The sequence below is a fragment of the Nicotiana tomentosiformis genome, chromosome 7, assembly GCF_000390325.3.
Source record: "Nicotiana tomentosiformis chromosome 7, ASM39032v3, whole genome shotgun sequence".
NCBI lineage: Eukaryota > Viridiplantae > Streptophyta > Magnoliopsida > Solanales > Solanaceae > Nicotiana > Nicotiana tomentosiformis.
The window spans coordinates 47,972,128-48,044,216 of record NC_090818.1 but is presented as its reverse complement, the minus strand read 5'-3'; the positions used below and the strand labels follow the sequence as shown (position 1 = coordinate 48,044,216).

The 72,089-nt window shown below is 39.6% G+C and overlaps 3 protein-coding genes across 3 annotated transcripts; 1 reads left to right on the top strand and 2 right to left on the bottom strand.

Moving 5' to 3' along the window:
* Window positions 1-37,166: 37,166 nt before the first annotated feature.
* Window positions 37,167-38,042, bottom strand: LOC104094523 (uncharacterized). The gene is made up of 2 exons (XM_009600479.2): window positions 37,462-38,042; window positions 37,167-37,407 (listed from the first exon to the last, which is right to left on the bottom strand). The coding sequence occupies exons 1-2, from the start codon at window positions 38,040-38,042 to the stop codon at window positions 37,167-37,169; spliced, it is 822 nt and encodes a 273-aa protein (XP_009598774.2).
* Window positions 38,043-38,920: 878 nt separating this feature from the next.
* LOC117276352 (secreted RxLR effector protein 161-like) lies at window positions 38,921-39,379 on the bottom strand. The gene has a single exon (XM_033655692.1). It carries the CDS (start codon window positions 39,377-39,379, stop codon window positions 38,921-38,923), a length of 459 nt encoding a protein of 152 aa, XP_033511583.1.
* A 22,099-nt stretch (window positions 39,380-61,478) lies between these two features.
* Window positions 61,479-62,018, top strand: LOC138895569 (uncharacterized). Its single transcript, XM_070180272.1, has one exon. It carries the CDS (start codon window positions 61,479-61,481, stop codon window positions 62,016-62,018), a length of 540 nt encoding a protein of 179 aa, XP_070036373.1.
* The last annotated feature ends 10,071 nt before the right edge of the window (window positions 62,019-72,089 follow it).

The following is a 72,089-nucleotide window of genomic DNA, read 5'->3' as shown; positions in this document are numbered from 1 at the left end:
ACTTCGATCAAAATTTTGAGAAAATGACCCCGGAATAGAATTTTGATGATTCCAATAGCTCCGTATGGTAATTTTGGAGTTAGGAGCGTGTTCGGAATTTTATTTGGAAGTCCGTAGTTAAATTAGGCTTGAAATGGCTAAAATAGAAATTTAAGTTTGGAAGTTTGATCGGGGAGTTGACTTTTTGATATCCGAGTCGGAATCTAGTTCTAAAAATTTTCATAGCTCTGTTATGTCATTTATGACTTGTGTGCAAAATTTGAGGTCAATCGGACTTGAATTGATAGGTTTCGGTACATAATGTAGAAGTTGGAAATCTTAAGTTTTATTAAGCTTGAATTGGGGGATGATTCGTGGTTTTAGCGTTGTTTGGTGTGATTTGAGGGTTTAACTAAGTTCGTATGATATTTTAGGACTTGTTGGTATAATTGGTTGAGGTCCCGAGGGGCTCGGGTGAGTTTCGGACGACTAACGGATCACTTTTGGCCTTTGGAACACTGCTGATAACTGCTGGTATTTTTCTTCTGGTATCCTTATACGCGATCGCGTAGAGTAATTTGTGCAACTGGGAATTTGTTCACTGCGATCGTGTGGACACGTCCGCAATCGCGTAGGATTGGCGAGTGTGTGTATCACGATCGTGTGTCATTGTTTGCGATCTCGTAGGGGAAACTTGAGAGGAAGCTGGGCCACGCGTTTGTGCTACGCGATCGCGTGAAGAGGGATGCAATCGCGTAGAGTCAGAACCTGGTGCATCACGATCGTGTGGGACTTGATGTGATCGCGTAGGGTTAATGTTTGGACAGAAAATTTGTGCAACGCGATCGCGTGAGGAAGTTCGCGATCGCGTAGAAGATATCACTGGGCAGAGAGTTTAAGTTGTGCTTTTTAACGATTTGGAGCTCGGATTTAGGAGAATTTTGGGAGATTTTCAGAAAAAACAATGGGGTAAGTGTTCTTAACTCAATATTGGTTAAGTTACCCGAATCCATCACTATTTTTATCATTTAATTCGTGAATTGAGTTGGAAAAGTTTGAAAACCCTCTTTGATAGATTTGAGGATTTGAGGGCCTAATTATTATCGGAATTTAGTGATTTTTGTATGGGTAGACTCGTGGTTGAGTGTGTGTTCATATTTCATAACTTTCGTCGGATTCCGAGACGTGGGTCCCACAGATGAATTTTTAATTAATTTCGGAATTTTTAATAAAAATGTAGTATTTTCTTATAGAATTGATTCCTATAATTTTTAGTGATTGTATCGAATTAGTTTTTGCTAGATTCAAGCGAGACAGAGTTGGATAATCGTGGAAAAGGCCTTCTAGTGGATTAAATTGGAGCAAGACGAGGTAAGTCTCTTGTCTAATCTTGTGAGGGGAAAATTACCCCATAAGGATTAAATTGAATAATTGTTGATAATTGCGGGGGCTACGTACGCACGAGGTGACGAGAGTCCGTATGTAGCTACTATTATGCTAAAGTCCGGGTAGTTTAGGACTCAAAGTATGAATTACTTGTGTAAATTGTATTCCTTGTTTAATTAATATTATTTGATATATTTATATATATGTTGTGAATTGTTAGATTAGAATATTAAAGGATGAAAAATTTATATGTTTGATTTTCTGTTTAAATTAATTAATTGTTAAAAGGAATTGGTCTTCCTCCCGAATTTATCTTATAATAAATATACTCTCCTTCCGGAGGTACATAAGAAAATGTCCTCCTTTCTTGTGGAGCGGGCCGAACGCCTCGACAGGATAGATGCTTCTATGGATCGTGCTGCACGTCCCTCGGCAGTGTACACGATACTCTGGATCGGGCCGTACGTCCTCGACAGAAATCGTGTTTAATAATAATAATTACACGATACTTTAATAGTTATTTTAAGCTTGCGAAGCTAATTGATAAATTGGAGAATCCTAGAAATTTTATGAATTATTATTCCTGCTTGTTAAGGAATTAATTGTTATTCCTGTAAATATGATTAATTGATAATTTGAACATTATTTGAATTGAAGAAATTTAATTAATATATTGAGAATTGTTGCATTTAAAGGAATTTGACTATTTTCGCTGGTTAAATAAATTATTGTAAATTATGTAAATCATGTTGATTTAGATATTCTAGTTATATTTTAATTATTATTATTGACCCATAGTGAGTGTCAAAGTTGGCCATCTCGTCTCTACCACTTCGAGATTAGGCTTGATACTTACTAGGTACACGTTATTTACGTACTCATACTACACTTGCTGCACTTTTTCTGCAGGACCTGAGGCAAGTACTAGTAGGGGACCTATCATTGTACACCCACGCTATCCAGGGGCATAGTGGTGAGCTGCCTTTCTGAGCCGTTCTGCAGCTACTAGTGTCTCTCCTTGTATTTTTCATTTGTCTATTTCATTTTAGACAGTATTTCAAATTTTGTATAATCTACTAGATGCGCATACACTTGTGACACCAGGTCTTGGCACACACATTGGTAGAATTTGGGTTTTATTATTTTTTTTGTTTTTAAATTTTATCAATATATGCTTAATTTATTAACTTGGCTTGCCTAGATGTAGTGTTGGGCGCCATCACGACTTATAGGTGAAATTGGGTCGTGACACTTGATATAGATATATATATTGGAGAGAATAAAAGCTAAACCATAAAAGCGATGTACTCTACTTTATTGATGTTGTGCTTTCTTTATTATTTTATCTCTTGAAATAATAGTAGAATATTTATTTTTTTAATCACCAAATACAAGCATGTAAATAGACAAGAAGTGGTTGATAATACCATAAGTGAAAAGAACTAACATGGATCTAAAAATTACAACTATTTTTCTTTGAAATATTCGGAATCACAATGAGAATGTTCTTAAAAATTTAGAGCAGGCCAAAGAACAAAGAGGCAAAAAGGTTTAAAACCTCAATAACGTATTAGAGTTTAAGTTGCCCTTTATTTGAAATGTTATGCACTGTCTATAAATATCTATCTGCCGTCAAACAAATTTGCTATATATAGCCAAAATATAGTTGTTTTTGTCATCTATGTTTTCACGCATTTCCCTACTCCAACTCCAACTCCAATCCCCGCAAAACACCTCCAGTAAGAGATAAGAAAAGTTCTCAATTCAGCATATTGTATGATGCTATGCATCATATCAAAAGGAAAAAATAAATAATGCAATAAAAATCAAACAAACTTGCCAAAACAACGTAAAATTACATAGATCTGTTACACCTCGAACAAAATCCTACCTCTTGAATCCAACTCCATGGATCTAAAATCAGCAAACTTGTATGTGAAAAGTGGCAAGAGTTAAAAAAGAAGAAGAGGAAGACATCAATAATTCTAATTCAGCGATCTTGTACTCCAGAGTTGTGGCGTATAAGCTGGAGCACCATGGGAATCAAATTACATGGAGTAACTGATACATTGACACAATGTCTCTTCATTTCCTATAACGTTATGGATGTTTAATTTGAACTTAATGTATAACCGGTAAAGTTTACTTTACATCTAGAAGAGTATAAAAAAAACAAAGAAGTAGAATAGTTTCAATTGCATTATTACATTAGCTTAGTTAAGAATACAAAAAGATTTCGCAAGTTACAAGGGACATCTCATGCGTACATTGCATTTTATGTTTTCATTATTTATTCATATAATAAAGAGTACTAGAAAATTATTGGAATAGTATTTGATTTTAAGGGAAAAGTAAATTTATAAATTAACTTTTGATCTAAAGTTAATTAACCTAATTAATTGCTCCACATAATGTTAGTTCAAATAAATCATTAAGTAAAGGGTAATTTGGTCATTCAACTTTTGAAGGATATTTTAGTGTCACGACCCAAAATCCATAAAGGTCGTGATGGCGCCGGAGTCCACTGTCAGGCAAGTTAACACTAAATAGTTAATTAAACTCTCATTTTAATATTTTTGAAATCGTAAATTTACTTCAATTTATCTAGTAAAAGATGAATTTGCAGAATAAATAACAATATTTTCCAATTCCAATAGTGAATATCCCACAATCATCCAAGAACCCGGTGTCACAAGTGCATGAGCCTTTTCTCGAAATTTTAAAAAATAAAATACAATAACTGTCCGGAATACAACTTGGACAGGGAGGAAAATATAATACTTCGAAGGAGACTCTGCTTGCTGCGGTGCATCGTATAGAATGCAGCTCACCTAAGTCCCCGCCATAATCGCGCCTCTGCGCCCACAAGGCCGCTAAACATATGTGTACCTGTACAAAAATGTGCAGCAAGTGTAGCATGAGTACGTAAATCAACGCGTACCCAGTAAGTATCCCGCCTAACCCCGAAAAAGTAGTGACGAGGGGTTGACTTCGACACTTACTAGTGGTCCAATAATATCAGGCAAAGTAAAGAAGTGAATAAATATGAGACAGAGTAAATATATGAAACAAACAAGTAACAAATACGTGGTACAATTTTCCTCTTTACAATTTACTCAAGCTCTCAATTAGCAAGTTCCCTCCGTAATCGGAGCATATATATATATATATATATATATATATATATATATATATATATATATAGTGAATTTCATCAAAGAGGTTGACATAATTCAAATTGGGGAAAAACCCTCAGATACACTGGCTTCTTGCCAAATATTACACACGATTCCATGAGGATAATACATATATAGGAAGTGCCGAGGCGTACGGCCCGATCCAACATAAAAGTAAATTGTGCACTGCCGAGGGTCGAACGGCGCGAAACATAGATGCATCTATTAACCTGCCGAGGAGAACGGCCCGCTCCCATGAGAGTGTGGTACATAAATCCTGCCGAGGCGAACGACCCGATCCCATAAGAGTGTTAGAAGGAAATATCTCGCTTGCAAATCATACGTGCGACGCGGTCAAATATAAATTTAAGGAATCTCCCCGCTCGCGGATCATACTTGTGACACGACCAAATATAAATTTAACATTAAAATCATCTCTTTCTTGATTCTTTTCAAAATAAGGAAAATTCAACTTGTAGCTTTTTAAGGAAATTACCCCGCTCGCGGAACATACATGCGACGCGGTTACACATAGATTTCTTAAGCTATTATAGCATTACTCAATCCTTTTCGAAATTACGAAGTTCAAATGAAACCTTTTAAATCTTAAGTTCTTCAATTTCAACTCCTTTCAAAATATTTAATAAGCAAGATCAATCTCGCTTCCTCTCGAGGCAAGCAATTAAACATAAATCAATAACAATATCAACAAGGCATGATGTGAGCCTAAAACTACCAGGACTTAGGCATAGCTAGTATCTACACACGGACTCTCGTCACCTCGTGCGTACGTAGCCCCCACAAATAGAAGCACATAATAATTTAGTTCACCTATGGGGTTTATTCCCTCTTACAAGGTTAGAAAGAAGACTCACCTCGCTCCGAAGTTCCATAACCGGCTACAACGCCACTCTAGCAAACCGATACCCAACGCTCCAAACTAGCTAGACAATGTGCAAACCAATGAAAATATACTCTAATACTCATAACAATTCAATTTATAACAATTTCCAACTCTGTACGAAATATCGATAAAGCAACCTTCGGGCCCACGTGCCCGGATTCCGAAAAGTTTCGAAGACAAATACTACCCATAGCACTACGAACTCAAATATATAACTTATTCTAAATTTCATGCCCAAATTCGTGATCAAAATCCAAGAATACCAATTTCTAGGTTTTTCTTCAAAATCCCAAATTTTTACTAATTTCCATGTTTAAATCCATGTATAAACCATATATTTAACTCAGAATAGGTGGGAGTTACTTACCTCATAATAGATGATGAAATTCCCTCTTCGAAAGCTCCAAAAATCCCCCAACCAAAATAAAAAATGGGTGAAATGAACCCAAATCCCGCTTAAAAGCATTCTGCCCAGCCCGACTTTCGCACCTACGACTTCTTCGTCGCATCTGCGGTCTCGCGGGTGTGGCCAAAACCTCGCACCTGCGCATTCCCTCTGCCTAGCACGACTCTGCACCTGCGCCTTTCCTTCAGCATCTGTGCCGTCACAGGTGCGGACATACCCTCGCACCTGCGCTCCCAGATTCTTCTCTCACTCTCGCACTTGCGACGTACCTCCGCATCTGCGACCTCGCAGGCGCAGACAACCCTTTGCACCTGCAGTCACTTCCCAGCTTTGCCCAAACCGCACCTGCGGCCATTGGCTCGCACCTACGACCTCGCACCTGCAGCCCTTATTGTACAGGTGCGATCACACCAGATATCAGCTGCCTCATCTTTTCTTCCAAGTCCAAACTCGATCCGTTAATCATCCGGAATCCACCCGAGGACCTCAGGACCTTAACCAATTATACCAACACGTCCAAAAATACATTATGAACTTAGTAGAGCCTTTAAATCACATCCAACAACATCGAAACTACGAATCACCCTCCAATTCAAACTCAATGAACTATAGAACTTCAAACTCCTACAAGTGATGCCGAAACCTACCAAATCACTTCCGATTGACCTGATATTTTGCACGCAAGTCATAATTGGCATTACAGACCTATTCCAACTTAATGAATCGGAATCCGACCCTGATATCAAAAAGTCCACTCCCGGTCAAACTCTCCAAAAACCTTCAAATTCCTAATTTTCACCAAATGACCCCGAAATGACCTACGGACCTCCAAATCCACTTCCGGACGCGCTCCCAATACCAGAATCACCATATGGAGCTATTCCCAGACTCGAAATCCCAAACGGATATGGATAATATTGAAATGCTCTTCAACCCAAATTTATGTAATTCTTCCAAAATGCCAACTTCCACAATAGGCGTCGAAACCTTCCCGGGTCATCCAAAACCCGATACGGACATATGCCCAAGTTCGAATTCATCATACGAACCTGTTGGAACCTTCAAATCCCGATTCCGAGATTGTTTACTCAAAAATTCAACCTTTGTCAATTCTTCCAACTTAAAGCTTCCGTAATGAGAATTTTCTTTTCAAATCAACTCTGAACTTCCGAAATTTCAATTCCGACTATACGTACCGGTCATAATACCTAAAGTGAAGTTGCTCATGGCCTCAAAATGCGGAACGATGCGCTAGAGCTCATAACGACCGGTTGGGTCATTACATTCTCTCCCACTTAAACATACGTTCATCCTCGAACGTGCTAAGAACTGCTCTGGGGTTGTCCGAAATCACTGTTTAATACCTCGTGCACTTACCCGTGCTACCACAACTCAGTTGAGCACATTAGTTCGATCAAATCTGAAGATATTCTCTTTTTACTTAGCCAAATAAGCCTTAGCGTCCAATTCCAACATCCGAAATTCTTTGCCAGGCCTGTTCCCATCATACGAACACCGTATCAATCACTACATGATGCACCAATACATGATTGCATACCTTTGCTGAATTCACACTATGCACTGCATAACTCACATGACCATAATTAAATCTTCTGATAACAATAGCTGAAATTCCACAAACCTGATGTCCACAACACACCTCATGCCACATACATGTCCTACTCCAACTCTTGTAATGCTGCCGCAGTGGAAAAGATGCGTAGAAATTTACAACCAACTACCGAGTCAACCATTCATTAAGTTCCTCCCCTTGACAAGAACCATTACCTCATTCTGGACTGAATACCGATATTTACTCTTTAACTATGCCTCATACCGATCTGATCACACTGACCCCAGGTCCAATAATCTTGTCTCTCCCAGTATAAGCAGCCCAGGCAATAAGCCACCGCAGACTCTGCCAAAAATCACATATGAGGCCATAATGTGCCGACAAACTACAAACTTGAATGTGATACATAAGGAAAACAAACTCTGGAAAGAACTACTCAACCCACGTAACTAATTAAACAACCGAATAGGCGTTATGAACCTTCCTCAGAAAATGAGAAACCAAACACACAAGAATAGATGTAGGAAACTGTACTCAACATCACACTGTTGCGACGTGCAACCCGATCCAAACAACATGCCCGTGGCGGCGTGCCACCCGATCCATACATAAAATCTACATAAAGAGATACTTACCGAGCTAGAATGCTCATTACTACAAAATACCCGAATATCGGCCACAAGCACGCTAAGTGCATAATACCATCCCTGGGGAGACAGATAGCATCGTACGCTACAAAACTCAAGCACAACTAAGGTGTGACATATGATCTGAATCTCGAGAGCCATCCTGCTCACATAACACCATCGCTACGTGGAACCTCAACACATAAGAAATTTACCAAGCCGTTTCACAACTCACACAGCACAATATAGTATTACATGAAATAGCCAATGATGAAACGACATCCAATGTCCGAATACTCTTCCATAAGGAGCGCTATGCTGAAATGAACACCCCAGGCCTGATATAGAGCCCATATTCATATTTAAATCCATCCACAGACCTCAAGACGATTCTGATCGCATCGTACTAGGATAATAACCTTTCAAGGATCCATAATAACCCTTTTTCCCATAACACACAAGAACAACCATCATAACCGGAACAAACTTCCACAGTCCACAACCAAGTGAACCGAGCGCTCTATAGGCATAAGTTCTCAAATTAGCGATATTACCACAATTTTCATACTTGGTTTAAATTCTTCAATCAATCAAGTGACTACATGTCACACTTATACAAACTTCCCGTGTGATACGCTCCCACGATCTTCCGCACCAGGTAACAAGTCTGCACATCCATACCACCGGCCACACTAAAGCTGTAAAGAAAATCAAGAATCCATAAATCAATACACAAGGCCTCTTACACATGACATCGACCTTAGGCGACGCCGAAAATAGTACTATCTTACTTTAAACATCTAAATCATTTTCCTGCTCATCCGATCTCATGCCATCCTTGTCAACACCGAACCGCAAATCTTGAATCCTCAACTTTCGAATCCCATGATACTTGATGCACTTAATCACGCCAATGCGCAAGAGTACAAGAATTTCATCATAACTCCTGAACCACTAATAGGGTAAACACTTCATAATATAGAAACCTTCTACTTAACTTGTTTCAAGAGAACCATTGCAACACGTGACTGAATTCTCATATCTGCAGAAAATACCAATCTCAAGTAGTGGTCTAAACCACCATAACTCTTCTGGGATCCATCTACATATAACATGCCATAATACTTGAATTCCTCCAAATAAAATCAATTATGGTGGCCGTCAAGCCTCGCACGTACCGCCACAAATCACATGCATAACTCAATGCGCTGAAGGAACTGATCATTGACACCATCATGCTGATTCAACCATCGTTAGACGACCCATCTTTTCCCAATTTATCCTTAACTCGCCTTAGAAATAATAATAGCTCCATTCATTACATCACAAACCTAAATTCGCACTCATCCTGAGTGACCTTATTTCACGAGACCACGCTGTCCCAAACCTACGAACCATCTCATACCCTCCTTGTACGCATATTCGCATCTTCAACTGGCACACCCATTCTTAAAATTCCTCTATGAGTCCGAAGTTATTTTCTCTCATTCCTCCAATACCACACCGCAGACCGAAGATAACATAGAACACTCCAAGCCCCTTTTCATAATCTGAAAAAGCTCGACACTCAACCATACTACTGGCTCAAAATCCTTAGGTACTGCACTCTGAATTTTTGAACCCACTAGAACCATTATTGAGAGTCACTCACTCTGACTTGTTCCCAAACATGATCAAATTCCAAGGCCCTGCTAGCACATGAACATTCTCTCAATAAGCACCCGGCTGAATCACTTTCCTTATACTTCACATCTACGCGAAACATAAACTCTGAGTCTTCCCAAAGCCTGAACATGAAATGATAAGGCCAAATATAGCACACATTAATTAATTTCTCTGCTCGAATTACCTTTGATGTTCCCTTTCCTTAGTCATAATAACCCATCAATATTCCGATAACCAAAATTTTTACAAATAGACGACCATGCAATCCAACTGTAGGCGGTGGGACTCTCCCACTTAGCTTGAAGCTACCATTGCATAACTCTAGAACCCGCCAAGATTCGTTCTTTATCGCTGACATGATCTTGCACAATCAACTCACCAAATTCCTCGAAACCTTTCTGTTAAACTCTTCATAGCCACTCTGAATCACTATCCACATGCACATATACGATCTCTTCCTGAATAGTCAGTAGAAATTCTTCGTAGAAGCTTCATCAACACCACACGACCGCTAACCTGCTCATAAGAGATAACCCGCCTGTGGAAACTTCATGCCGACATCATCCAATGCCGCTGCACTAGGTACAATTAATATGAAATCAGTAACCCCTATGCTACTCTACCACTCTCCCACTTTAGTCAAACCTTCTCCTTTAAGCAACTACCTGATTTCTATTTCTCATACTTGGCCTTCTAGAAACTTAACCGCGACAAGACACTTCCCATACGTTCTTCCTCATCCTTCGCTGCCCAGTTGTTGCCTTAAATCAAAATCTACCTCTGTAGCACTTAAACTAGAAGTACCAATTTGATTCCGAAACCGCTACACTCTGTTATCTCTGACAGCTGCATCTCAAGCACCATTTCACAGTACCCTGCCCCAAAGGCAAATTGAAGAAGGCCATAACATCAGCGAACCTTAACACGTTCAACAAGGACGATGACACCACATCACAGTTTGAGAACTCTACTACACTCGAAAATACCAAGCCTCGTTACTCCATCAACCCAAATCTGGACATTCATAGGCCAATTGCTTTTCCTCCGCCAAAAATAAGATACTGAATCTCGGAACCATGCACTGAGTAAACCTCCTTCCAAGTCATTTACTACCCCGACACATAGGCAAGCATCCTACCATCACATCAATACCGTGCGATTACAACTCATGAGCATCATAGCAACCTATGCATAGCCTCAAAGCATCTCAAAAGTACAGTTACTGAACTGAAATGATAGAATATCCTTCCGCAAGGAGACGACAATAGCCTAAACAACTAAGCAGGGAGAAACATTCCGCACCAATCTGTAGTTCCATTACAATTCCTCAATTCTCGATTTATAATCAGCGCTTCGCATCGCGTAAGATTGAATAGGAAGAGAATGAAGGCATAGCCCTCAAAAGAATCAAATCGCACGATGAGGAATCAAGAAGGAAAGTGCTCCTAATAGTCCTGCAGCCTCTCGAAGATAAGTAAAGACGTCTCGGTACCGATCCGCAAGACTCTACTAGACTTGCTCATGACTTGTGAGACCTAAGTGAACCTAGTGCTCTGATACCATGTTGTCATGACCCAAAATCCATAATGGTCATGATGGCCTGGACTCTACTGTCAGGAAAGCCAACACTAAATAGTTAATTAAACTCTCATTTTAATATTTTTGAAATCGTAAATTTACTTCAATTTATCTAGTAAAAGATGATTTTGCAGAATAAATAACAATGTTTTCCAATTCCAATAGTGAACATCCCATAATCATCCCAGAACCCGGTGTCACAAGTGCATGAGCCTTTTCTAGAAATTTTAAAAAATAAAATACAATAACTGTCCGGAATACAACTTGGATAGGGAAGAAAATACAATACTCCGAATGAGACTCTACTGGCTGCAGTGCGTCGTATAGAATGCAGCTCACCTAAGTCCCCGCCATAATTGCGCCTCTATGCCCACAAGGCCGCTAAACATATGTGTACCTGCACAAAATTGTGCAGCAAGTATAGCATGAGTACGTAAATCAACGCATACCTAGTAAGTATCCCGCCTAACCCCGAAGAAGTAGTGACAAGGGATCGACTTCGACACTTACTAGTGGTCCAATAATATCAGGTACAATAAAGAAGTGAATAAATATGAGACAGAGTAAATATATGAAACAAACAAGTATCAAATACGTGGTACAATTTTCCTCTTTACAATTTACTCAAGCTCACAACTGGCAAGCTTCCTCCGTAATCATAGCATATATATATATATAGATAGATAGATATAGTGGATTTCATCAAAGAGGTTGTCCTAATTCAAATCGGGGAAAAGCCCTCAGATACACTGGCTTCTTGCCAAATATTACGCACGATTCCATGAGGATAATATATATATATATAGGAAGTGCCGAGGCTTACGCCCCGATCCAACATAAAAGTAAATTGTGCACTGTCGAGGGTCAAACGGCGTGAACCATAGATGCATCTATTAACCTGCCGAGGCTAACGGCCCGCTCCCATGAGAGTGTGGTACATAAATCATGCCGAGGCAAACAACCCGATCCCATAAGAGTGTTGGAAGGAAATACCCCGCTCGCGAATCACACGTGCGATGCGTTCAAATATAAATTTAAGAAATCTCTCCGCTCGTGGATCATACTTGCAATGCGGCCTAATATAAATTTAACATTAAAATCATATCTCTTTCTTGATTCTTTTCAAAATAAGAAAATTCAGCTTTTAGCTTTTTAAGAAAATTACCCCGCTTGCGAAACATACATGCGACACAATTACACATAGATTTCTTAAGCTATTATAGCATTACTCAATCCTTTTCTAAATTACGAAGTACAAATGAAACCTTTTAAATCGTAAGTTCTTCAAGTTCAACTCCTTTCAAAATATTTAATAAGGAAGCTCAATCTCGCTCCCTCTCGAGGCAAATAATTAAACATAAATGAATAACAATATCAACAAGGTATGATGTGAGCCTAAAACTACCCGGACATAGGCATAACTAGTAACTACGCACGGACTCTCGTCACCTCGTGCGTACGTAGCCCCCACAAATAGAAGCACACAACAATGTAGTTCACCTATGGGGTTAATTCCCTCTTACAAGGTTAGAAAAGAGACTTACCTCGCTCCGAAGTATCATAACCGGCTCCAATGCCACTCTAGCACCTCAAACCGATGCCCAACGCTCCAAACTAGCTAGACAATGTGCAAACCAATAAAAATATACTCTAATACTTTTAACAATTCAATTTATAACAATTTTCAACTCCGCACGAAAAATTGATAAAGCAACCCTCGGGCCCACGTGCCTGAATTCCGAAAATTTTGGAAGACAAACACTAACCACATCACTACGATTCAAATATATAATTTATTCTAAATTTCATGCCCAAATTTGTGATCAAAATCCAAGAATACCAATTTCTAGGTTTTTTTTCAAAATCCCAGATTTCTACTAATTTCCATGCTTAAATCCATATATAAACCATGTATTTAAATCAGAATAGGTAGGAGTTACTTACCTCATAATAGATGATGAAATTCCCTCTTCTAAATCTCCAAATATCGCCCAACCAAAATGAAAAATGGGTGAAGTGAACCCAAATCCCGCTTAAAACCATTCTGCCCAGCCCGACTTTCGCACCTACGGCCTCTTCATCGCATCTGCGGCCAAAACCTCGCACCTGTGCATTCCCTCTGCCTAGAACGACTCTGCACCTGCGCCTTTCCTTCCATATCTGTGCCTTCACAGGTGCAGACATACCCTCGCACCTACGCTCCCAGATTCTTCTCTCACTCTCACACTTGCGACGCACCTCCGCATCTGCGACCTCACAAGTGCAGACAACCCTTCGCACTTGCGGTCACTGCCCAGCTTCACCCAAACCGCACCTGTGACCATTGGCTCGCACCTACAACCTCGCACCTGCGACCCTTATTGCGCAGGTGTGATCACACCAGATATCAGCTGCCTCATCTTTTCTTCCAAGTCCAAACTCGATCCGTTAACCATCCGGAATCCACCTGAGGCCCTCGTTACCTCAACCAATTATACCAACACGTCCCAAAACATATTACAAACTTAGTCGAGCCATTAAATCACACCCAACAACATCAAAACTAGGAATCACCCTTCAATTCAAACTCAATGAACTGTAGAACTTCAAACTCCTATAATTGATGCCGAACGCTACCAAATCACGTACGATTGACCTCAAATTTTGCACACAAGTCATAATTGGCATTACGAACCTATTCTAACTTCCGAAATCAGAATCCGACCCTGATATCAAAAAGTCCACTCCCGGTCAAACTCTCCAAAAACCTTCAAATTCCTAACTTTCACCAAATGACCCCAAAATGACCTACGGACCTCCAAATCCATTTTCGGGCGTGCTCCCAATACCAGAATTACAAAAGGGTCGGAACTCGCTGATAGGAAAGGAGAGAAAAACAAAGCAATGCCAAGAGCTCCGTCAATCCGCTGTTCATCGATAGACGAAGCTCTCTCTTTATCATCTCGTGCCATATACAGAGCTATTCCCATAATTGGAATCCCAAACGGATATGGATAACATTGAAATGCACTTCAACCCAAATTTATAAAGTTCTTCCAAAATGCTAACTTCCACAATAGGCGCCGAAACGCTCCCGGTTTATCCAAAACCTGATCTGGACATACGCCCAAGTCCGAATTCATCATACAAACCTGTTGGAACCTTCAAATCCCGATTCCAAAATCGTTTACTCAAAAATCAAACCTTTGTCAATTCTTCCAACTTAAAGCTTCCGAAATGAGAATTTTCTTTTCAAATCAACTCTGAACTTCTAAAATTTCAATTCCGACCACGCGTACCAGTCATAATACCTGAAGTGAAGTTGCTCATGGCCTAAAACTGTGGAGCGACGCGCTAGAGCTCCAAACGACCAGTAGGGTCATTACATTTAGTCTTTTAACTTTGACTTAGGGTCTTTACACTTATAATATAGTATGATATAGATAGATTAATTTCAATTGTTAGTTTGAGTACCCTGTATGGATTACTAAAAAACTTGGTTCTTTATCGTGTTCCTTAAGCGTAAAGTAAACAAGCAATAAAATGAATATAATAATTTTTACGTGGAAAATCAGTCGACTCAAAAGGTGCAAAAACCACGACCTACCATGTAGGATTTTGAACTTCAACTCTACTAGAACAATGAGCCAAAATATATCAATTAGAAGACTGTAATTAAATACTCTCCAGTACTCCTACTACTCCTATTTGATTCACAAATTACTCTAACTTGTAAAGCAAAATACTCACTCCAACTCACTAATTGTTTATGACACTCGATTACAACTCAATTTCCTGAAAGACATTCACTAGACTGACTCAGGAAGAATACAAGGCAAGTACTCAGGACAAGAAAATGATTTATGACTCTTTAGTTGATGCGTAAAAGGATAGTTCAGAAGTCTAAAGTGGATCCTATTTAAAACACAACTTGAGATCTTCTAGGAGTCCTATTCATAGTCAACTTCTTCTTTGATAAAACTCCTATTGTTCCAAGGATTCCACAAGCTTTGGGACTTTTGTCTCTGACTGAATTATCCATATCTTCTTGAGCAACGACCCTTATCACTTATAGAAGCCTCCTTTCAACAAACTCGGACATGGGTAACTTTGAGATAAAGTTACTGTTTTGTACAGACGTATAAGTATCAATCACGAGGAGCTGATTTTATTATCCTAAGGAGCCGGTTCTTCACAGTAGTTAAGCAGCTACGTTGAGGACCTGGTTGTTTGAGCATCTGGTCACACTTTGTTAATTATTAATACTTCAATACTTAATAAATTTCCCATTTTTGATGATGACAAACTTTGTACGTAGTAGAACCAGGGAATCTCAGCAAAGAACCAGAAGAACCAGATAATCACAACAAGTGGTAAGGACTAATGGTAGACATGTATGTACCCACAACCTTCCAACCTTTATCTTCCCCCTTTTGGCATCATCGAAAACACACACAAAAATGTTTGACATTAAGCATAGATAATGTAAGATTCAAGGCGATGACATAAAGGCAAATAGACTAGGTTGATGATCCAATATGGTACAAAGCAGTAAAGCAGAGCAATAAGAGACATTAAGTAGTGCCAAAAGAAGATTAGGGCCTTGTCTTTATCGTTAGAATAAAATAAACTAAGCATACTACAAACTACTCAGACGAAAGGCATCACTGGAATAACAAAAGAACTAAGAACACTGGGAAGGAACAAGGTCATGGGTGAGAGGCAGTGGGGGTCAAAGCTTTCACAAGGGTGGCAATATGTTGGGCATAAGACTTCCTATCTCTTCTAAGTTCTTCCCTGAGTTGCTTTGTTTCCTGTCTCAGCTTATTATTGTCTTCACGAAGCTTGGCATTCTCTTCAACAGCCAACTCCAGCCTCATGCTGAGATCTGCAGCCCTACTGCTCCCAAGTAGAATAGCATATCATGTGGGTCCTCTAGCCTTGATCTCCTCATACCCACACTGCTTGAGGGTAACTGTGATGACCCGATAGGTCATCTTTAAATTTAATAAATATTTCTGTGTTCTTAAATGTCACGATCCGAAATTCCCACCTTTGGGACCGTGATGGCGCCTAACATTTCACTTGCTAGGCAAGCCAACGTTAGAATATAATTAGCCATTTTAACACAATTTTAAATTATTAATAACAAAGAAACAAATGTGGAAGTAAAGTCTGAAAATAAAGTGAATACTCCATAATACTAGCGATGTCTGAATACCATCCCAGAACTGGTGTCACAAGTGCACGAACTTCTAGAATAATACAATAGGGGTCTAAACAAAAAAAAGCTGTCTGAAAGAAAGAACATAACTAAAACAAAGTAGAAGAGGACTTCAGAGCTGCAAACACCGTGCAACTATACCTCAAGTCTCCACTGGTAGCTGAATCTGAGTAAATCTACAGTACGCCGCTGGAACCAACTCCGAGATCTGCACAAGAAGTGCAGAGTGTAGTATGAGTACACCCGACCCCATGTACTCTATAAGTGCCGAGCCTAACCTCGACGAAGTAGTGACGAGGCTAAGGCAGGGCACTTACATTAACATGTTCGCAATAATAGTAATAACAACAATAATGAAATAAAACATGTAATTCATTTCAACAGTTAAAACCAACTCGGTAGTCATAACCAATTATTATTTCAATCAATTTCCGTTACGGCATGCAACCCGCTCGAACAATATAATTCTTCAATAAATTTCTATTGCGGCGTGCAACCCGCTCCAACAATATTAACTTAAAATATAATCCGCTGTGACGTGCAACCTGATCCCCCAATATATTCATTTTTATTTTCGTTGCGGCGTGCAACCCGCTCCAGCAATATAAAATTAACAACCCTTGATTGTAATACAAATACTCCAATAAATACCACATTCAATAAGAAATTATTAGGCAACAAAGCATACAATGATTATAATTTATTCAGGAAGCAAGTAATGATAAGTAGAAATTAATTATGGAATCAGGGAGAAAATAGGCAATTTCATATTTAATATGCTAAATGTCAAGTAGCAATTAAGACACATAAATCAAATAAGCATGTAACAATTATTACATGAATTCAAGAATTAATATTTGACAAGGAATATGAGAGAAATAATTATTATAACAATTAATTCGTATCTTAAAATAATTTATGATGTTTAAATAATTATGCAAACAAATAAATTTGATGACGTATAGACACTCGTCACCTCGCCTATACGTCGTTCGCATGAATTTCATATAACAAATCATTCAAGGGTTCTATTCCCTCAAGTCAAGGTTAACCACGACACTTACCTCTCTTTGCAAGCAAATTCAAGATTCCAATAAATCTTTGCCTCGCGAATTTGTGTCCTAAATCCTCAAATCTAGTCATAAATAATTCAATTTACTCAATACAAATAGTAGAAATTAATTCCATATGAATTTACTAATTTTTCGAATTAAAATCCGAAATTCATCTCAAAAATTGACACTGGGGCCCACATCTCGAATCTTGGAAAAACTTACGAAATCCGAACACTTGTTCCTAGACAAGTTCAACCATACAAAAATTACCAAATTTCGACGTCAAATGGACCTTCAAATCTTAAATTTTTGTATTTTGGAAAGTTTTACAAAAATTCCAATTTCTTCCATCTAAATCCGAAATAAATGATGAATATAGACATGGATTTATGAAATATAATCACTTTTGGTTATAGAACACTTACCCAATTCAAAGTCGTGAAAAATCCCTTTGGAAGCGCCTAAATCCGAGACCGAAAACTCAAAAATGAGTAAAAATGGCTAACTTCTGATTTTATGGGTTCTATCCAGCATTTTCGCATCTGCGGACACTTGACCGTATCTGCGGTTTCCGCTTCTACGAGGTATGGCTTGCTTCTGCGAGCCCGCATCTGCGGTCTAAAATCCGCAGGTGCGATTACACCAGAAGGCCAAAATTTTAGATTTTCCTTAAGTCCAATGTTTGATCCGTTAACCATCCGGAATCCACCCGAGGCCCCCGGGACCTCAAACAAATACACCAACAAGTCCTAAAACATCATACGAACTTAGTCAAGACCTCAAATCACATCAAACAATGCTAAAATCATGAATCATACTCCAATTCAAGCTTAAAGAACTTAAAAATTTTCAACTTCTACATTCAATGCCGAAACCTATCAAATCAAGTTCGATTGACCTCAAATTTTTACACAAGTAATAAATGACATAACAGACCTATTCAAATTTCCATAATCAGATTCCGACCCCGATATCAAAAAGCTAGATCCGTGGTCAAACTTTGGAAATCTTTAGCCTTTAAATTCCTAGTTTCCGTTAAATGGCCATAACTTGAGCTAGGGACCTCCAAATTACATTTCGGGCATACGCCCAAGTCTCAAATCACGATACGGACCTACCAGAACTATCAAAACACTGATCCGGGTCTGTTTGCTCAAAATATTGACCAAAGTTAACTTAATTGAGTTTTAAAGCTCTATTTCACATTTTAATCAATATTTCATATAAAAATTTTCTGAAATATTATACGGATTGCGCATGCAAGTCGAGGAATGATGAATAGTGCTATTTGAGATCTCAGAACACAAAAATAATTATTAAATTTAAAGATGACCTTTTGGGTCATTAGATTCTCCACCTCTAAAACAAACGTTCGTCCTCGAACGAAATTAGAAAAGTACCCGAGCTGGTAAAAAGGTGTGGATATTTACTCTGCATGTATGACTCTGACTCCTAGGTAGCTGATTCTACTGGCTGAACCCTCCATTGCACCCGAACTGAAAGATAACTCTTAGACCTCAAATGTCGGACCTACCGAGCTAGAATAGCTACTGACTCCTCTTCATAAGTCAAATCTTTATCCAATTGGACTGAGCTGAAATCTAACACATGGGACGGATCACCATGATATTTCCGGAGCATAGACACATGGAACACTGGATGGACCGCTGATAAACTAGGTGGTAATGCAAGCATGTAGGCTACTTCGCCCACCCTTTCAAGAATTTCTAAGGGTCCTATATACCTAGGGCTCAACTTGCCCTTTTTTCCGAACCTCATTACACCTTTCATAGGTGAAACCCAGAGCAATACTCTTTCTCCAACCATGAATGCAATATCACGAACTTTATGGTCGGCATAACTCTTTTGTCTAGACTGAGCTATGCAAAGTCGATCCTAAATAACCTTGACCTTATCCAAGGCATCCGGTACCTAATCAGTACCCAAGAACCGATCCTCTCCCGGTTCAAACCAGCCAACAGGCGAACGACATCATCTCCCGTACAATGCTTCATATGGAGCCATCTGAATGCTTGACTAGTAGCTATTATTATAGGCAAACTCCGCAAGTGGCAAGAATTGATCCCAAGAACCCCCAAAGTCTATAACACAAGCGTGAAGCATATCTCCCAATATCTGAATAATGCGCTCTGACTGTCTGTCTGTCTGTGGATGAAATATTATACTCAACTCAACCCGCGTGCCTAGCTCATGATGTACAGCCCTCCAGAAGTGCGAGGTAAATTGCGTACCTCGATCTAAAATAATAGACACGGGCACACGGTGAAGGTGGACAATCTCGCGGATGTAAATCCCCGCTAACCATTCTGAAGAATAGGTAACTGCTACTGGAATGAAATATGCTGACTTGGTCAACTTGTCCACAATGACCAATACTGCGTTGAACTTTCTCTGAGTCCGTGGAAGCCCATCAACAAAATCCATAGTGATACGCTCCCACTTCCACTTAGGAATTTCTAACTTCTAAAGCAAACCACCAGGTCTCTGATGCTCGTACTTGACTTGTTGACAATTTAGACACCGAGCTACATATGCAACTATATACTTATTCATTCTCCTCCACCAATAATGTTGCAGTAAATCTTGATACATTTTGGCGGCACCTGGATAAATAGAATACCTGGAACTGTGTGCCTCCTCAAGAATTAATTCACGAAGCCCATCCACATTAGGCACACAAATACGACCCTGCATCCGTAGAACTCCATCTCCCCCCACATTAACCTGTTTGGCATCACTGTGCCTCACCATGTCCTTAAGGATAAGCAAATGAGGATCATCATACTGCCGCTCTCTGATGCGCTCATATAAAGAAGACCGAGCGGCTATGCAAGCTAGAACCCGACTGGGCTCTGAAACATCTAACCTCAAGAACTGATTAGCCAAAGTCTGAACATCTACGGCTAACGGTTTCTCACCAACTGGAATATACGCAAGACTGCCCATACTCACAACCTTTCTACTCAAAGCATCGGCCACCACATTGGCCTTTCCAGGGTGATACAAAATGGTGATATCATAAGCTTTCAACAACTCCAACCATATTATCTACCTCACATTGAGATCTTTTTGCCTGAACACATATTATAGTCTACCATGATCAGTGAATACCTCACACGAGACACCGTAATGGTAATGCCTCCAAATCTTCAGCGAATGAACAATGGCTGCCAATTCTAAGTCATGAACAAGATAATTCTTCTCGTGAAATTTCAACTATCGCGACGCATATGCAATCACCCTGCCATCTTGCATCAATACTGCACTAAGTCCAACGCGAGATGCATCATAATACACCGTATAGGATCCTGAACCTGTGGGTAATACCAACACTGGCACCGTAATCAAGGTAGTCTTGAGCTTCTGAAATCTCAGCTCACACTCGTCTGACCATCCGAATGAAATACCTTTCTGGGTCAGTGTGATCAATAGGCTTGCTAGAGATGAAAACCCTTCCACGAAACGGTGATAATAACCTACCAAACCCAGAAAACTTCGTATCTCCGTAACTGAAGTAGGTCTAGGCCAATTCTGAACTACCACAATCTTCTTAGGATCCACTTTTATGCCACAATCTTCTTAGGATCCACTTTTATGCCTACATGCCCCAAAAAGGAAACTGAGCCTAACCAAAATTCACATTTTGAAAATTTAGCATATAACTGATTATTCTTCAAAGTCAGAAGCACAATCCGAAGATGTTGCTCATGCTCATCTTAACTGCTGGAGTAAATCAAGATATCATCAATGAACACAACCACAAAGGAATCCAAATAAGTCTTGAATACCCGATTCATCAAATCCATAAATGTTGCTGGGGCATTTGTCAGCCCAAATGACATCACTAGGAATTCGCAATGCCCATACCGAGTCCGAAAAGCTGTCTTAGGGACATCGGATGCCCTAATCTTCAACTGATGGTAACCAGACCTCAAATCGATCTTCAAAAATACCTTGGCACCCTGAAGCTGATCGAATAAGTCATCAATTCTTGGCAACAAATATTTGTTTTTGATAGTGGCTTTATTCAACTGCCGATAATCTATACACATCCGCATAGAGCCATCTTTCTTCTTTACAAATGGTGCACCCCGGGGCGAGACACTGGGTCTAATGAATCCCTTATCAAGCAAATCTTGTAATTTCTCCTTCAATTCTTTCAATTCCGGAGGGGCCATACGGTATGGTGGAATAGAAATAGGCTGAGTGCTCGGAGCCAAATCAATACAGAAGTCTATATCTTTATCGGGTCACGTCCCCGGTATATCAGCAGGAAATACTTCTGGAAATTCACGGACAACTGGTACTATGTCCATAGAAGGAACATCCTCACTGGGATCGCGAATATAAGCCAAATAGGTAAGACATCCCTTCTCGACCATACGCCGAGCCTTCATATAAGAAATAACCCTGCTGGTAGAATGACTAGGAGTTCCTTTCCACTCTAATCGAGGTAACCCCGACATGGCTAGGGTCACCATCTTGGCATGACAATCCAATATAGCATGATAAGGTGACAGCCAATCCATACCCAAGATGACATCAAAATCTACCATATAAAGAAGTAGAAGATCCACACTAGTCTCAAGACTACCAATAGTAACCACATACGAACGATAGACATGGTCTATTACAATAGAGTCTCCCACCAGTGTAGATACACACACAGAAGAAATCATAGAATCATGAGGCACAACCAAATATGAGGACACGTAGGAATAAGTAGATCCTGGATCAAATAGAACTAAAGCATCTCTATGGAAAACTGGAACAATACCTGTGATCACGGCATCGGATGTAGGGCTGTTCAAAACCGAACCGAAACCGAAAACCAAACCAAAACCAAAACCGAAGCTTAATGGCTTATTGGTATCGGGTTAACGGTTTAACGGACGGGGAACTGATTGAAATGTTTTTATTAATGTCATATCGGTTTGGGGGCAGATTATTCAATTTTCTTAACGGATAATCCGTTAACCCGTTAAATATATATATATATATATATAAAATTTGTTTTTATCCATATATATATATCGAAAACCCTTCCACTTCTTCCGGTACTCTATCTCTAAATTTTAACGCCTAATTCCTAAATAATCATAACCCTTACGTACTAAGCATCAGAAGATCCCAGGCTTGGCTTAGCTTAGCTTATTCTCCCACCCTACAACAAGATTGTTTAAGTTGCTGTCTATGGTTCACCTCTTCTTTTGTTTTGATAAACTAATGTCTGCTGTCTATATTTAATAGAAGAACAGCAGTGCTGTGCCACAACTTTTTTCACTCTACAACACATGACACACTACATCATTCTTATGTAGGCGTTAACAGATATGTATGTCTGGACTCAATGTGTAATTTCCTATTCTGAATTTGTATGCTAGGCGGTCAGCAAACAATTAATGCATGCAATATAGATTGAATTAGGTCAATAAACCGCCCGATAAGAGCTAAACCGATACCAATCCACCCTATATCTTATCGGGTGTCTAGCGGATTAATTCATTTAAAAGCCGATAACCGTTAAGAGTAATTAACCGCTCAATCCGCCCGATAAGCGGCACTAATCGGATGAGTCGGCCTCAGGCCTAGCTGGAAAAGCATAAAATCGGGGCTGGGCTTCACCACTCTGAACCGCGTCTCTAGGACGACCTCTAACTGGTTGGACTCCACCTATAACGGCCTGACCTCTACCTCTAATGGCCTAACCCCTACCTCTAGCTGGCTGAGTAGGCGGTCAAGCAACTGGTGCCGGTATGATGGCACGCGAATCCTGCCGAGATCTATTACTCGACAACCTAGGGAAATACGTCCTGATATGACCAATGTTCCCACACTCATAATACCCATCCTGCTGTCGTGGCTGGTGAAGATGACCCGAACGAGCTGGATAACCACTGTAGTGACTCTAGAGTGGTGGTGCACTGATAGGAGCTGAATGTGCACTAAATATTATCTTCCTAGAGTAAGGCATAATAGGACCGTGACTCCCTGAAGCACCGTGAGATGCCTAAAGTGCTGAATGAAACGGTCTGGGAGGATGACCCTTATCAAAATTACCCCTGTCTCCAGACGAGGCACCACTGAACCCACCGAACTGCCGAGGCCTCTTATCAGACCCCTGCCTTCTCTCATGTGCAAGAACCATCTCGATCCTCCCCACAACATTAGCAGCCTCCTGAAAGGAAATCTCACTTCCGGTCTCTTTGGCCATCTGAAGCCTAATAGGGTGAGTAAGTCCCTCAATAAAACTCATCATTCTCTCTCCCAAAATAGGAAGTAAAAGGAGAGCATGACGGGCTAGATCCAATAATCGGGTCTCGTACTAAGTAACAGTCATACTGCCCTGCTGTAGACGCTCATATTGCTTGCGGAAATCCTCTCTCAATGTGATAGGGAGGAACTTCTCTAGAAATAGCTATGAGAACTGCTCCCAAGTCAATGCAGGCGATCCAACTGGTCTGGTCAGCATATATTCTCTCCACCACCTCTTGGCGGAACCCATCATCTGAAATACAGCAAAATCGACCCCACTGGTCTCAACTATAACCATGTTCCTCAATACCTCATGGCAGCGGTCAAGGTAATCCTATGGGTCCTTAGAAGGTGTACCACTGAAGTGAACTGGAAAGAGCTTAGTAAACTTGTCCAACTTCAATAAAGCCTCAAAAGAGATGGCGGGCCTATCACCGACTTGTGCCGTAACAACTAGCTGAATTGTCCCAACTAGCAGGGCTGCTAGATCCTGATACTGGGGAGCCATCTGCTCTGGGGCTGGAGTAGTGGGAGTTTGTGCTCCCCCCCCCCCAACCTGTGAGATGGCTGGTGCCACTGGAAATGTACCATTCTGGGCTACACCCTCCATTAGGCTCACCAAACGGACTAGTGCGTCCTGAAGTACTGGAGTAGTTATGAATCCTTTCGAAACCTGAACTGGTCCAACCAGTATAGTATAAACTGGAACCTCCTCCTGAAGATCCACTTGCGGTTCTACAACAGGTGATGCCGCTTGAGCTTTAGATTGAACTCTACCTCTACCTCTACCTCGGCCTCTAGCTCGACCTCGGCCTCGACCTCTACCCCTGGCCATAGTTGCCACCGGGGGCTCTGGTCCCTGTCCGTCGGTAGATATATTACATATTCCCACCATCTGCGAGAGAATAAGAATAGAAAGGTTCAATCATCGATGATAGAATAAAATCGCACGACAAAATAAGAAAGGAGTGATATTGTTCCTAAACTTCATAGCCTCTGAGAGATAAGTACGGACGTCTCCGTACCGATCCTTCAGACTCAACTAAGCTTGCTCGTGACTCATGAAACCTATGTAACCTAATGCTGTGATACCAACTTGTCACGACCCGAAATTCCCACCTTCGGGGCCGTGATGGCGCCTAACATTTCACTTGCTAGGAAAGCCAACGTTAGAATATAATTAGCCATTTTAACACAATTTTAAATTAATTAATAACAACGAAACAAATGCGGAAGTAAAGTCTGAAATAAAGTAAATACTCCATAATACTAGCGATGTCTGAATACCATTCCAGAATTGGTGTCACAAGTGCACGAGCTTCTAGAATAATACAACAAGGGTCTGAACAAAATAATGTTATCTGAAAGAAAGCACACAGTTAAAATAAAGTAGAAGAGGACTTCAGAGCTGCAAATGTCGTGCAGCTATACCTCAAGTCTCCACTGGTAGCTGAATCCGAGTAAATCTACAGTACGCCGCTAGGATCAACTCCGAAATCAGCACAAGAAGTGCAGAGTGTAGTATGAGTACAACCGACCCCATGTACTCTGTAAGTGCCAAGCCTAACCTCAACGAAGTAGTGACGAGGCTAAGGAAGGATACTTACATTAACATGTTCGCAATAATAGTAATAACAACAATAATGAAATAAAACATGTAACTCATTTCAACAGTTAAAACCAACTCGGCCGTCATAACCAATTATTATTTCGATCAATTTCCGTTGCGTCATCCAACCCGCTCCAACAATATAATTTTTCAATAAATTTCTAATGCGCCGTGCAACCCGCTACAACAATATAAACTTAAAATATAATCCGTTGTGGCGTGCAACCTGATCCCCCAATATATTCATTTTTATTTCCGTTGCAGCGTGCAACCCGCTCCAGCAATATAAAATTAACGACCCTTGATTGTAATAAAAATTCTCCAATAAATACCACATTCAATAAGAAATTATTAGGCAACAAAGCATACAATGATTATAATTTTTTCAGGAAGCAAGTAATGATAAGTAGCAATTAATTGTGGAAAATCAGGGAGAAAATAGGCAATTTCATATTTAATATGCTAAATGTCAAGTAGCAATTAAGACATATAAATCAAATAAGCATGTAACAATTATTGCATGAATTCAAGAATTAATATTTGACAAGGAATATGAGAGAAACAATTATTATAACAATTAATTCGTATCTTAAAATAATTTATGATATTTAAATAATTATGCAAACAAATAAATTTGATGACGTATAGACACTCGTCACCTCGCCTATACGTCGTTCACATGAATTTCATATAACAAATCATTCAAGGGTTCTATTCCCTCAAGTCAAGGTTAACCGCGACACTTACCTCGCTATGCAACCAAATTCATGATTCCAATAAATCTTTGCCTCGCGAATTTATGTCCTAAATCCTCAAATCTAGTCATAAACAATTCAATTTACTCAATACAAAGAGTAGAAATTAATTTCATATGAATTTACTAATTTTTCTGATTAAAATTCGAAATTCATCTCAAAAATTGACATTGGGGCCCACGTATCGAATCTTGGAAAAACTTATGAAATCCGAACACTTGTTCTGAGACGAGTCCAACCACACAAAAATTACCAAATTTCGACGTCAAATGGACCTTCAAATCTTAAATTTTTGTTTTTTGGAAAGTTTTACAAAAATTCCAATTTCTTCCATCTAAATCCGAAATAAATGATGAATATAGACATGGATTTATGAAATATAATCACTTTTGGTTATAGAATACTTACCCAATTCAAAGTCGTGAAAAATCCCTTTGGAAGCGCCTAAATCCGAGACCCAAAACTCAAAAATGAGTAAAGATAGCTAACTTCCGAATTTATGGGTTCTATCCAGCATTTTCACATCTGCGGTTTCCGCTTCTACAAGGTATGGCTTGCTTCTGCGAGCCCGCATCTGTGGTCTAATATCCGCAGGTGCGATTATACCAGAAGGCCAAAATTTCAGATTTTCCTTAAGTCCAATGTTTGATCCGTTAACCATCCGGAATCCACCCGAGGCCCCCAGGACCTCAAACAAATACACCAACAAGTCCTAAAATATCATACGAACTTAGTCAAGACCTCAAATCACATCAAACAACGCTAAAATCATGAATCATACTCCAATTCAAGCTTAAAGAACTTAAATATTTTCAACTTCTACATTCAATGCCGAAACCTATCAAATCAAGTCCGATTGACCTCAAATTTTGCACACAAGTAATAAATGACATAACAGACCTATTCAAATTTCCAGAATCAGATTCCGACCACGATATCAAAAAGCCAGATCCGTGGTCAAACTTTGGAAATCTTTAGCCTTTAAATTCCTAGTTTCCGTTAAATGGCCATAACTTGAGCTAGGGACCTCCAAATTACATTTCGGGCATACGCCCAAGTCTCAAATCACGATACGGACCTACCGGAACTGTCAAAACACTGATCCGAGTCCGGTTGCTCAAAATATTTACCAAAGTTAACTTAATTGAGTTTTAAAGCTCTATTTCACATTTTAATCAATTTTTCATATAAAAACATTCCGAAAAATTATACGGATTGCGCATGCAAGTCGAGGAATGATGAATAGTGCTATTTGAGATCTCAGAACATAGAAATAATTATTAAATTTAAATATGACCTTTTGGGTCATCACATTAAACCTCAAATAGCACCATTCAGCTTTCCTCGACTTTCATGCGTAGTTCGTAATTTTCCGGAAAGGTTTTATGTGAAAAATTGATTAAAATGTGAAACAATGCTTCAAAACTCATTTGAGTTGACTTCGATCAATATTTTGAGCAAACAGACCCGGATCAGTACTTTGACAGTTCTGGTAGGTCTGTATCATGATTTGGAATTTGGGTGTTTGCCCGAAATTTAATTCGGAGGTCCCTAGCTTGAGTTATCGCCATTTGTTGAAAATTGGAAGTTTGAAAATTTATAGATTCCAAAGTTTTACCACAAATTGACTTTTATTGATATCGGGGTCGGAATCCAGTTCTGAAAATTTTGATAGGTCCGTTATGTCATTTATGACTTGTGTGCAAAATTTGAGGCCAATCAGGCTTGATTTGATAGGTTTCGGCATCGAATGTAGAAGTTTAAAATTCTTAAGTTCCTTAAGCTTGAATTGGGGTATGATTTGTGGTTTTAGCATTGTTTGATGTGATTTGAGGTTTCTATTAAGTTCGTATGATGTTTTAGGACTTGTTTGTGTATTTGGTTGAGGTCTCTGGGGCCTCGGGTGGATTTCAGATGGTTAACGGATCAAAATTTGTACTTAAGGAAAATCTAAAATTTTAGCCTTCTCGTGTAATCGTACCTGCGGATTTTTGACCGCAGGTGCGAGCTCGCAGAAGCGAGCCAGGGCTAGCAGAAGCGGATGGTCCACAGAAGCGGAAGGCTCATCGCAGAAGCGCGACCGCAGAAGCGATGCAATGGTTGCAGATGCGGCCTGGGCTAAGGAGGCCTTGGACCGCAGAAGCGGACGCTTCTTCACAAAAGCGAGCCAACCACAGAAGCGACCTCCACCCTCGCATCTGCAAGACCGCAAATGCGGCCAAGTGCATCGCAGATGCGAAAACACTGACAGTGTTAAAAATAGAGGGGTTCCGTGATTTTTCTCATTTTTGGACATTTCAAGTACGGGTTGGGGCAATATTTGAGCAAGAATTCATGGGAAAACTTGAGGTGAGTCACTTGTGATCATTTTTAGTTAATAATATTGAATTATCATCGATTATTCCGACTAGATTTCGTGTTTCTGAGGTGAAATTCGATGATTTGGGTCTAGGGATTTGAAAATACGATTTGGGGACTTGAAGGTTGAGTTAATGTCGGAATTTGGTAAAATTTTTATGGTTGGACTCGTGGTTGAATGGGCGTTCATATTTTGTAACTTTTGTTGGGTTTCGAGATGTGGGCCCCACAGGCGATTTTTGAGTTAAATTTCAGATTTTAATTGGAATATTTAGTATTTTCATATAGAATTGATTTCTATAATTCGTGTTGAGTATATTGAATTGTTTGTGACTAGATGCGAGGCATTCAGACACCAATTCGCGAGGTAAAGGTTTATTGGAATCTTGAGTTGGTTGCAAATCGAGGTAAGTGTCGTGGTTAACCTTGACTTGAGGGAGTAGGACTTATTTGTCTATTTGCTTTGTGACTTAATGTGCGGGTACAAAGTATATGTGAGGTGACGAGTACTTATGCGTTGTGATTGAGTCAAAGAAAGTGGGTGGAGTTTGTTTATTGTGAATAATTGCCTATTAAATTAAGATATTTCTGCTTAAGTTATTATTGGTTATTTGATCAATTTTTATGAGATTATAGCTAGTTTAATTATTGTTGAATATTTTGGAAGGTGAATTTATATTATTATTTTCATGGTAAGGAAGAGTGTAAAAGTACGAAGGGTGATGCCGTGCCATTTATATTATTTATATTATCCTTGCCATGGTGAGAAAGAGTGTAAAAGTACGAAGGGTGATGCCGTGCCATTTTCAAAGAGTGTAAAAGCACGATGGGTGATGCCGTGCTAGAAGAGAGTTAAGCACGAAGGGTGATGCCGTACCAGAAGAGAGTTAAAGAATGAAGGGTATGCCGTGCCAATCTTATTATTTATTTATAAATTTATGGGAAGGATGAGAGTGAAAGCACGAAGGGTGGTACCGTGCCATTTCATATTACCAGTTGCTCATTTTATTGTTGATGAATTAATTGGCTGCTACGCGACACCTCTCCTGCTGAAATTACTATATCATCCCCCTTTGCATGTTCCCTCCCAAATTTATAAATTGTTATTTATTGTGCTATTATTACTTTGTATTTGTATATACTTGTACAGGTTGTTTACGTACGTGTCTTGTCATAGCCTAGTCACTACTTTATCGAGGTTAGGCTCAATACTTACGGAGTACATGGGGTCGGTTGTACTCATACTACACTTTACACTTCTTGTGCAGATTTTGGAGTTGGTACCAGTGGCATACTATAGACTTGCTTGGATTCAGCTATCCAGAGGAGACTTGAGGTATAATCGCACAACGTCCGTAGTTCTGAAGTCCCTTTCTATCTTATCTTAGCTGTGTATTATTTTTCAAACAACTTGAATTTTATTCATACCTTTATTTGTATTATTCTAGTAGCTCGTGCACTTATGACACCAGATTCAGGGATTTATTTTGATGTTTCGGTAGTTACGGTCTTTCGCACTTTATTTCAGTTATTGACTTCCATTTAATTTAATTTGTTTAAAAATGGTTAAGATTATTCTAACGTTGGCTTGCCTAGCAAGTGAAATGTTAGGCACTATCACGGTCCCGCAGGTGGGAATTTCGGGTCGTGACAATAACAACATCCAAAACATCAATGTGGTTTCCAAACTTAAGCTCATGTAAGGCAATGCTGAGCTTGTCAAATAGCTCAGTCAACATGAAACCATAAGGCATAGCATGCTTGGGGTTTGGAAGTATCTGCAGCTCTTGCCATGTGCTGAATCATCAGGCTAGGTATATTGATAGGTCTACCAGTGTCGAGCAGCTCCATCACAACCATGTCCAGCAAAGTAGCTTTATGTCTTCTCTCAGACCTCTGAAGAATGCAGTAGTTGACAAACTGAAACAATAATTTGTGTAAGGGAGTCATATCAGTCTTGTACACCTTTTGGGGAGCATCCAATTCAAACTTTTGGGAGAACTTCCTGCTGACCACAACGCCAGGGTCAACATCATTATCTATGGCTGGCTACTTCTTTTTCAAGTAATTGTCAAATCCCAAGGAAGAGATATTCAGAAGCATCCCCAGCTCCTCAGCATCAAACTCCATCTCAAAGCCCCCTACCTTACTCTTGACTACCTTCCCATCAAATTTAAAGTTTGACAAACATGTGCTTCCACCTGCTCCGGAGTTGCCTATTTGGTCAGTATGATTTTGACATGCATTGATTGGTATGGCAGGGCCTTGTCCCTACCTTTATGATATTTATGTACTCTTAGAGACTTGTAGACACAGGTCATATATATGGATACTTGTATGGATTTATCGGCCTATGTTTTGAGTGTACAAATGATCATGTCAGCCTTATAGGCCCGTATGTCATGTGTATAAGTTTCTATATCATGTTGGGTCTCCCTATGTCTAGTATTCCCTTATGTTTTATTCTAGTTATCTCATGATGGCACTTCTGGCCCATTTACCTATGATTGTGTGATAAGAAAGATATGTTACATTGATACTCAGTTGAGTAAGGCACCGGGTGCCCGTGTGGCTCTCCGATTTGGGTCATGACAAAAGTGGTATCAGAACAGTTTTGTCCTAGGGAGTCTACAAGTCGCGTCTAGTAGAGTCTTATTTATGGGTATTTTGTGCACCACACTTATAATCAGGAGGCTACAGGGCATTTAGGACTGTCACTCTTTCTTCTTACTCTAGATCGTGTGGTAGAGCTCAGTTGTAGGAATTCAAACTCCTAATTCTATTTTATTTGTAATACAACGATACCTACATATAGAAAGACAGCTAGTAAGAGATTGACTATGGCTGTGGAAGAGTTGAGTCAGAGGAACTCGATTTTGCATCAAGATTATTATGAGTAAATGTGAGGTCTTCAGTAGATCATATGTGTACTAAGACGTGTAAGCTTCTTGATAAGGAGACCTAAGGCATGAATATCTATCCACCCATATGGTTTAAAGCAACGACAGAATCAAAAGGTAGATATAAGTTTCAACAAGTAAAAGAAGTAAGGTGAAGAATGGTACGAGGTACCCAATTAGTGAAGATTATCAGTATTTACAATTCAGGCAGAGAAATATAAGCATTTGGAGAGTTACCTTCAATTGTAACAGAGGTATGTACAATTGGCCACACCCATCTCAGTTATGCTCTATGGGAGCCAACGGATATAGTTTAAGAGAAGGACGGGATATCAGGATCCAGTTGGGGTTAGAATAACCCAAAATGGTGGATGGATTGTTAGCGTTAGCTGACATTTCTGAAGGATATTACAAACACTTTAATAATTCTCCTTGTGAGACACCCATATGGTGCATTCTAGAAAAGTACATCTACATATGAATACTAGAATGTTCAAAAATATTACAAAGATAGGCATTTGAATCCTAGAAGGGATAAATATTTGCCTTAGTATGGCTCCCGTCCCTAGTAAAGATAGAATGTTAGGCGCCCCGAAGAGCTGGTGGATGGAGTAAGGGGAGCTAAAAGCAAAGGAATGTTTTGTTAAAGCTTTCAGAATAAAGTAATAGACAGAAATATTAACAGGAGAATAAGAAAAGAGTAAATGAAGCACTATGAGCATGATGTGATAAGTGAGTGATAACGGCAAATCAAAATATGACAGGATGACAGAGTCTATAGCCAAGTGAAGGAAAAGACAAGAGGTGTCAAGCCTTGAGGCAATAAAAGAGTATAAGCCATAAAGTCATATCCCCATTTCGAGAAATGAGTTGGTGACTCCAACGTGATTACTAGAATGAAAAGTTAGACCCCCGGAGTAATAGAAATCAGTATGGGCTAGTGAATAAGATAAACTGAACATGAATTAGGGACCGAAGGATTTTATAATAGTCAGCATCATGAGAATTTCAGAGATAGCATTCCAGCAATAATAGAATGGACAACAAAAGAATAACCTTTAAAGTTCATTCAGGAAGACGCTTCCCTAAAGCAAGCACTGTGAGCAGAATTAAGATTAAGGGACTAAGTGTGCCACTTATACTAGGTGTCACCCTTGTGAGTAAGAAATTTCGTTATCCTTGATATAGAAGGATTATCGCAAGGCAAGTAAGAGTCAGTGAATATATGAAAAGATGCCAAAGATGTAGAGAGGGGGAAAGATGGTGTGATATGGTATTAAGTAGGAGTTATATGGTTCAGGGAACTATGGAATAATAAAGGAATAATGCGATAAAAATGAGAAAAGGATGAGATTGCACTTATTCAAATCCCACAGATAGGTTACGACTCTAGAACATTACGCAAGCACGATGGCAGGGAGGGACCGTAAAGGTTACTGACCAGGATGTTATTGATAAATAAGTACGAATGAATATTTGATACATAATAAGCCAGTACGAGAGGTAAGTTAAGACAAAGGACATATCCCAAGAGAGATTACGCAGAATATAGATATGAGAATGGACCAACAAGTAGTTAGTAGTTGATTCAGAAAGAGCCTAGTTATGGCTAGACAAGAGGATACAGACAAATCAGCAGATCGTGCAAGATAAACATAGTGAATCCCAATATGGTAAATTCAGTCTCGCAGTTATGACATTGTAATTCTTGAGAAATATTCCGCTAGGAGTTTGGGTAGTTAAAGGTATCGTATTGGTGTTACGAAAATAAAAGAGAGTGCCACTGGGAATACAGTCAAAATATCAGTTCAGAAGCAACCCTACAAGCACAAGGATGTGGAGATAAGTAACTAAGGATAATTATAGGTGAGGAAGAACATCAAAAAAAAAATCATCGAGTATACGATGTAATAAGCTCGCAGCTTTACAAGAGTCAGAGGAGTCTAAAACTAGGAGCATTTAGAAGAGATGGAATGCTACCCTGGTGGTATAATAACGATGTAATTGTGAAAGAAAAGAGGATGACATTTAGACATTTGATTGAGTAATAATCTAAAGAAAAGGGATTTCATGAATTGCACGGGACTAAAATACCCCCATAAGATGAATCACATTGGGATGCTATGAAATACAATTATTGAAGTTGATCAGGCAAATTACTTCAAATGTTCCTCGATGCGACGTGAGCCCTAGTGACAATATATTACATAAGAGGTTTCAAGTTATCAGTGGCAGATTGCAGATCAACATTGAGGTGAATCAACAGTGGATGGATAAAAGTTACAAAGTATGAGATGAGATTGGGATCATTCTTAAGATAAACAGTAATGAGAAAGCATTAAAGGACTTAGATTTATACATATAGGATAAGCAACGAGAGTAACCTGGAGTTTGGTAGCAGACCTCAGTAACAATAAACTGAAGTAAGAGTTATGGTATAGTATGCCATACTTAGATTTAGTAAAGCCATGGATACCCAGAGGGACAACTTGTCATAATTCTGTATATGTTCATAAAGTGAGGCCTATAGATTGGCTAAAAGCTGGATGAAAAATGAGAGAACAGTCTCCTAGGCGCACATACATGGACAGAGTCGTACAGAGGGCATGATAGAAGGTAGCAATAGTTACAATATTGGAAGAATTCCGACTACAAGTCGTGGGGTGAGAAAGAGGCCTAAAGGGGGGAATGCCCTGCCCTTTGAAATTATTCATAGAACAGTTGCCTAAATGGCAAGGTGAGTATTAAAGTATTTTCAAGAGCTATAGGTTATGAAAATGATAAGTACATTAGTCAACATTCGAGGACGAATGTTCCAAAGGGGGGAATAATATTGCACCCCATGTTTTCATATGTGAAAGTACACCGTAAGTCAATTGATGTAAGCTCAGAAATGATATTCTCTTTGAAAGTATATAAAGTGATCTAATGATATTACATACCATATTTCTGTTCAACATACAAATAACTAGGTTGAGGATGAATGCACTTAAATGTGAGAAAGGAAATTTTGGACAAATAAAAATGAGTTGTTTGCTTACCCGGCGTGCCTGCTTCACCAACTTACTTTTTGTCCTACTTGCTTGAGCTACTCGACACATGTCTAAATTATTTAATGAGGATGAGACAGATGTTTCAAAATAGAAAAAGGACCAACATGAATCACCTACTTGATTAAGTAGGTGACAAGTCACCTACTTAGAGCTTTTGGATCGAATTAAAAGGGGATGGAAAAGGATAGAGATGGGCAAGTCTTAGGGAAGCCCAAGACCCATCTACCAAAGCCCATTAGAAAATAATTCATAATTCCTCTCTATATGTTGCAACTTGAAGGAGCTCCAAAATATCAGCCCAAGATCTCTCTCAAAGTTATCCTAGGGTTCAAGACCAAATCCACAACTTGGTAAGGTGATTTCTCTCTTGGAAGATCAAGATCACCTAGTTATCTCTCTACTTTATTGTTTGGGGTAAAGAGCTTATTTGAGCTTGAAGTAAAGCTTAGTTGGATGAGTATTCTTGCATCCAAGGTAAGGCTTATATTCTCCTATATGTATTTAAGATCATTTATGTATATCTAGTTGATTTGATAAAGGAAGCTTGTGAAGTAAGTTGAACTTCATGTTGAAGTGTTGTAGTTTCTGGACTATTTTGGAGTTGAACTCTTGATGTTTTATGGCTGGAAATCAGTAGAAATAACTTAATAATACTATTTCTATTGTGGTTTATGTGTTTGGAAGAAGAGAAGGCTTGGAAAGTGCAAGTTAGAACTTGGTTATTGGGTGAAATAGTGTGGACTGTTTTGGTGATGTATTGTAATGATTATGAGGTTATATATATATATATATATATATATATATATATATATATATATATATATATATATAGTTTTTACATTCTGGACATGTTGGTCTTGTTTGTGGATTTGAGGAAAATGAAAAGAATAAGGGAAGGTGTTGTCCAAAATTTTGTAGTTGAGCTAGTCGCTCATTTGTGTTGAGTTCTAGCTTCCGAAAGCTTAACAATAGTCCATTATTGTTTGTTGTAGATTGAAGTACTAACGGGCTGAACCGACGTCGTGTGGTTAGGTAAACGACAAAGGTATGTTAAGGCTATACCCCTTCTTTTCTTTTGACATGATCCATATGATACAAACGAAACGAGAAAACGCGCAAGTTTCACAAATGACATTATTCTTAAAAGTACTAGGGGTTCCTATATTCTTGATACCCCATGTGTCGTATTATTCTATCGCCTGTTCATCGGTCTCAGAAAATGCATAAGTTGATAAAGTTTATTTCATGATATTAATCGAAGGCATAATGATTTTATGACATTCCGAGAGATCTTATTGACTTACTTCTCATGCATTGCATTCATTTATACATGTACATTGGCCCATGAACAGATGTCATTATATATGCGTATATTATATGTATATGGGGTATGGGGAAAGGTTATGGCGTTATATACGCATCACCACCTGATCAGCTGGTATACATTGATGATTTCGACAACAAAGGCCGAGAAGATATGATAGGATACCCTCAGAGGCTTGATGATGTTATGTACTCATATACCTATGCATGGTATGATATTTACACACATATGCATGATATTATAAATGTTTCACGAATCACAGAGATATTTAGACTTACGTGTTGAGTTCTTTACACCATATTTCTTTCATGCCTTACATACTCGGTACTTTATTTGTACTGACGTCCCTTTTGCCTAGGGACGATGCATTTCATGCCCGCAGGTCCCGATAGACAGGTTGACAGTCCTCCTAGTAGGCTATCAGCTCAGCGGAAGGTGTTGGTGCACTCCACTTGCTCCAGAATTTCCTATTTGGTTAGTATGATTTTGACATGTATTGATTGGTATGGCGGGGCCCCGTCCCAACCTTTATGACGTTTATGTACTCTTAGAGGCTTGTAGACAGAGGTTATGTATATGGATATTGTATGACTTTATCGGCCTATGTTTTGAGTGTACAAATGATCATGTCGGCCTTATAGGCCTGTATATCTCGTGTATAAGTTTCTACATCATGTTGGGTCTCCCTATGTCTAGTATTCCCTTATGTTTTATTCTAGTTATCTCATGATGGCTCTTCTGGCCCATTTACCTATGATGCTGTGATAAGAAAGATATGTTATGTTGGTACTCGGTTGAGTAAAACAGCGGGTGCCCGTCGCGGCCCTCCGATTTGGGTCGTGACAGGTAGCAGGTTTGGTGACTTTGGCACCCTTTTTCTTTGGTGTAGCAGACTTTGCTGGCAAGGCAGTGTCAGATTCATCTTCTCCATCCACCTCAACAACAGATTCCACAATTGAAACCTTCTTCTTTGGCTTCTTTGCACTTCTAGACTCCTTAATGATTTATGCATCAATAACCTTTCTTTTACTCCTTGTGAGAGGAGTTCTAGCAGGAGGAACCAATCCTTTCCTTGTTGAGACTGCTGACTTTGTAGATTTCAAAGAGGTCTTCCTAGATTTCTTCCCTACCTTAGATAGTGGCACATCATCTTTATCACTGCTAACTTCTTCATCTCCAGTGAAAGGAGTTAATAGAGACTCAGGTTCTTGAGCCCTATTCTCTTCACTAGTTTCTTCTGAACGGGCTATGACAGTATTTCCAATTGTCATGGAACCTTCAGATTCCTCTCTCACATTTCCTTCTTCTTCCTCACCTCCTTCACTCTCACTTACTTTTTCCTAATCATCACCCTCACTTTCATAAACCTCCTCTTCTTCACTATGATTTTCTTCTTTTGTAGAATCATTAGCATGTTCACCTGTATTATCCTCTATATCACTCTCCTTCTCATCTCCATATGCTCCCTTATTCTCACTCTTTTTTTCTTCATTGGATATGTTTTGAGTATCATGTTCCTCATGACTGTTCACAACTTCTTCTTCTTTTTCACCCCCATCATCTTCCTCATCCTCAGTCCAACTAAAGGAAAGGCCATTAGAAGCCTCCTTTTGCACAGGTTCTTTACTTCCTTACCCCTCAACCACAGGCTCCACAGCCGTTGTATCTACCTCCTTCCCCATATCCCCTGCACCCGTTTCTACAGTGAATTCCTTCACTGGTGGCTTCTCACTCGTGGGTAGGAGAGTATCTAGGGATGTAGCATCTATGGAAGACAACAAAACATCTAATTTAGAGGGAGGATGTTGTACCTGATTAGTAGTAACTAGCACTAATTCCCCCTGAACCACAGATTCCTTGGCTATAATGTTACCCTGCGTAGCAGCATCAGGCACTTTCTTGACAGATTTTCTTGGAGTAGCTTTGACATTTGTGAACTTAGAGGTAATTGTCGCAGGAAGCTCAGGTGCATGGGTGGTTGTTTTTGGAGGAGGGGATACAGTGGAGGTAAGAATGATATGAGCATCATGAATAGTAGGAAAATGGGATGATAATGTAGGTATAGTGGAGGATATCGAAGGATAGGGAGTAGGTGTGGGTGTGGGTTCCCTTGATGGCTTGGTATTTTTCTTGGATTTGGGCTTTATGATTTTGGTTTTTTCTTTAGCCTTGGTTGATGATTTGGTTTTAGAGGGTGTTTGACTGGCTCTAGGCATGGTGATCAGGTGAGAGACTTGAAGAAGAGAAAGAGACAATTAGTTCTTGATGATTTCTTTTCGATTCTTGCTTAGGGTTTGAGAGAAATAGCGAGGACTGAGAAGCTGATTATATGAGCCTTTTAAACTCGTTACTCCTGATTTGACTGGAAGAGAGAAGGTGACCAAATTTGAGTTCTAATGGGACTTTTATAACAGTTACTTTGACGGTTAGGATTTTAGGAGTAATTGATCTCTAATTACACTAGGACCCCCCCCCCCCCTTACTCTTTGATTAGAAGACGATTGGAAATGATGCCAACGGAACTAGAAGTCTGAGTATAGCAATAATTTTAGAATATAGAGCCTTAGTGACTTAAGACAATATGGAACGTACCTGAGTCAAAGATCTAACTCCTTAGCAACTCCTTATTTATTTCTGTAATAAAGCTTCAGCACTTCATATTAGTATCATGCAACACAGTTATTAGCCAGATTTTCAAAGCATGTGTGTGAGCTTAACATAAGCACAAAGCTGAATTAAACATAATGTACTTAATTATCTACATCTTATTATGCATTTTCTAGCCAATCACTGGGGTTCAACTTAGTGGGAAGAGTTGATTAGACCTAGTTCTAGTCTATTCCTTTCAAAGTGAGCTCTACTCAGAACTGTAGTAAAAATATCAGCAATTTGATCTTCAGTTTTACAAAAGTTAATTGAGATACCCCTTTTCAACATTATCTCTGAGAAAGTGATGTCTAATGTCAATGTCCTTGGTTCTCTTGTGCTGACATGGATTTTTACCAATGTTTATAGCACTAGTGTAATCACAAAAAATAGGAACACAATCAACAAATATACCACAGTCCCTTAGTTGTTGTCTTATCCATAGCAACTAAGCACTGCAGGATGCAGCTGCCACATATTCAGCCTGAGCCGTAGATAAGGCCACTGAGTTTTGTTTTATGGTTCCCCAAGACACCAGACAAGAACCTAGAATATGAGTTGTTCCTGAAGTGCTTTTCTTGTCAACATAAAAGCCTGCATAGTCAGCATCAACATAATCAATTAGATCAAAGCTATACCCTCTGGGATACCATAAAAAGATTTCAGGAGTCCGTTTGAGATATCTTAGTATCCTTTTGACAACCTTCAGGTGAGATTCATTGGGATTTGCCTGAAATCTTGCACATAGTCCGACATTGAACACTATATCGGGCCTGCTTGCTGTGAGGTACAACACTGAACCAATCATTCCTCTATCTAGTTTATGTTCTACACTTTTTCCTTCTTCATCAAGGTCCATCATTTTTGCAATTGCAATGGGTGTGTCAATGGACTTAGAGGAATCCATGTTGAACCTCTTCAGTAGTTCTTGGATATATTTCTAATGATGTATCATGGTTCCAGTAGGTGTTTTCTTGATTTGCAGCCCCATAAATAAGTTCAATTCACCCGTCATGCTCATTTCAAACTCATTTCCCACCATATCAGCAAATTCCTTGTACATTGCTTCATTGGTAGCCCCAAAGATAATGTCATTCATATACACTTGCACAATCAGAATATTCTCCCCCCTGCTCCTTAGAAATAGAGTGTTGTCCACCTTTCGTCTTTCAAAGTTGTTGGCTAAGAGGAATTTTGAGAGCCTTTCATACCAAGATCTTGGAGCCTATTTCAGTCCATAAAGGGCTTTATCCAGTTTGAACACATAGTTAGGAAATTCTTCACTTTTAAATCTGGGAGGTTATTTGACAAACACTTCCTCCTTCAGGTAACCATTCAAAAAGGCACTATTTACATCCATCTGGTATAAAGTGAACTCCATGTGGGCAACAAAGGCTATGAGCATCCTTATAGCCTCCATTCTAGCTACAAGTGCAAATGTCTTATCATAGTCAATTCCCTCCTCTTGATTATATCCCTGAACCACCAGTCTGGCCTTGTTCCTTGTGATATTTCCTTGTTCATCCAACTTATTTCTGAACACCTATCTGGTACCTATGACAGTTCTGTTCTTGGGTTTCTGTACCAAGTGCCAGACCTTGATTCTTTTAAACTGATTTAGCTCCTCTTGCATGGCTATGATCCAGTCTGGATCCTTTAGAGCTTCTTTGATGGTTTTAGATTCAACTTGTGAGAGAAATGTTGTGAGTGCACATAGATTTCTTAGAGAAGACTTGGTTTGCACCCCTGCATTTGGATCAGGGATGATATTCTCAAAAGGGTGTGAGCTTTTATGCTTCCATGGTATGGTCTGTATACATAGAGAAGATTCAACCGAGGAGTGACCCAAGGGAGTAGGTTCAGTAGGTGTGAGTTCATTAGTCTTGTCACCAGTTAGAGTAATTATTACTTCTCCTTCTTCCTCATGATCACTGTCAATTTCCTTGTGTTTTTCAGATACATCTTCATCAGATCCCTTTGTATCTCCATCACCAGTGAGTCCTATATCATAATCTTCATCCTGTAGACCTTTCTCAGCCAAATTGTTAGATTCATAAAAAATAACATGAATATTTTCTTTCACACACATATTTCTTTTATTAAAAACCTTATAGGCCTTACTATGTGGAGAATAACCCAAGAAAATTCCCTCATCACTTCTTTCATCAAATTTACCTAGAGCTTCTTTCACATTATTATGCACAAAACATTTGTACCCAAAGGCTCTCAGGTGAGTGGTGGTGGGTTTTCTTCCTCGAAGTAACTCATAGAGAGTTTTCTCAAGAATGGGTCTGACCGCATCTATTTAGTAGGTAGCAAGCAGTATTGATTGTCTCAGCCCAGAAACTCTTAGGCAGTCCACTAGCAATCAACATGGTCCTCCCCATGTCTTCTAAGGAACTATTCTTTCTTTCTACAACCTCATTTTATTGTGGAGTTCTAGGTGCAGAGAAATTATGGTCAATGCCATGTGAGCCACAAAACTCAAGGATTTTGAATTTTCAAATTCAGTTCCATGGTTAGTTTTATACTTAAAACATTACATTCTAGCTTCTGTTGAATCATTCTGGCAAATACACAGAAAACATCAAAGGTTTCATCTCTGGATCCCAAAAACAAATTCCATGTATACCTGGAGAAGTCATCAACAATCACAAACACATACATTTGACCTTCTCTGCTCCTTATTCTCATTGGTCCACATAGGTCCATGTGGAGGAGTTCCAGAGGTTTAGAAGTACTTACAAACTTTTTTAGATTTAAAGGACGACCTAACATTTTTCCCTCTAGCACATGTATCACATACCTTGTCAGAGGTGAACTCAACATTTAATACAAACGGGAAGAAGATTTTAATTTATTTTCTTATTAAAAATAATAATCATTATAATTATTAGTAGATTTATGACATATATTAAAAGAACTTTTCTGTTTAACATTTGAACTAATTCAACACCATCCATTTAGAAAACTAATACAATGATTGTCACGGTCCAAAATCTCACCCGACGTGATGGCGCCTATCTCAATACTAAGCAAGCCAACAATCCCAATAAACCACCATATCTTTTAAGTTTCAAAACTAACATCTAAATTTAACGGAAGAAAAACTCACAAATACATATATAAATACTCCCAAAACCCGGTGTCACTGAGTACATGAGCATCTAATATGAATACAAGTATGGAAAATACGGTCCATAATAGTCTGAGACCAAATGTAGTAAATAAGGAGATAGGGAAGGAGAGGCAAGGTCTGCGAAACACGACAGCTACCTCTGAATCTCCAAAAAATCAACTGTGTGACAGAAATCAACACCCGCTATGGCTGGGAACACCTGAATCTGCACACGAAGTGCAGGGTGTAGTATGAGTACAACCAACTCAGTAAGTAACAATAATAAATAAGGAACTGAATATAGTGACGAGCTACACAATTATAGTTTATTTTCAGTAATTACAGTAAAGAATAGACATGCTTTCAAATCCAGCATTTTAAGTCAAATCAATTCTATACAGTTCAAGTTCATATATTCCGGATATAAAATCTTTAGAAAATTTCACAACAATGACAGATAGCAACTAAGTGCAACAACAAATGAAAAGCAAGTACAACCTCTCAGGACAACAATCACTCACTGGGCTCCCAGCCCTCAGCACTCACACTCAATGGGTACCCGCACTCACTGGGGTGTACAGTCTCCGGAGGGGCTCCTACAACCCAAGCGCTATAATCTGCACGGCTAACTCACGTGCTGCATGGACAACTCACGTGCCATAGTATCAATATCTGGATCAGCACGGCTGACTCACATGCTGCACGGACAACTCACGTGCTATAGTATCAATATCTGGATCCGCACGGACAACTCAGGTACTGCACGGACAACTCACGTGCTACAGTATCAATATCTTAAAATCAGGTCCTCGGCCTCACTCAATCATAAATTTCTACAATCTCTCGGGCTCTTAATAATCATGAAATCAGCCCAAACAACAATGATATGATGTATCAATAATGAACACTAGAGATTGAGATAAAATAAACAAGTTGTAACGACCCGGCCAGTCGTTTTGACTATTATAGCCCCCTTCCCATATTTACTGCTCAATTTATGCTCAATAGGTGTTTTATGACTTACCGGGTTAGTTGGTTCGGGTCCGGAAGGAATTCGGAGTGAAATGAGATACTAAGTCTCATAATTGAAAATTTATGTTAGAAAAGTTGACCGGATGGGGACTTATGGGTAAACGACCTCGGATTTGAATTTTAATAATTCCAATAGCTCCGTATGATGATTTTAGACTTAGGAGCGTGTCCGGAAAACTAATTTGAGGTCCGTAGTGGATTTAGGCTTGAAATAGCGAAAGTCGAACTTTTGGAAAGTTTGACCGGGGGGTTGACTTTTTTATATCGGGGTCGGAATCCGATTCTGGAAATTTGAATAGCTTCGTTATGTAATTTATGACTTGTGTGCAAAATTTGAAGTCATTCCGGATTGATTTGATGTGTTTCGGCACAAGATATAGAATTTGAAAGTTCAAAGTTCATAGATTTTGATTTGAGGTGCGATTTGATGTTTTGATGTTATTTGATGTGATTTGAGTCCTTGAGTAGGTCCGTGTTATGTTATGAAACGTGTTGGTATATTTGGTTGAGGTCCCGAGGGGCTTGGGTGTATTTTTGGATCATTGGTTGAGAGATTAGTAAAGTTTAAAAAATTGGGATTTTGGCCATGGCCAATATAGGGTCGAGACAACCTCTTTTCAGTGTTTTGAGTTCGCGAGCAGGTCCGTAGCATATTTTATGATTGAAATTAATATATGGTTTGTGTCCGGGAGGTTTCGGATGATTTTCGGGGTGAGTTTTGAGCGAGTCTGGGCATTTCGGCACTCTCATATTGTTCTGGCACTTTTGGGGGTGCGGACCGCACATTTTGGGGAGCTGAGGTGAAGGAGAGGTGCGGACCGCACATAAGAGTGCAGACCGCAGCAGAAAAATACGGACCTCAGAAGAGGAGTGCGGACCGCACAATTCTGTCTGCAGCCGCACTCCAGGGAGTTCTGCAGATTCGTCGGTCCGACTTCGGAAGCTTATCTCTTTTGATCTACAAAGAATTGTGAGATGATTCAAAAATGAAAGTTGTATCCCTTCGTCTCTATTTTCCAGAAAGATGAAGACATCATCATTTGGACATCTATAGAGAAAGTTATGTCCAAAATACTAAGGCATAGCAGTACAGTCACAAAAAAGTGCGACCGCACCATTTATGTGCGACCGCAGGAGCTGGGATGTGCGGCCACACTTGGAATTGTGTGGACCACACATAGTTAGTTTAGAGAATTTACTATATAACTGAGGCTTAGGTTATTATTTCATTTTTGGACCTTGGGAGCTCGGTTTGAGACGGTTTTTCGTAGGGTTTTCAAGAAATTCATCGGGGTAAGTGATTCTAACTCAGATTTGGTTAACATACATGAATATATCATTGTTTTCATCATGTAATCAGTATTTTGAGATGAAAATTTGGGGAAAATTATAGAAATTTCATAAAACGAATTTTTGGGATTTGAACACCGATTCAGAGTCGGATTTGAGTGAAATTAGTATGGTTAAACTCGTAATTGAACGGATTTTGTAACTTTTGTCGGGTTCTAAGACGTAGGCCCCACGGACGATTTTTGAGGTAAATTTTGTATTTTTATGGAAAATTAGCATTTTCTTATAGAATTTTATTGACTGAAATGAGTTAATTGTGACTAGATTCGAGGCGTTTGGAGGCCAATTCACAAGGCAAAGCCTTAGAGGAATAAGAATTTCACGGTTTGAGGTAAGTAACAGTTTTAAATCTTGTCCTGAGGGTATGAAACCTCAGAATTTGGTATCATGAGATTATTTGGAGGTGACGCACATGCTAGATGACGGGCGTGTGGGCATGCACCGAGGGGATTATGACTTGGTCCGACTCGTGGAAACTGTAAAGCTGAATAACTTGTTGATAGTTATGTGCTCTCTATGTGTTATTGAAACCTGACTATAAGTCTTGCTAGAAACCATGTTTAGGCTATATGTTGGTATTGTTGGGACCTACATAGGTCGTGTACATGTTAAATTATCTATTTAATTATTGTTTTGTACTCAGTCACAGCTTAATTGATTATTTTATCTCAGTCTCTATTGTTCATTATTGATGTATCATATTATTGTTGTTTGGGCTGACTTTTATGATTTTTGAGAGCCCGAGAGACTGGAGAGCTTTATGACTGAGTGAGGCTGAGGGCCTGATTGTGAGATATTATACTATAGCACGTGAGTTGGCCATGCAGCACGTGAGTTGGCCGTTTGAATCATTATATTATACTATTACACGTGAGTTGGCCGTGCAAATCCTTATATTATACTATTGCACTTGAGTTGGTCGTGCAGCACGTGAGTTAGCTGTGCGGATCCTTATATTATACTATAGCACGTGAGTTGGCCGTGCAATACGTGAGTTGGCCGTGCGGATCCATATATTTATATTATGGCACATGAGTTATCCGTTCAGCACGTGAGTTGTCCGTGCAGATTATAGCGCTTGGGTTGTAGGAGCCCCTCCGGAGTCTGTACACCCCCAGTGAGCGCGGGTACCCATTGAGTGTGAGTGCTGAGGGTTGAGAGCCGAGTGGATGAGTTGTTATGACGAGTGGTGTGATTGTTGGCCGGAGAGGCTGCACTTGCTTTTCATTTGTTGTTGTACTTAGTTGCTATCTGTCATTGTTGTGAAATTCTCTGAAAGATTTTATATCCGGATTACATGAACTTGAACAGTAATAAATTGATTTGACTTAAACTGTCATATTTGAAAGCATGTCTATTCTTTGCCGGAATTACTGGAAATGAACTGTTACTGTGTAGCTCGTTATTATCTTCAGTTCCTTATTTATTATTGTTACTTGCTGAGTTGGTTGTACTCATACTACACCCTGCACTTCGTGTGCAGATCCAGGTGTTCACGGTCATAGTGGGTGTTGATTCTTTCACACAGTTGATTTTCTGGAGATTCAGAGGTAGCTGTTGTGTTTCGCAGACCTTGCCTCTATTTCCCTATTTCCTTATTTATAGTATTTGGTCTCATACTGTTATGGACCGTATTTTCCAAACTTTTATTCATATTAGATGCACATGTACTTAGTGACACCAGGTTTTGGGGAGTGTTCGTATTAGTATTTGTGGAATTTTGTATTGTATTTAAATATTATATTTTCAACCTTACAGAGAAGTTTTGGTTTATTGAGATTATCGGCTTGCCTTGTATCGAGATAGGCGCCATCACGACAGGTTGGGTATTTTGGGTCGTGACAAGTTGGTATCAGAGCCTAGGTTACATAGGTCTCATGAGTCATGAGCAGGTTTAGTAGAGTCTTGCGGATCGGTACGGAGACATCTATACTTATCTTCGAGAGGCTGCGGAACCCTTAGGAAAATTTCACTTTCTTATATTCTGTCATGCGAATTTGTTGATTCCAAAAACTAAATTTCTGTTAATCTATTCTCTCACAGATGGTAAGGACACGTACTACCGGATTGGACGGTCAACTACCAGTGCCACCAGTTAGGGCCGCGAGAGGCCGGGACCGTGGTAGAGACCGGGGTCGAGGTAGAGGTCGCGGTGTAGTTCGTACCACAGTTGGGCGAGCACCTGTAGTACCACCAGTTGCTCTAGCTCAGGAGCATATTCCAAATATAGCTGAGCCGACAGGATCAGCTCAGGCACCAGTTGTGCCCATTGAGGTTCTAGGCCTTCAGGAGACTTTGGCTAAGATATTGGCAGCTTGCACTGGTCTAGCTCAGGTGGTTTCGGCTCAGGCCGCACCTGCCACTTCTCAGGCCAGGGGAGGTACTCATACCCCTGTTGCCCATACTCCAGACCAGGTAGTACAGGGACTTCAGATACCGGGGACACTACCAGCCCAGCCGGCTGCAGCTGCTCAGGCCCCGAGAGTTCCTATTATGGAAGATCATGAGCAGAAAAGTCTTTAAAGATTTGAGAGGCTTCGACCTCCATCTTTTAGAGGTGCAGAGTTAGAGGATGCTCAGGGTTTTCTGGATAGGTGTCAACATATGCTTCAGACAACAGATATTCTAGAGACCAGTGGGGTCTCATTCACTACGTTTTAGTTTTTTGGGGCTGCACTCAGATGGTGGGAGACTTACGAGAGGCGTAGGCCTGTTGGCGTAGCACCCCTTACTTTGGCAGCAGTTCTTCGTGGTCTTTTTGGAGAAGTTCGTGCCTCAGTCCCGCAGAGGGGAGCTGCGTAGACAGTTTGAGCAGCTTCGCCAGGGTGATATGTCTGTGACACAGTATGAGATGAGGTTGTGACAAGAGTGGGTTGCTCTAGTGGTAAGCACCCTCCACTTCCAACCAAGAGGTTATGAGTTCGAGTAACCCCAAGAGCAAGGTAGGGAGTTCTTGGAGGGAGGGAGCCGAAGGTCTATCGGAAATAGCCTTTCTACCCCAGGGTAGGGGTAAGGTCTGCGTACAAACTACCCTCCCCAGACCCCACTAGTGGGATTATACTGGGTTATTATTATTGTTGTTGTTGTACAGTACAAGATGATATTTTCTGAGTTGGCTCGTCATGCAGTCTGGTTGGTTCCCACTGATAAGGAGAGGATTAGTAGGTTCATTGATGGCCTCACATATCAACTGCGGTTACTTATGACTAGGGAGAGAGTATCTGGTGCTACTTTTTTGATGAGGTAGTGGAAATTGCTCGGCAGATAGAGATGGTTTGTAGCCAGGAACGTGGAGAGAGAAAGTCTAAGAGGCGTCATGGTTCAGGTAATTACAGTGGTGTTCCTTTGGGGGGTCAGTTTTACCGCGGTAGGGGCCGTTCTTACAGACACGCTTAAACAGATCGTCCAACTCAACGTGGTGCATCAGCTAGCCACGGTTCTTATAGTTCTCACTCAGGCCAGTCTTCATTCAGTGCACTACCAATGCAGAGTTCTCATCATGCCTTATCCACTTAGGCTTTTACAGGTAATTCCTCAGGTTATTAGGAGCAGCAGTTCCATCAGAGGAGGGGTTGTTTCGAGTGCAGAGAATTTGGTCATTTCAAGAGAGAGTGTCCTAAGCTGTTTAGTGAGGCTGCATAGCAGTGTCCTCCACTGACGGCACCAGCACTAGCAGTTCCACCACCCGCCCAGCCAGCTCGAGGTGGAGGTCAGGAAGCTAGGGGTTGCCCAAGAGGGGGAGGCTGATCAGGTGGCGGGTAGGCTCGATTCTATGCTTTTCCTGCCAGGCCAGATGCTATTGCCTCAAATGCCCTGATCACAGGTATTGTTTCAGTGTGCCACATGGAGGCTTCTATATTATTTGACCCGGGTTCCACTTATTAATATGTATCATTGTATTTTGCTCATTATCTGGATATGCCATGTGAGTCCTTAATTTTACATGTTTGTGTATCAATACCGGTGGGCGATATTATTGCTGTGGATCGTGTGTATCGGTGGTGTGTGGTAACTATTGGGGGACTGGAGACTAGAGTTGATCTCTTATTACTCGGTATGGTTGATTTTGATGTAATCCTAGGTATGGATTAGTTGTCTCCATGTCATGCTATTCTGGACTGTCACGCAAAAACCGTGACGTTGACGATGCCAGGGTTGCCAAAGGTTGAATGGAGGGTTCTCTAGAGTTTGTTCCTAGTAGGGTAATTTCTTATTTGAAGGCCCAACGTATGGTTGGAAAGGGATGCTTGTCATATTTGGCCTTTGTGAGAGATGTTGATGCAGATACTCCTATTATTGATTCAGTACTGGTCGTACGAGACTTTCCGGATATATTTCCTGCAGACTTGCCGGGTATGCCGCCCGACAGGGATATTGATTTTGGTATTGATTTAGTGTAGGGCACTCAGCCCATTTCTATTACTCCGTATCGTATGGCACCAGCTGAGTTAAAAGAATTGAAAGAGCAACTTCAGGAACTCCTTAAAAAGGGGCTTATTAGGCCTAGTGTGTCACCTTGGGGTGCACCGGTTCTGTTTGTGAAAAAGAAAGATAGTACTATGAGGATGTGTATTGATTATAGGCAGTTAAATAAAGTTACAATCAAGAATAAATATCCCTTGCCGCGTATTGATGACTTATTTGACCAGCTTCAGGGAGCGAGGGTGTTCTCCAAAATTGATTTGAGATCTGGGTATCATCAGTTGAAAATTCGGGATTCGGATATTCTAAAGACGGCATTCAGAACTCGTTATGGCCACTATGAATTTCTTGTGATATCTTTTGGGCTAACCAATGCCCCAACTGCATTTATGCATTTGATAAATAGTGTATTCCAGCCATATCTTGATTTATTTGTAGTGGTATTTATTGATGATATTCCGGTGTACTCACATAGACAGGAGGAGCATGCACAACACTTGGGTATTGTATTACAGAGGCTGAGAGAGGAGAGACTTGATGCCAAATTCTCTAAGTATGAGTTTTGGCTGAGTTCGGTGGCATTCTTGGGACATATAGTGTCCAGTAAAGGAATTAAGGTGAATCCGAAGAAAATAGAGCAGTTCAGAATTGGCCCAGACCATCTTCAATTACTGAGATTCGGAGTTTTCTAGGCTTGGCCGGTTATTATCGTCGTTTTGTGGAGGGATTCTCGTATATTGCATCACCTATGACTAAATTGACCCAGAAAGGTGCTCCGTTCAGGTGGTCAGATGAGTGTGAAGAGAGCTTTCAGAAGCTCAAAACAGCTTTGGCTACAGCTCCAGTATTGGTGTTGCCTACAGGTTCAGAGTCTTATACTGTGTATTGTGACGCATCGCGTATTGGTCTCGATGCAGTGCTGATGCAAGACGGTAGGGTGATTTCCTATGCGTCCAGATAGTTAAAGGTACATGAGAAGAATTATCCAGTCCACGATCTTGAGTTAGCAGCTATTGTTCATGCCTTAAAAATTTGGCGGCATTACTTGTACGGTGTCCAGTGTGAGGTATATACCGATCATCGGAGTCTACAACATCTGTTCAAACAGAAAGATCTTCATTTGTGGTAGCGGAGGTGGTTAGAGTTGCTTAAGGATTATGACATTACCATTCTCTATCATCCCGGAAAGGCCAATGTGGTGGCTGATGAATTGAGTCGTAAGGCGGAGAGTTTGGGCAGCTTAGCATACTTACCGGTAGTAGAGAGGCCTTTAGCTTTTGGATGTTCAGGCCTTGGCTAATCAGTTTGTTAGATTGTATATTTCCGAGCCGAATAGAGTTTTGGCCTGTGTGGTTTCTCGGTCTTCTTTATATGATCGCATCAGAGAGCGCCAATACGATGATCCACATCTGCTTGTCCATAAGGACACGGTCCAGCACGGTGATGCCAAGAAAGTCACTATTGGAGATGACGGGGTATTACGGATGCAGGGCACGCTATGTGTGCCTAATATAGATGGTTTGCATGAGCTGATTCTCCAGGAAGCTCACAGTTCACGGTACTCCATTCATCCAGATGCCGCGAAGATGTATTAGAATTTGAGGTAGCACTATTAGTGGAGGCGAATGAAGAAAGATATAATTGGATTTGTAGCTCGATGTTTAAATTATCAACAAGTAAAGTACGAGCATCAGAGACAGGGCGGATTACTATAGAGACTTGAAATTCCGAAGTGGAAGTGGGAGCGTATTACCATGGACTTCGTAGTTGGGCTCCCACGGACCTTGAGAAAGTTTGACGTTGTTTGGGTGATTGTAGATTGGTTGACCAAGTCCGCGCATTTTATTCCAGTTAGTACTAATTATTCTTCGGAGCGGTTGGCTGGGATTTATATTCATGAGATTGTTCGCCTACACGGTGTGCCAGTGTCCATCATTTCAGATCGGGCACGCAGTTTACATCACAGTTTTGGAGAGCAGTGCAGCAAGAATTGGGCACACAGGTTCAGTTGAGTACAACATTTCACCCTCAGACGGACAGACAGTCTGAGCGCACTATTCAGATATTAGAGGATATGCCACGCGCTTGTGTCATTGATTTTGGGGGTACTTGGAATCAATTTCTGCCACTCGCAGAGTTTGCTTACAATAATAGCTACCAGTCAAGCATTCAGATGGCTCCGTATGAAGCTTTATATGGGAGACGGTGTCGGTCTTTGGTGGGTTGGTTTGAGTCGGGTGAGGTTATAATATTGGGTACTGACTTGGTTTAGGATGCTTTAGAGAAGGTCAAAGTGATTCAGGAGCGGCTTCACATGGCGCAGTCTAGACAGATGAGTTTTGCCAACAGGAAGGTCCGTGATGTTGCTTACATGGATGGGGAGAAGGTTCTGCTCAAGATTTCACCAATGAAGGGTGTGTTGAGGTTTGGGAAGAAAGGCAAGTTGAGCCCTTGGTATATTGGGCCTTTTGAGATACTTAAGAAAATTGGAGAGGTGGCTTATGAACTTGCTTTGCCACCTAGTCTATCAGGGGTTCATCCAGTGTTCCATGTATCCATGCTCCGAAAGTATGTCAGGGATCCGTCTCATATTCTGGATTTTAGTACAGTACAGCTGAATGGTAATTTGACTTAAGATGTGGAGCCGATGGCTATTCTAGATCAGCAGGTTCGAAAGCTGAGGTCAAAAAGCATAGCTTTAGTGAAGGTGCAGTGGAGAGGCCAGCCAGTCGGAGAAGCTACTTGGGAGATTGATCAGGAGATGCAGAGCAAATATCCATACTTATTTGAGACTCCAGGTATTATTCTAAACTCGTTCGAGGATGAACATTTATTTAAGAGGGGGAGAATGTAATGACCCGGCCGGTCGTTTTGAGTATTATAACACCCTTCCCACATTTACTGCTCAATTTATGCTCAATAGTTATTTTATGACTTACCGGATTAGTTGGTTTGGGTTCGGAAAGAATTCGTAGTGAAATGAGACACTTAGTCTCATAATTGAAAATTTAAGTTAGAAAAGTTGACCGGATGGGGACTTATTGGTAAACGACCTCGGATTCGAATTCTGATAATTCCAATAGCTCCGTATGGTGATTTTGGACTTAGGAGCGTGTCCGAAAAATTATTTGGAGGTCCGTAGTTGAATTAGGCTTGAAATGGCGAAAGTCGAATTTTTGGAAAGTTTGACCGGGGGGTTGACTTTTTGATATCGGGGTCGGAATCTGATTTTGGAAATTTGAATAGCTTCATTATGTAATTTATGACTTGTGTGCTAAATTTGAAGTCATTCCGGATTGATTTGATGTGTTTCGGCACAAGATATAGCATTTGAAAGTTCAAAGTTCATAGATTTTGATTTGAGATGGGATTCGACATTTTGATATTATTTAATGTGATTTGAGGCCTCGAGTAGGTCCGTGTTATGTTATGGAACGTGTTGGTATAGTTGGTTGAGGTCCCGAGGGGCTTGGGTGTATTTTTGGATCATTGGTTGAGAGATTAGTAAAGTTAAAAAATTTAGAAGTTTGGCCATGGTCAACATCGGGTCAAGACAACCTCTTTTCATTGTTTTGAGTGTGCGATCAGGTCCATAGCATGTTTTATGATAGAAATTCATATATGGTTTGTGTCCGGGAGGTTCCGGATGAGTTTCGCGGTGAGTTTTGAGCGAGTCCAGGCATTTCGGCACTATCATATTGTTCTGGCAATTTTGGGGGTGCGGACCGCACATTTTGAGGCGCTGAGGCGAAGGAGAGGTGCGGAACGCACATAAGAGTGCGGACCGCAGCAGAAAAATGCAGACCTCAGAGGAGGAGTGCGGACCACACAATTCTGTCCGGGGCCGCACTCCAGGGAGTTTCGCAGATCCGTCGGTCCGACTTCGGAAGCTTATATCTTTTGATCTATAAGGAATTTTGAGATGATTTAAGAACGAAAGTTGTAGCCCTTCATGTCTATTTTATAGAAAGATACAGAAGTCATCATTTGGACACTTGTAAGGAAAGATATGGACAAAATACTAAGGTATGGTAGTGCAGTCACCAAAAAGGTGCGGCCGCACCATTTTTCTGCGACCGCAGGAGCTGGGATGTGCGGCCGCACTTGGAATTATGCGGACCACACATGGTGAGTTCAGAGAATGTATTATATAACCGAGGCTTAGGCTATTATTTTATTTTTGGACCTTTTTATTTTTTTTTAGCAAATCCACTAGGCAGAGCCTAGAGCTAGTTTTTTTTTATATATAGAAAAATTTAAAAACAATTTGTCATGAAATCCTACGAAGTGAAAAACATAAAACTTGCAAACTTCATAGAGCCTATTATCAAAGTTGTGTAGTATGCTCAACAATGATAGCACATGAGATCTAATGTAGCTTACATAACTTAAAACTAGCCTTTGAGGTCCATTACATTTATAGTCCAGTTGAGAATTCCGCCTTTTGTAAAAGTAGACTCGCACGTAGGTATCCATTGTCCAGCTCCATTTGTTGCACGCATAACCAACTCGATTGCACTCGTAACCATGTTGCATTTGCTCAAAACTGATCACATTCCATAATCCTTGATGTTGCACCAGATTATCAATGATCCTCAATGTACCATTCCATTTGATCACGCCAAAAATATCCTTTAAGGTCTCTCATAAGCTTGAAGAAAAATTGCACTGCTCAAAGAAATTGCAAATGCATTGTTTTGCCATCATATTTGCATGAGCTCATTTGATTATGGCTTGATTTCAATGCATGAATTCCTTCTTGAAGTGCCCTACTATCTTGCCGCATCCCGATTTTAGTCCATTGTGTGTCCAAAGTGTACCAAATATATTGCCAAAGCAACCATAAAATGTATGTTTCCCAGTATTTTGAAGCACAGCGATATTGCCAAAGTCTGTGCATCGCCAGGTTCCTAGCGAGAAAATACCTCGCGTCGCCTGGTTAATCGTGTAGGGATGATTGTGCGTCGCTAGGTTGCATGCGAGACGGAGCTAGCATTTACCCTCGCGTCGCCAGGTATATAGCGTGATGGACCTAGCTAAAATTGCGTCTCCTAGTTTTTGTCTCGCTACAGGTCTGGCTAGGTGAGGTCCAAATCTAGTTGGGAAGTTCGCTAAGCCTGTTGCTGCTGCTCTCCATCCTATGTGTGTAAATCTTGCATTGTTATGTGGTACCCTTTGCTTGTCATGAAAATGAATGGGAATGTAAGCAATACTAAGAGAGTGAGGTACCAGCATATGGCTTAGAATAGCCCAGATTATGCTAATCCATAGTATGCTCAAATGCCTTCTTGGTTCCATGCTTGTGCTTACCAGTGATATTCCTTCATGGAAATGAGCACATAGTACTAATACCACCCATGGAAGTTCAAACACATGATGAGGCATGGATACAATAACGTTCCCTGCCCAAAATAGAATTTCTCGGCTGCAAATTAATCCTCCTTGATTTTATGCTTTTGCCTATCTTTAACTTCCTCCCATTGGACTGAGTGCATTGCACTAATACCACCAATTGGAAGTCCATTAAAGAATAGGACATAGATGTAGGAACTTCACCTGCAAAAAAGAACACTATGTTAGCAAATCTAGGTCTCATCATACTCTCCTCCACATGGATTTGAGCATAATGATCAGATGTGTATTCTCCTGAAAACTCCTTCTCCTTTAGTTGATCCTCCCCTTCCATTCCTAGTTCCTTGCAACCTTTACTCGTATGTATGGACATTATATTTTATCCTCATTCACCAATCTTCTACTTTGTGAATCTAGCTGCCAAAAGTCATGGCATTCGATTGTCCCAACTTCAAGAGCGTAATTGGCAAGATGATCTGCCAATTTGTTCCCCTCTCTATATATGTGAGTGACCTTGAATATAAACCCCTCCATCAGCTGCAAAATTTCCTCAACTTGATTAGCTATGCACCATGGTGGCTTCCACACAACTTCAATTATGTTCTTCAATAATAATGAATCTGTCTCCAGCCATATATGAGTGTAGTTCTGCCACCTGCAGTACTTCAATGACTCCACAATTGCTATTGCTTCTGCTTCTGCTTCTGTGTTTGTGCCTCCAGCTATCACCCTACCCACTGCATATATGATCTCCCCTTCTTCATCTCTCACACAGAACCCAATTGCACTTCTCCCAGGATTTTCTTTCGATGAATGATCAGTATTTATCTTGATCCAGCCCTCCATTGGTTGTTCCCATATCACTTTTTGATACTTCAGCCTTGGAGTATAGTTTTCCATCATAGATAAGAGGTCCCACCACTTGTGAGGAACCTTTAAACCAGGTTTTCTAGTTTGAACAAGGCATTGCAAAGCAGTGGAAACCTGATATATCACCCTGCTTACTAATACTGAATATCCATATTTTAAACTATTCCTTCTCTTCTACAGTTCTCATACAATGCAAGAAGGCAAAGCTTGCATGACTGGTTTAAGTCGAGGGATTACTTGCGCAGTCCAGCACTTGGTAATATCTTGATGCAAGGACAGTCCACTCAAAGCTATACCAGCCCTCAATAGAAAATATTTCCACACGGTAGTAGCAGCAGTAGATGTGAAGAACAGATGTACCAGTGATTCTTCTTTAGGTTCTGCACAGCACCATCACTTTGATGGCATGAAATATCCCAGCCTTCGCAAAAAATCATCAAGAGGTAGCAAAGATTTCAACACATTCCACATAAAGAATGCTATTTTAAATGATAATCCTTTTACCCAAATCATTTTGTAAGCTACTTTAGGTTCATCCCTCCTTCGAATACACTCCCAAACTGATTTGACAGAAAAATGACCACGAGCTTCTAACATCTAAAAGGTACAACAATGACATCCTCCACAACTGGAGGTCTAATTTTCTCCACAATATGAAGTGCATACTCTTCAGGTTAAATCTCCATCAGTCTATTTATATTCCAATCGCCGTCTTCCAGAATATCATAGACATTATGAATGGATTCATCTATCCCAAACTCAGGTGGAACAAAAAAGTACAAAGTACCCAATCCTGTCCAATTATCAAACCAAAAGAGGGAGGATCCCTTTTTTGGATGCCACTTAATCTGGTGCTCTATGATGTCTCTACATTCTAATATCTTCCTCCAAACATGTGATCCTTTCCTCCATGGAATAATTATTGCATTAAGTTTTTGCAATACTTCTGGCTCATAAATGAACTCCAAAGGCTTGGTTATGTTCAAAAATTCCACCACAACTTGCAGAAAAGTGCTTTAGATACATCATGCAACTATCTAAAGACTATTTCACCTTCCTCACATGGCATACAAAGAGTGTTCAATGATGATCAATGCCTATTGTTGCCTCCAATAGAGCTACTCAAAAAGAATTGAGCAAATAACTTATGAAGTTTGTTTCTTACATAACCTGGAGGGCTCACAACAGACAATAGGTGTATTGGCATACTCTGAAGTACATGCGCGATCAAAACTGCCCTACCACCTATCGAGAGTAGTTTGCCTTTCCATGACTGTAACTTATCAAGAACCTTAGTGATTAGTCCTTGATAATAATCCATTTTTATTCTTGAATAAAATATTGGATATCTAAGGTATGTAAAAGGGAATTCTTGCCTCATAATGCCAGTGATCCTCTCGACCTTCCTAACCACTTCCAAATTAGTAGAATGGTGCATATACATAGCTGATTTTCCTTTGTTTACCTTCTGCCCAGATGCAACTTCATATGCATACAAGACCTCCATCACCAACTGCAGGGATGTAGCATCAGAAGAAGAGAAAATGATTGTGTTGTCTGCGTATGCTAAATGATTAATTTTTGGACTCCACTTTGGCAGAACAAATCAAAAAAAATATAGATTCAAATGCAAGGCATTCAATCCCCTCGACAGTGCCTCTGCAGCTAAAATAAACAGTATGGGTGAGAGAGGATCTCCTTATTTTACCCCCCTTGAAGACTTGAAGAATCCATGAGGTTGTCCATTAACGAGCACAGAATACCAGTTATTACCCACAATATCATAAATCAATCCAATGAATCTTTCACAAAATCCCAGTTTTCTCAACATCTTAGTCAATAATAACCATGATAGTCTATCATACGCTTTCATTATATCAAGCTTAATCACTACATTTGGTCCAGCTCTTGTTCTTAGCCTGATATCTATGATTATTTCTTGAGTTAATAACACATTTTCGACAATACTTATACCTTTCACAAACCCTGCTTGTTCTTCAGATATCAAGTTAGGAAGTAACTCCACCAACCTGTCGTGAATCACTCTTGAGAATATTTTGTTGGCGAAGTTGCTTAAACTTATAGGCCTCATAACAGAGAAGCTTATTATCTCCTTTTTCTTTGGTAAGAGTACCAGATTGGTATGTGTAACACATTTTGGAAGTTGCCTGCCATAGAAGAATGTAGTAACCATACGAAAGATATCCTCTCCAATGATGTCCCATCATAAATGGTAAAATGCACCTGTAATACCATCTGGACACCTACAGATTCCCCATTAAGGCCTAAAACAACATGTTTAATTTCTTCTCTTGTAGGCATACTGATTAACTTTTCATTCTGCTCTCCATCTATCAACCAAGGCAAATGATCAATGATGCCAAATTCAGTAGGAACCTCAGTTTCACAGAATTCTTCCTTAAAAAAGTTGACAGCTTCTTATCCTATTTGATCTTCCTCATCTATCCAGTTGGCCATGTTATTTTGTATCCTCTTAAGCTGCAAACCTTTTCTTCGACCATTCACATGAGCATTAAAGAACTTAGTGTTCCTATCACCCTCTTTGAACCATGTCATCCCAGATTTTTGCTTCCAAAATTCTTCCTCAATTGCAAGATATCTAATAAGTTGCGCCTGCACCAATTGCAACCTTTCCCTATTCTGTTGAGTTGGCCTTAATTCAAATTGCCTTTCATGAACCAGAACAACCTCCTCCAAGCTTGCAATCCTTTGAAATATATCCCCATAGGTTACTTTACTCCAAATAGACAGTGCCTTTTTCAGTTTCTTTAATTTATGGTTGAATAAAATGAATGGATCTGCCATGAAGTATGCATGCCAATTAGCTTTCACCATAGACTTAAAAGTCTCATGTTTTACCCAGAAGTTGAGAAACCTAAAAGGTTTCTTAATTGGATTAGTTTCAATATCACACTTCAAAAGCATAGGACAATGATCTGAACCTATCTTAGATAAGTGAGTGGCTTCAAATCCAGGGAACATCTGTTGCAATTCCATATTAGCAAGAACTCGATCGAGCCTCTTGAAAATACAATCCTCTTCTGCCCTGCCATTCTACCATGTAAAGATGTTGGCTTTAAAGCCAAGATCTGTTAAGTCACACGTATTAATGCAATGCCTAAAATCATCGACTTCATTTAATGAAACTAGTAGGCCTCCAAACGTTTCTTCTTTATCCCATATGAGATTAATCTCCCCCCATAAGCCATGGAACTTCCATATCTCGAGCCATAGCATACAAAGAGTCTCACAGTTCTATTCTTTCAATCGCATTACATTTTGCATATACTAATGTGAGCATGAGTTCCACATGTGTTTCTGTATAAAGTAACCTCAATGTTAACTGGTGTACCATATTATATACAATTGTAACCTCATAGACTTCATCGATGAAAGCCCAGATTTTGTTGGAAACATTCACTACTGCTGTAGCCCAACCAATCCTCCTTCTGTATATTTTCATTTTTCTAGCTTGTTGCATTAGTTCTAGAATTCCTATAAATTCAAAGTTGTGCCTCTTATTCATTGTGATGAGCCTCTCAAATACTTGCATCGTCTTCACTGATCTTACATTCCATATAATTGCATCCGTTATTGATTGTTAGATTTAGTCAGTGTTCTTCTAGTTTGAACCCCAGTTGATGGAAGACTAGGGGTGTCCTTTGTTATCTTTTTCCTTCCTTTAGTTGCTGATTTAGCCTTCTCCATGTGTCTTGGAGAAAGATCTCCTTGTCTGGAAACATTACAAAAATTCTAGACTATTGATTCTTCATCAAAATCATTGCCTGTTCTTTCTATACGCTCCTCTGCACCATGATCAACAACAGCTACTGCTGCCTGGTTATTGGACTTCTGTTATTTAGGAATCAAAGCTTGATCCCCAGGTTTCTTTTGTTTCTTCACCAGAGTATTTTCCAATGGAACAGTACTCCTAATCCCAACTTCTGTTTGCACATCAGCCAATTGTTTGTTCCCGGAAGCTGCACTCTCCCTAGCATCCTCATGAACTGAAATAATCTTTCCAGTTCACCTAGATCACCCATATTCACATCAGTATCTTTAGGATTAACAGTAGGTGCATTAGGATCCCCTGCATCTACTTGGCTTTCCTTGGTATTTTCATTAATATTTTATGCACCATCATCATTGTTTAAGTTGTCCTCCTCATTGTTCTTGGTAGTAACTGCATCTCCATTTACACTTTGTTCTTCTTCATCTATTTCAATATCAGAATCCCTCTCAGCTTGCATTCCATCCGGAATTACCCCTTCATCTGGAATTACCACTAGCAAAAAATTCTCTCTCTAGAATGTTTTCTCTCAAAGAGCCGCCTGCTACAGTGCTTTCTACAGTACCGTGAAAAGTAGCATAACGTTACTGTTCATCGCGGGAAACTGGCGATTTAAGCTTCAATAGCCAATGCTACAGTGTCGTGAACAGTAATCGACATTGTTCATCGCACAAATTTGGCATGAATACTTTCTAAGAAATCCTGAACAAATACGAGGCGATTTTCACCACTGTTGTTGCCATGGCCAATTTGGCCGGCGGCCAGCCACCTTTGTCGGCTTGTCAGCCTTCTCCCTCTATTGCCTCAATAAATACGATCACTAACAATAATTCCCAGCCTTTAGATTACTCGAAAATTTTCAAACCAGCAACTTTGAACACTGCCATGCAAAAACGAGCAAATACTGTCGAACCAATTCCATTGTGTCGAGCCAATCTTCTTAATGGACAACCTATCATTAATTTTACTGAAGTGGAGGTCGAGCGAATAAATGTTATTGAAGGTTTGCAATATGCAGTAGTTTGCAAATTTTCATACGGATGGCCTGAGCTTAATGAACTACGTCGAATTGTTCCCATTCAATGTGGAATTAAAGGCGAGTATAACATTGGATACCTTAGCGACAGGAATGTTTTAATAAGATTGACATTATGGCAAGACTTCATTGATTTTACGTTAAAAAGTGTTTATTTTATCAAGGACAAGGCGAGATACGAATATCAATTGAGAACTTTGATTTATGATCACAAATTCAAGGTTGGAGAAGAAACACCAAAGGTAATGGCATGGATTTCTTTTCCTAACTTGTTTCCAACTATTTTTGTCAAAGCGTGTTTATTCTCACTGGCCTCAGTAGTTGGAAAACCACTTCACCTAGACATGGCAACAATTAATAAAACTAGGCCCAGTTGTACGCGTGTGAAGGTGTTAGTTGATATTTTAGCTGACCTACCTAAGAAGGTGCGTATGGATATTGAGAATGAATCAACGGGAGAAGTGAGAATTGAATGAGTGAATATTAAGTATTATATTTTGCCCAAGTATTGTAAGGAGTGCAAATTGCAGGGACATGATATGATAGAATGCTGGAGGCTTCATCCAGAATTAATAGAGAATAAATCTACTGAGCAAAATGCTGGTAATGAGGCTGGGAAACAAGTTGAGCAGGCTACTATTTCAGCAAATTTGAATCAATAGGGACCTTTAATAATTTTGTTGAGTGGAAAGGTTGTAGGTAATGTGGCTGGTAAGGGTAAGGAACAATGGAAAGAGGTCAGGGATAATCATGCTAAGAAGGTTATTAATCATAATGTAGTACAAGCAACTACTGAAAAAGAAATAGTTCTAGTCAATCAAGGTGAAAAGCAGCAGGTGAAAGTAGGAAACAAATTTGCACTGTTGGAAGTTGAGGAAGCTGCGAATGATGTTGTTAATGTGGTGGAAAAACAGACTCAAGCCAATGATAATACTGATGTGGCTTAAAAGACTATGCAGGATAAACAATTAGCAGTCATTGATGAAGTACAAGAAGTTATTTAGCTTGATAAGGTTTCTCTTATTAATGGAGGAAATCAAGTAAATGAGGGTGTAACCTCTAGTCCAAACAGGAGAAGGAATGAAGAAGTTAGAAATATTGAATCAACAGCTGAATAGGTAGAGAGAACATTTGAAGGTAATGTTGTAGGTACTAACACTTCATGTCAAGATATCCCATCCCAAGATACTAGAGTAGAAGGAAAAATGGCAAAACCTTCAAAAAAAAGTGAATGTTGCAGCTGTTGTGACAAGGAATGATGATTTTGAGAGCAATGAGAGAATTTAATGGTATGGAGGAAGGCTTTAGGCTAATCAAATTGAAGAAGATCCAGATGAAGGGGTAATTCCGGATGGAATGCAAGCTGAGAGGGATTCTGATATTAAAATAGACGAAAAAGAACAAAGTGTAAATGGAGATGCAATTACTACCAAGAACAATGAGGAGGAGAACTTAAACAATGATGATGGTGAACAAACTATTAATGAAAATACCAAGGAAAGCCAAGTTGATGCAGGGGGTCCTAATGTACCCACTGTTAATCCTAAATATACTGATGTGAATATGAGTGATCTAAGTGGAACTGGGAAAATTATTTTAGTTCATGAGGATGCTAGGGAGAGTGCAGCTTCAGGGAACAAACAGTTGGCTAATGTGAAAACAAAAGCTGGGATTAGGAGTACTGTTCCATTGGAAAATACTCTGGTGAGGCAACAAAAGAAACCTGGGGATGAAACTTTGATTACTAAACAAAAGAAGTCCAATAACCAGGCAGCAGTAGCTGTTGTTGATCATGGTGCAGAGGAGCATATAGAAAGAATAGGTAATGATTTTGATGAAGAATCAATAGTCCAAAATTTTCGTAATGTTGCCAGACAAGGAGATCTTTCTCCAAGACACATGGAGAAGGCTAAATCAGCAACTAAAGGAAGGAAGAAGATACCAAAGGACACCCCTAGTCTTCCATCAACTAGGGTTCAAACTAGAAGAACACTGACTAAATCTAACAATCAATAATGGATGCAATTATATGGAATGTAAGATCAGTGAAGATGATGCAAATATTTGAGAGGCTCATCACAATGCATAGGAGGCACCACTTTGAATTTATAGGAATTCTAGAACCAATGCAACAAGCTAGAAAAATGGAAATATACAGAAGGAGGATTGGTTGGGCTACAGCAGTGGTGAATGTTTCCAACAAAATCTGGGCTTTCATCGATGAAGTCTATGGGGTTACAATTGTATATAACATGGTACAACAGTTAACATTAAGGTTACTTCATACAGAAACACATGTGGAACTCATGCTCACATTAGTATATGCAAAATGTGATGCGATTGAAAGAATAGAACTGTGGGACTCTTTGTATTCTATGGCTCGAGATATGCCAGTTCCATGGCTTGTGGGGGGATATTTTAATGTCATATGGGATGAAAAAGAAAAGTTTGGAGGCCTACCAGTTTCATTAAATGAAGTCGATGATTTTAGGCATTGCATCATTACGTGTAACTTAACAGATCTTGGCTTTAAAGGCACCATCTTTAGATGGTAGAATGGCAAGGCAGAAGAGGATTGTATTTTCAAGAGGCTCGATCGATGTCTTGCTAATATGGAATTGCAACAGATGTTCCCAGGATTGGAAGTCACTCACTTATCTAAGATAGGTTCAGATCACTATCCTATGCTTTTGAAGTGTGATATTAAAGGTACTCCAATTAAACTTCTAGGTAAAACATGAGACTTTTAAGTCTGTGGTGAAAGAAAATTGGCATGCAGACTTCATGGCAGATCCATTCATTTTATTCAACCATAAATTAAAGAAACTGAAGAAGACACTGTCTATTTGGAGTAAAGCTACCTATGGGGATATATTTCATAGGATTGCAATCTTGGAGGAGATTGTTCTGGTTCATGAAAGGAAATTTGAAGCAAGGCAACTCAACAGAATAGGGAAAGGTTGCAATTGGTGCAGGCGCAACTTATTAGATATCTTACAATTGAGGAAGAATTTTGGAAGCAAAAATCTGGTATGACATGGTTCAAAGAGGGTGATAGGAACACTAAGTTCTTTCATGCTCAAGTGAATGGTCGAAGAAAAAATTTCCAGCTTAAGAGGATACAAAACAACATGGCCAACTGGATAGATGAGGAAGATCAAATAGCAGAAGAAGTTGTCAACCTTTTAAAGGATCAATTCTGTGAAACTGAGGTTCCTACTGAATTTGGCATCATTGATCATGTGCCTTGGTTGATAGACGGAGAGCAGAATGCAAAGTTAATCAGTATGCCTACAAGAAAAGAAATTAAACATGCTGTTTTAGGCCTTAATGTGGAATCTGCAGGTGGTCCAGATGGTTTTACAGGTGCATTTTACCATTCATGCTGGGACATCATTGGAGAGGATATTTTTCGTATGGTTACTGCATTCTTCTATGGCAGGCAACTTCCAAAATGTGTTACACATACCAATCTGGTACTCTTACCAAAGAAAAAGGAGATAATAAGCTTCTCTGTTATGAGGCCTATAAGTTTAAGCAACTTCGCCAACAAAATATTCTCAAGAGTGATTCACGATAGGTTGGTGGAGTTACTTCCTAACTTGATATCTGAAGAACAAGCAGGGTTTGTGAAAGGTATAAGTATTGTCGAAAATGTGTTATTAACTCAAGAAATAATCATAGATATCAGGCTAAGAACAAGAGTTGGACCAAATGTAGTGATTAAGCTTGATATAATGAAAGCGTATGATAGACTATCATGGTTATTATTGACTAAGATGTTGAGGAAACTGGGATTTTGTGAAAGATTCATTGGATTGATTTATGATATTGTGGGTAATAACTGGTATTTTGTGCTCGTTAATGGACAACCTCATGAATTCTTCAAGTCTTCAAGGGGGGTAAAATAAGGAGATCCTCTCTCACCCACACTGTTTATTTTAGCTGCAGAGGCACTGTCGAGGGAATTGAATGCCTTGCATTTGAATCTATATTTTTGTAAGCTACTCTAGGTTCATCCCTCCTTCGAACATACTCCCAAACTGATTTGACAGAAAAATGGCCACGAGCTTCTAGCACCCAATAAGGTACATCAATGACATCCTCCACAACTAGAGGTCTAATTTTCTCCACAATATGAAGTGCATACTCTTCAGGTAAAATCTCCATCTGTATATTTATATTCCAATAACCGTATTCCAGAACATCATAGACATTATGAATGGATTCATCTATCCTAAACTCAGGTGGAACAAGAAAGTACAAAGTACCCAATCCTGTCCAATTATCAAACCAAAAGAGGGAGGATCCCATTTTTGGATGCCACTTAATCTGGTGCTCTATGATGTCTCTGCATTCTAACATCTTCCTCCAAACATGTGATCCTTTCCTCCATAGAACAATTATTGCATTAAGTTTTTTGCAATACTTTTGGCTCATAAATGAACTCCAAAGGCTTGGTTTTGTTCGAAAATTCCACCACAACTTGCAAAAAAGTGCTTTAGATACATCATGAAATGATCTAAAACCTATTCCACCTTCCTCACATGGCATACAAAGAGTGTTCCATGATGACCAATGCCTATTGTTGCCTCCAATAGAGCTACTCCAAAAGAATTGAGCAAATAACTTATGAAGTTTGTTTATTACATAACTTGGAGGGCTCACAACAGACAATAGGTGTATTGTTTTACTCTGAAGTACATGCGCGCTCAAAACTGTCATGCCACCTATTGAGAGTAGTTTGCCTTTCCATGACTGTAACTTATCAAGAACCTTAGTGATTAGTCCTTAATAATAATCCATTTTTCTTCTTGAATAAAATATTGGACATCCAAGGTATGTAAAAGGAAATTCTTGCCTCATAATGCCAGTGATCCTCTCGACCCTCCTAACCACTTCAAAATTAGTAGAATGGTGCATATACACAGCTGATTCGCCTTTGTTTACCTTCTGCCCAAATGCAACTTCATATGCATAGAGGACCTCCATCACCAACTGCAAGAATGTAGCATCAGAAGAAGAGAAAATGATTGTGTTGTCTGCGTATGCTAAATGATTAATATTTGGACTCCACTTAGGCAGACCACATCTACAAAAATATAGATTCAAATGCAAGGCATTCAATTCCCTCGACAGTGCCTCTGCAGCTAAAATAAACAGTGTGGGTGAGAGAGGATCTCCTTATTTTACCCCCCTTGAAAACTTGAAGAATCCATGAGGTTGTCCATTAACGAGCACAGAATACCAGTTATTACCCACAATATCATAAATCAATCCAATGAATCTTTCACAAAATCCCAGTTTCCTCAACATCTTAGTCAATAATAACCATGATAGTCTATCATACGCTTTCATTATATCAAGCTTAATCACTACATTTGGTCCAGCTCTTGTTCTTAGCCTGATATCTATGATTATTTCTTGAGTTAATAACACATTTTCGACAATACTTATACCTTTCACAAACCCTGCTTGTTCTTCAGATATCAAGTTAGGAAGTAACTCCACCAACCTGTCGTGAATCACTCTTGAGTATATTTTGTTGGCGAAGTTTCTTAAACTTATAGGCCTCATAACAGAGAAGCTTATTATCTCCTTTTTCTTTGGTAAGAGTACCAGATTGGTATGTGTAACACATTTTGGAAGTTGCCTGCCATAGAAGAATGCAGTAACCATACGAAAGATATCCTCTCCAATGATGTCCCAGCATAAATGGTAAAATGCACCTGTAATACCATCTGGACACCTACAGATTCCCCATTAAGGCCTAAAACAACATGTTTAATTTCTTCTCTTGTAGGCATACTGATTAACTTTTCATTCTGCTCTCCGTCTATCAACCAAGGCAAATGATCAATGATGCCAAATTCAGTAGGAACCTCAGTTTCACAGAATTCTTCCTTAAAAAAGTTGACAGCTTCTTATCCTATTTGATCTTCCTCATCTATCCAGTTGGCCATGTTGTTTTGTATCCTCTTAAGCTGCAAACCTTTTCTTCGACCATTCACATGAGCATTAAAGAACTTAGTGTACCTATCACCCTCTTTGAACCATGTCATCCCAGATTTTTGCTTCCAAAATTCTTCCTCAATTACAAGATATCTAATAAGTTGCGCCTGCACCAATTGCAACCTTTCCCTATTCTGTTGAGTTGGCCTTAATTCAAATTGCCTTTCATGAACCAGAACAACCTCCTCCAAGCTTGCAATCCTTTGAAATATATCCCCATAGGTTGCTTTACTCCAAATAGACAGTGCCTTTTTCCGTTTCTTTAATTTATGGTTGAATAAAATGAATGGATCTGCCATGAAGTATGCATGCCAATTAGCTTTCACCATAGACTTAAAAGTCTCATGTTTTACCCAGAAGTTGAGAAACCTAAAAGGTTTCTTAATTGGATTAGCTTCAATATCACACTTCAAAAGCATAGGACAATGATCTGAACCTATCTTAGATAAGTGAGTGGCTTCAAATCCAGGGAACATCTGTTGCAATTCCATATTAGCAAGAACTCGATCGAGCCTCTTGAAAATACAATCCTCTTCTGCCCTGCCATTCTACCATGTAAAGATGTTGGCTTTAAAGCCAAGATCTGTTAAGTTACACGTATTGATGTAATGCCTTAAATCATTGACCTCATTTAATGAAACTGGTAGGCCTCCAAACATTTCTTCTTCATCCCATATGACATTAAAATCTCCCCCCAAAGCCATGGAACTGCCATATCTCGAGCCATAGCATACAAAGAGTCCCACAGTTCTATTCTTTTAATCGCATCACATTTTGCATATACTAATGTGAGCATGAGCTCCACATTTGTTTCTGTGTGAAGTAACCTCAATGTTAACTGTTTTACCATGTTATATACAATTGTAACCTCATAGACTTCATCGATGAAATCCCAGATTTTGTTGGAAACATTCACCACTGTTGTACCCAAACCAATCCTCTTTCTGTATCTTTCCATTTTTCTAGCTTGTTGAATTTGTTCTAGAATTCCTATATATTCAAAGTGGTGCCTCCTATGCATTGTGATGAGCCTCTCAAATACTTGCATCATCTTCACTGATCTTACATTTCATATAATTGCATCCATTATTGATTGTTAGATTTAGTCAGTGTTCTTCTAGTTTGAACCCCAATTGATGGAAGACTAGGGGTGTCCTTTGGTATCTTCTTCCTTCCTTTAGTTGCTGATTTAGCCTTCTCCATGTGTCTTGGAGAAAGATCTCCTTGTCTGGCAACATTACGAAAATTTTGGACTATTGATTCTTCATCAAAATCATTACCTATTCTTTCTATATGCTCCTCTGCACCATGATCAACAACAGCTACTGATGCCTGGTTATTGGACTTCTTTTGTTTAGGAATCAAAGTTTCATCCCCAGGTTTCTTTTGTTGCCTCACCAGAGTATTTTCCAATGGAACAGTACTCCTAATCCCAGCTTCGGTTTGCAAATTAGCCAATTGTTTGTTCCCTGAAGCTGCACTCTCCCAAGCATCCTCATGAACTAAAATAATCTTCCTAGTTCCACCTGGATCACCTATATTCACATCAGTATCTTTAGGATTAACAGTAGGTACATTAGTATCCCCTGCATCTACTTGGCTTTCCTTGGTATTTTCATTAATATTTTGTGCACCATCATCATTTTTTAAGTTCTCCTCCTCATTGTTCTTGGTAGTAATTGCATCTCCCTTTACACTTTGTACTTCTTCGTCTATTTCAATATCAGAATCCCTCTCAGCTTGCATTCCATCCGGAATTACCCCTTCATCTGGATCTTCTTCAATTTGATTAGCCCAAAGCCTTCCTCCAGACCACTGAATTCTCTCATTTCTCTCAAAATCATCATTCCTTGTCACAGTAGCAACAACATTCACTTTTTCTGAATTTTTTGCCAATTCTCCTTCTACTCTAGTATCTTGGGATGGGATATCTTGACATGAAGTGTTAGTACCTACAAGATTACCTACAAATGTTCTCTGTACCCATTCAACTGTTGATTCAATATTTCTAACTTCTTCATTCCTTCTCCTGTTTGGACTAGAGGTTACACCCTCATTTACTTGATTTCCTCCATTAATAAGAGAAACCTTATCAAGCTAAATAACTTCCTGCACTTCATCAATGACTGTTAATTGTTTATCATGCACAGTCTTTTGAGCCACATCAGTATTATCATTGGCTTGAGTCTGTTTTTGCACCACATTAACAACATCATTCGCAACTTCCTCAACCTCCAACAGTGCAAATTTGTTTCCTACTTGCACCTGCTTCCTTTCACCTTGATTGACTGGAACTATTTCTTTTCCAGTACTTGCTTGTACTACATTCTGATTAATAACCTTCTTAGCACGATTATCCGTGACCTCTTTCCATTATTCCTTACCCTTACCAGCCATATTTCCTATAACCTTTCCACTCGACAAAATCATTAAAGGTCCATGTTGATTCAAATTTGCTGAAAAAGTAGCCTGCTCAACTTGTTTCTCAGCCTTATTACCAGCCTGTTGCTCAGTAGATTAATTCTCCATTAATTCTAAATGAAGCCTCCAACATTCCATCATATCATGTCCCTGCAATTCACACTCTTTACAATACTTGGGAAAAATATCATACTTAATATTCACCCATTCAGTTCTCACTTCTCCCGTTGATTCATTCTCAATATCCATACGCACCTACTTAGGTAGGTCAGCTAAAAGATAAACTAACACCTTCACACGTGCACAACTAGGCCTAGTTTTATTAACCATTGCCATGTCGAGGTGAAGTGGTTTTCCAACTGCTGAGGCCAGTGAGAATAAACACTCTTTGACAAAAAAAGTTGGCAACAAGTTTGGAAAATAAATCCATGCCATTACCTTTGGTGTTTCTTCTCCAACCTTGAATTTGTGATCATAAATCAAAGTTCTCAATTGATATTCGTATCCCGCCTTGTCCTTGACATAATAAATACTTTTTGACGTAAAGTCAATGAAGTCTTTCCATAATGTCAATCTTATTAAAACATGCATGTCGCGAAGGTATCCAATGTTACACTCGCCTTTAATTCCACATTTAATGGGAACAATTCGACGTAGTTCATTAAGCTCAGGCCTTCCGTTTGAAAATTTGCAAACTACTGCATATTGCAAACCTTCAATAACATTCATTCGCTCGACCTCCGCTTCAGTAAACTTAATGATAGGTTGTCCGTTAAGAAGATTGGCTCGACGCAATGGAATTTGTTCGACAGTATTTGCTCGTTCTTGCATGGCAGTGTTCAAGTTGTTGGTTTGAGAATGTTCGAGTAATCTAAAGGCTGGGAATTATTGTTGGTGGTCGTATTTGTTGAGGCGATTGAGAGAGAAGGCTGACAAGCCGGCAAAGGTGGCTAGCCGCCGGCCAAATTGGACATGGCAATTGCAGTGGTGAAAATCGCCTCGTATTTATTCAGGATTTCTTAGAAATTGTTCATGCCAAATTTGTGCGATGAACAATGTCGATTATTGTTCATGACACTGTAGCATTGTCTATTCAAGCTTAAATTGCCCATTTCCCGTGATGAACAGTAATGTTATGCTACTGTTTACGGTACTGTAGCAAGCAATGTAGCAGGCGGCTCTTTGAGAGAAAAAATTCTAGAGAGAGAATTTTTTTGCTAGGGGTAATTTTTTTTCCAATAGCTCCTTAAGAACACGCTCCTAAGTCCAAAATCATCATACGGAGCTATTGAAATTATCAGAATTCAAATCCGAGGTCGTTTATTCATAAGTCCCCATCCAGTCAACTATTCTAACTTAAATTTTCAATTATTAGACTAAATGTTTATAGTTATGTTCTCTCTATGTGTTATGGAAACATGACTATAAGTCTTGCTAGAAACAATGTTTAGGCTATATGTTGGTATTGTTGGGACCCACATAGGTCGTGTACATGTTGAATTATCTGTTTAAATTATTGTTTTGTAATCAGTCACAGCTTACTTGATTATTTTATCTCAGTCTCTATTGTTCATTATTGATGTATCATATCATTGTTTTTTGGGATGATATTTATGATTTTTTAGAGCCCGAGAGACTGGAGATCTTTATGACTGAGTGAGACCGAGGGCCTGAATGTGAGATATTATACTATAGCACGTGAGTTGGCCGTGCAGCACGTGAGTTGGCCGTGCGGATCCCTATATTATACTATTACACGTGAGTTGGCCGTGTAGCATGTGAGTTGGCAGTGCGGATCCTTATATTATACTATTGCACGTGAGTTGGCCGTGCGGATCCTTATATTATACTATAGCACGTGAGTTGGCCGTGCAGCACGTGAGTTGGCTGTGCTGATCCAGATATTTATATTATGGCACGTGATTTGTCTATGCAGCACGTGAGTTGTCCGTGCAGATTATAGCGCTTGAGCTGTAGAAGCCCCTCTGGAGTCTGTACACCCCCAGTGAGCGCGGATACCCATTGAGTGTGAGTGCTGAGACTGAGAGCTGAGTGGATGAGTTGTTATGACGAGTGGTGTGATTGTTGGCCTGAGAGGTTGTACTTGCTTTTCATTTGTTGTTGTACTTAGTTGCTATATGTCATTATTGTGAAATTATCTGAAAGATTTTATATCCGGATTACATGAACTTGAATAGTATAAAATTGATTTGACTTAAACTGTCGGATTTGAAAGCATGTCTATTCTTTGCTGGAATTACTGGAAATGAACTGTAACTGTGTAGCTCGTCATTATCTTCAGTTCCTTATTTATTATTATTACTTGCTGAGTTGGTTGTACTCATACTACATCCTGCACTTCATGTGCAGATCCAGGTGTTCACGGTCATAGCGGGTGTTGATTCTTTCGCACAATTGAATTTTCAGAGATTCAAAGGTAGCTGTTGTGTTTCGAAGACCTTACCTCTCCTTCCCTATTTCCTTATTTACAGTATTTGGTCTCAGATTGTTATCGATCGTATTTTCCAGACTTGTATTCATATTAGATGCTCATGTACTCAGTGACACCATGTTTTGGAGAGTGTTCGTATTAGTATTTGTGGAATTTTGTATTATATTTAAATATTATATTTTCAACCTTAAAGAGAAGTTTTGGTTTATTGAGATTATCGGCTTGTCTAGTATCGAGATAGGCGCCATCATGACAGGTTGGGATTTTGGGTCGTGACACAAGTAAACTGTGATTGAGTACCAAACAATAATTTAGCAGATAATTTAACATGTACACGATCTCTGTGGGTCCCAGCAGTACCAACATATAGCCTAAACAAGGTTTCTAACATGATTTACAGTCAAATCTCTACAAAACATAGAAAGCATATAGCTAACAACAAGTTATTCAACTTGACAGTTCCACGGGACGGACCAAGTCACAATGCCTTCGGTGCACGCCCACACGCCTGTCACCTAGCATGTGCGTCACCTCCAAAATAATCACATGACACAAAAATCCGGGGTTTCATACCCTCAGGACCAGATTTATAACTGTTACTTACCTCAAACTGTGAAATTCTTATTCCGCTAAGCCTTTGCCTCGTGAATTGGCCTCCAAATGCCTCGAATCTAGCTACAAATAATACGATTCAGTCAATAAAATTTATTGGAATTAATTCCATAAGAGAATGCTAATTTTTCATAAAAATCCGAACTTTAACTCAAAAATCACCCGTGGGGCCCAGGTCTCGAAACCCGACAAAAGTTACAAAATCCAAACACCCATTCCGATACGAGTTCAACCATACCAATTTTATCAAATTCCGATAACAACTCGACCTCCAAATCTTAAATTTTCGTTTTTGAAAGATTTTGCAAAGAATCTTCATTTCTTCCATTTAAATCCGAAATAAATGATGAATATAACCATATAATCATGAATTATAATCACTTTCGGATATAGAACACTTACCTCAATCCATATGGTAAAAATAGCTTCATACATCGCTTCAATCCGAGCTCCATAGCTCCAAATATGCTAAAAATGGCTGAAACCTCAAAATATAGCTATTGCCCAGGTATTTACTCTTCGCGATCGCGAAGCACAAAATTTTTCAGCCCCAAAATTGCTCTTCGCAATCGCGGAAAACCAATCGCGATCGCGAAGAACAAACTCCGCAACTCTTCCAAATAGCCTCTAGTATAATGGTCATAATCTTTTGTAAAAAACTCCAAATTGCAAATGGTTTAATTTTCTGAAAACTAGAGACTAAGAGGTATAACTTTCATTTGTTGCTCATCTCCCAATTCCTAATAGATTGCTAGATATAAGATTCCAAAGTCATCCCTATGCAATAAAGATTTCCAAACTCTTCCCAGACAGCCTATAGTATATCTACCATAACTTTTTGTACACAACTCCAAATGACAAATGGTTTACCTTTCTGAAAACTAGACATCAAGGCTACAACTTTCTTTTTTGGATCATCTCCAAATTCCTTATAAATTGTGAGATATAAGCTTCCAAAGTCGGGTCAGTGCAACCGAGATTTTATTCTACGCGATCGCGAAAGAGCTTCCGCGATCGCGATTCACAAGGCCCAAACTGTTGTTTCCTCTTCGCGAACGCGACCAAATGTTCGCGATCACGATGCACACCTCTGTAGGCAGAAACCAGCAATTAAAAATGGCCTAGAAAT

Bases quoted from the DNA above. Each gene is read 5' to 3' on its own strand.
- LOC104094523 (XM_009600479.2), bottom strand. From the start codon at position 38,042: ATGCCTAGAGCCAGTCAAACACCCTCTAAAACCAAATCATCAACCAAG. The intron at 37,408-37,461 runs GTAAGGAAGTAA...CCTTTCCTTTAG, and splicing joins GTGGAGCCTGTGGTTGAGGG to TTGGACTGAGGATGAGGAAG.
- LOC117276352 (XM_033655692.1), bottom strand. From the start codon at position 39,379: ATGGATTCCTCTAAGTCCATTGACACACCCATTGCAATTGCAAAAATG.
- LOC138895569 (XM_070180272.1), top strand. From the start codon at position 61,479: ATGGATGCAATTATATGGAATGTAAGATCAGTGAAGATGATGCAAATA.